This window comes from Maniola hyperantus, chromosome 7, assembly GCF_902806685.2.
Source record: "Maniola hyperantus chromosome 7, iAphHyp1.2, whole genome shotgun sequence".
In the NCBI taxonomy this organism is placed as follows: Eukaryota; Metazoa; Arthropoda; class Insecta; order Lepidoptera; family Nymphalidae; genus Maniola; species Maniola hyperantus.
Window position 1 is genome coordinate 10,978,628 of NC_048542.1, and position 60,948 is coordinate 11,039,575.

The window sequence follows — 60,948 nt, forward strand, 5'->3', positions numbered from 1 at the left end:
AGTAGGAAGTTGAATTGTTAGTTTCAAAATATTTTAATATTCACTGAGATTTAGTAATTAGTAATTCTCAGAAAGTAGTTTAATAGATGAAGAATTTTATAATTAATAATATCATTTAGAATTTTGTTAATCAAAACTTGCACTTCAATGGCTAACAGCATATACATATATAGCACACAGCATATAGAGAATACAGACATAGCGTATACAATATTGAAATAAAAGTTTTTTCGAAAACAAACCCTTGGATGAAATAGACGACACAAAGTAAGGAAGTGAAAATGAGGGACATAATAACGAGATGAAAATTGAAAATCCTGTATACCGACCTATTAAATTATACTGTCTAAGGCGCGGTTTATCTAGAAGAGGTAATGGAGGAAACGTGGCACGGATACGTCATGTCTCTTCCATAAATCAAATATGAATTATGACGGTTAAAAATATGGGTTATGCCTGTCTAACGCCTGTGCCACGTCCCCTGAGTATGACCAACGCTACACTTGATCAGTATAAGGAAGAGACTTTGACGGCCTGGCGGAGAGAAGATAGCTGTGATCAATCTATGGGGAATTCAAATGTCATTCCCAGCAAAGGCAATTTCTAAATTAACTCTGGTCTAAACTGGTGGAAAACTTCAGTAGCGGTTATTTAACGCCTTATTGGTAAAGCAGTGTCACCAAGCCATTTAACGTTCCAGTACAATGCCGCGTAAAAACCAAAAAGGGCTATGGGTTTAACTACCATACCCCTTCCAGGTTAGCCTGCTTCCTTCTCAGGTTGCATCATCGCTTATTCACCAGATGAGGTCACAGTCAAGGGCAAATTTGTATGCAAAAATCCATCGTCGTATCCTCCGTTCTCATAACGACTTCACCACTTTTATTAAAACGTTGTAACGGTCGAATACTAGAACATGTCACAGTGCTTATGAGCTTCTTAGATAAATAATAAGCGATTCTGTTGTCTTTTTCTAAACTAAATTTAGAGTATACCCATCTTTATCTTTTTAATATTGCTAAAAAAGGAGGGAACATGAATTTTACATTGCTACAAATTATTAAAAACAAAGGCTCGCAACTGGCAGCTAAGGTCCCGAGGTTTGACAGCTCTATATTAAATTTAAAACTTTCAAACTGTGTCTCTCCTTTTCATATTACATTAGTAAGAAGAGGATGCAAATACTCTACAATTTTGTTGTACTCAGAATCTGTAGGTACCATTGAGTGGCTGGAGTGGCTGTTATAAAATGAAAGGATAAAAGGACAAAATCAATCAAATTAAACGCACTCATAACTTTTATAATGCTTTTCAGAATTCGGGGGTTACATAACCAATCTTGTAATTAAAACAGAATTTATTAAGTTTATATGAAAACAAGTAATCCAGAATAGCTCAAAGTAAGAGTACTTACTGTTAAAAGATAATAAATATTTTACATGGGATCATAACTTGAAATCGCGAAGGCAAACATTTACACAAGAAAATGAGAAACGACGCGGGTACAGTATCGTACATTTTGCTGTTGACATAACAAAATGTTTAATTCTTGAGAAGAAATTGTATGTACATTTACTCGTTTAAATTTAAATAAAATTTGAAATTCTCTTTTACAATGTGGCTCGTATAAATCTGACTTTGATAAAAGGGGAATCATTTTTTGTGTATGTAAATTAATATCGTTAAGAATGATAATCACTATTACTAACCATATCACTACCCCTACTATAAAAGCGAAAGAATGTTTGCTTGTTGGTTTGTCCTTCAATCACGTCGCTGTGGAGCAACGAATCGACTGATTTTTGGCATAGATATAGTTAAAGACATAGAGATTTTATACGGGTAATCAAAGAGTTCCCACGGGATTTTTAAAAACCTAAATCCACGCGTACTAAGTCGTGGGCATCAGATAGTCTATAAACAAATAACTGGAAAACAGGAATTGCATTCCGATGTATTATTTGGAATTGTACATCTTCGAATGAAGCGTACTCATAAAAATATATCGATCGTTCTTCACTTTGTAAGTTCGGTTGATCAATATCTGATTAAACATCAGTGGGTATGAATCAGCTTATAAAACTTGTAAAAGGTACTATTATTATGTAATTATTATGATAATAATGGAAGCGTCAACTTGACAGAAAATTTAGATTACAATCCGTTTAAAATAATTAGAGTTCCGCCGCTCTAAGACAATAGCGAATTAATTTTGTTTCTTTCTTTAGGTATCAAAACAAAAATTTTATTGTGAAAATAGAACAAAGATTTTTGATGCATATAGGTTTTGAAATAAACCCTTTTTTTCTTTTTAAAAAATAACTTCTATAATCGCGACTTGAAAGTTTGCGTAACTTAGATGTTTTTCGGACGGAAGTGATATTCTATACGTCACTTCAGCCAAAAAAGGCCGCCAATGATCAGCTGTTTTGAGGCCGCCATCTTTTATCCAGGTGGTATGTACGAAGTAGTTAGTGCCATATCTTAAAAGCCCTATTTTTTGCTTACTGCATGATATATTAAAAAAAACTCTTTTGATTAATCATTTTCAAAAAATGTAACCCCGCGCGTCTTTTACTTGAACCGCGCGTAACCGCACTAATTTTTATCTAAAGCCGCGTTCACACTAACCAAAACTAGGATTGTGAAAAATTTTTCCTCGGCTGCATCAAGACATCCATACTAATATTATAAATGCGAAAGTGTGTCTGTCTGTCTGTCTGTCCGCCTGCTAGCTTTTCACGGCTCAACCGTTCAACCGATTTTGACGAAATTTGGTACAGAGGTAGCTTGCAACCCGGGGAAGGAAACTTTTTATCCCGGAAAATTTAAGAGTTCCCACAGGATTTTTAAAAACCTAAATCCACGCGTACGAAGTCGCGGGCATCAGCTAGTAATATTATATCGTTCAGATAGGTAGGTACTTATAAGCCTACTATTTTTTTTCGCTGCCACAGTTAAATAATTTTGGTAAACTGGATTGAAGCTGGACGTTAATTATTTTTAAACACTTTTATATTTGGAACAGTCCTTAAAATTCGTACTTTCATAATTTTTAAATCACAACTTTTTCTTTCGTCCAATATTTTTGATTTATCTTCCACACACACACTCACTCATCACTAAAGTTAATTTGAAAAAAACACTTACAAAAATCTTCATGTCGATTTGCTTAGTGCGGGTTTGTTCCCCAGTGATGTCAAACGCAATGATAGCCTACGATGGATGCTCTAACTTTTTATAGAGAACGGAAGTGATTGTCGGCTGTACACGCGGGAAAGGCTCTAAGATCATATTGAGTGGATACAACACACATTTTATTTCTTTTTTTCAATTAAACTTACTAATTATATTACTTTGGTAGTATAGACTAATTGTATTTTGATCAATCTTATCTATTTTGGTTGTTTTTTTTTCTTATCTATAATGAGTTATTTACAAAAAGGTGTCCGTTGCTCTTTTTACTAACGTGCTAACTAACTTATTGTTATGACTTGAAATAAGTGTTTTTTTTGTAAAGTTATGTGATTCTATTGCATTTTTTAACCTACTTATTTGTCTAATTGTAAATAAAGATAAGAAATGAAGATGAAAAGTAATTTATAAAATTCAAAGTCCTGACTGACTAACTTATAATATCAACGCACAGCCTGGGTCCTAGAGATATCAAATTTGGAGAGTGTGTTCTTTGTAAAGAGCAGGTATCCACTAAGAAAGGATTTTTCGAAATTTCACTTCTACTTGGGTTAAATGGGGGCTTGAAATGTATGTAGTCCACGCGGACGAAGTCGTGAGTATAGGTAAGTTAATAATTTTAGAATTTAAAAATCAGAGTCATATTTAATCACTCTGTTTCTTGAATTATCATCATCATCAACGCATCACCAGCTCACTACTGCGCACAGGTTTCCTCTCAGAATGAACGTACTTGGCGATAGTCCACCACGTCGCCCAGGTGCGGATTGCCAGACTTCACACATCTTTAAGAGTATTACGTAGAATTCTCAGGCACGCAGGTTTCCTCATGATGAAGTAAGTGATATAAATAAATGCCTTATAAATGTTCCTAAATCTAACTCAAATTATGCGCGAAATTCTATAATTCCACGCTTGATACGTACTTTTAACAATCAGTTCGCTGAGTTTGACTTATTTTACCTATCAAACAATAAATTTAAAAAGGAATTAAGAAATTATCATCGTAAAAATAAAAGTAGCTAACATCTAAATATGCATGCAATCACACACTCCCACTTACACACACACACACATACACACACGCACACACACACACACACACAAGCACACACTCACACACGCATACACACACACACACAAGCATACACACACTGTTGTAATTTTATTATTGTATATACCTACATTTATTCTAAAACTATTCTGTTAAAATAGTTTTAATTATAATTTGAAGTAATCTCTTTTGGCCTTCTGTTATACCTAGATTTAAATTTAAATAATAATTATTTATTTACGCTGTTGATTACTTTCAAATAAACAAAATAAAAACAAAATATTTAGATAGATTTCTAAGACATATTTTTTTACTATTATTTTTTGATTAAGTACGTACTTTAAATTTAGCAAAATATTTCTTAAACCTAATTAAATGCCTTCTGTCATCTGCGGTTTACTAAGCGTAGGTTGAAACTCCCTAACAATAAATATAGATACTCCAATAAAACATAAACCAAGATAGGTCTTACGGTGAAATAATCTTGATTTCGCATCATTTACATAAAGTACTACTGGCTTTGCCTTTGTTTCGTAGCCGTGTTTTGTTGCTTTCAAAATATTTACCATAAATTTTAATTAAGTAGAGCCGTATTGTATACTATGCTAATAAATATCGTTTACTCTGTAAACTTAAAATAATATCCTGACTAATAGTTTCAATTTGTATTAAATTGTTTCGTTAACAAGGAGATTTACAAAGGTTTAATACAAACTAGCATTTGCTCGCAACTTCATCCACATGTAATTAGGTTCAAAAATTCCTTATAGCTAAGCTATAACCCTCTATCTGCCTATGAAAGTCGCTTTATATTTTCCTTTCCTTTTTTCATTTTTAGTTATGTTCCCTTTTTTTCATTTTCAGTTGTTCATAGATAGATATAGCTTCAAAAATTACACACTTTCATACAAACTTGCATCCCCTATTTAACTACTTTACTATGTTACTAATATATTTTGATATACGATTTTTGGTCCTTACTATGAAATGCAGATTCATATTACTATCGTCGTTGGCGGTACGAGTATTTATTTCTTTGACAGAGAAATGGTACTTTTACCATCTTATAATTCCAACAAAGAGTGGTGTCATGGATGAGCTATAAACGCTTATTCAAAATATAACGGATTGCCTTTTTAATATTTTCGTAATAATTTTCTCCAAAGTGTCGTATTATTCTTAGTTGTTAAAACTAAAATGTCCTGTCATTGTTTTAAACTTTAAAAAACCTCTCGGGTAGGTAAAATGTTAATTATTTATAAGGCTCATAAGTTATGTACATAGGAAATAATTTATAAACTTGAACCTAAATCAAAGAAAGTACGAAGTTAAAGACCAAAATTATCCAGAAGGGGACCGTCCATTCTTGCTAGAAACCAATTTGGAAAACAATAGGGACTTAAAAAGTTTTCAACATCTTTTAATTAATGTTCCTAAACTTCAATTGTAATTAAAATTATATAATGCCACATTTAATATTGGGTCCAAAGTGGTTTTAATAACATAAGTAGTACGTATTTATTAAATATCTATAATATGAAAATCGCCTTTATAATTAGGTAGATAGTCCTACCTATGTTAAAATCTTTGATAGCTTACATTATTATTTTATTAAATAGAATACATTTATTTTAATAAGAATAAATGTATTTTCTTTATATGCACGTTTATTTTATGCGTGATTTCAACATCTTTTTACCTATCAAGCTCATAATTATGGTTCATCCATCCATCTATCTATCAGCCTGTATGCGTCCACTATATTGGACATAGCTCTTCTGAAGAGCGCACTTCCATATGCGGTCCTCGACCTTTTTTATCCACCCTTTTCCTGTCACCATTTTAAGGTCGGCCCAGCGATTATGGTCATTTACACGTTCTGAAAACCCATTACCCAATTTTTAATTTCTGTGTGCCTGTTAGTCTATATTATGTCTGTATAGGATTATCGTATCGTATCATCGGTATATGTAAGGACTGAGCTAGGCATTCTACCTTTACCTATATTTTTTTTTCTCAGACTGAGGATTCCTATGGCTTCGGGTTCTGAAATACCTAAATTTTTAGACGAAGACGCGAGTAAAAATTTGTGTAAAATATAGTGGAAATTAATAATATTTTCGTTCTTAATGACTATTGTGTCATTACATTATTTTATTCAATCTTAAATAGAACATAAAACATAAAAATATAAGTATTGGTTCTAATTAAATTATATACATCTAAACATACTGTTTATGTCCGGTAAGTAATATCAACTCCATATGAATATAGTTCCGATACACCTTTCGGTACAGATTGCGGTTACTTTTTAACTTTTTGGGCTCCTTCTATTGGTTATGTGTATCAAAACTACACACCCGGTTAGATTCTCTTTCTCTTCCTTATTAGATAAACAGTAGGTACACTTAAACTCGTAGACTCAACAACCTCCATCTAACTACGCACTAAATGGTCATTCCGAACAAAAATTGTGTTCTGTGGAGTGTCTTAGGTATCTGTAGTTCGCGACAGGTCGAAATGGAATACGGGGTATGAGGCGGGGCGACGCCCCGCACACCCACACGTCACCCACGCTATCCCGCGCCGGGGCTGTCGCGTACTATAGATAGGCCCGGTACGGACCAAAACAGAACAAACGGGAAGAAATGTGTTAGGTGTAGGCCAATCAGATTCTTAATAGATGATGTGAAAAAAATCATATCCTCTTAGGAATCTGATTGGTCGACCTGATCACATCTCCTCTCCGCTTCGCTTAAGGGGATACTTAAGGTGGATATAAACATTTTTGTTCAGAATTACCGTGTACTAGACACCTAGTAGGCACATAGAAGTCGTTGTGTAGACAAATCAAACATGGCACGCCAGCTGTAAGTTGCTGAGAATCTATAGTCCGCAACAGGTTGAGATGGCAATCGGGGAATGAGGCGGGGGTACGCCCCGCACAGCCGCACGTCAATCGAGCTCGCCAGCACTGCCTTAGCGCAGGGGCTGTGCGGGTTTGCAGGGTGTTCCCTCCCCGATTGCCATCTCGACCTGTCACGTATAGGTAGTCCGCAGAATGTCCTAGTTGCACCATCATCATCATCAACCCCTCGCTAGCTCACAACTAAACACAAAATGAGAAGAGTTTGGCATAGTCATAGTCTACCTGGCCGCTGGCCAAGTGCCGATTGGCAGACTTCACACACCTTGAGAACATTTTGGAGAAGTCTCAGGCATGCGGGTTTTCGCACGATGCTTTCCTTCACCGTTAAAATAAGTGCACCATTGGGTCAAGGTTACCTTACTATAATGCCTTTAGTATTATACTTAGTGTACCAAATTACACGACGATAAAGACAAGTGAAAGGAACATAAATATCAATAAGTAATTGTATAACTGAGATGTCTATACCGACTGAGATAAGAGCTAATAATTCTTAAACGGCTGAACAGATTTTCATCAAACATGACCATTGACCATCTCGATTAAACTATCAGATTTAAAAAAACCGGCCAAGTGCGAGTCAGACTCGCGCACTGAGGGTTCCGTACTCGGGTATTTTTTTCGACATTTTGCACGATAAATCCAAAACTATGATGCATAAAAATAAATAAAAATCTGTTTCAGAATGTACAGGTGAAGACCTTTCATATGATACCCCACTTGATATAGTCACTCACTTCGAAAGTTGAAAATACTAATTATTAGTTCATGACCACAATTTTTTTTTTGTGTGATCTAACCCTAAATTCACGGTTTTCAGATTTTTCCCCAAATGTCAGCTATAAGATCTACCTACCTGCCAAATTTCATGATTCTGTAGGTTTCTTGACAGACAGACGGACAGACAAACAGACAGACAGACAACAAAGGATCTAATAAGGGTTCCGTTTTTCCTTTTGAGGTACGGAACCCTAAAAATTGTAAGGCAAAAAAATTGTAATGCAAAAAATTACACCAGACCGACTATTGGCTAATAATTAGCAGAAACAAGGAAGATATCATAAGTACCTTTTAATTTTAATGCCTAGGCTTACATAACTTGGATATTAAACGCACAGCATACGCCATGGTGGTACAAAACACACTTGTCCGCATTCATTCGCAATTACACCTACTTCGTTGGTTTGTTTTGTAGAACTCCCAGGTGAGTGTGAGGCTACATGGCGTCTTGCTACCCCACTAGAGCCGGTATACCGCCACATGAGTAGAGTCTATATTTACTCGTGTGATACCGCCAAGCAGTTTATTCTTCCGATGTAGCCGCGTAGGCGCCGCAATTATGAGTTTAATAAAATTACCACACTCCTCGCTGGTTAGTTTACTTCCATCTTACACTGCAGTTATCTCTAGTAAGACTACGTACCTACCTACTTATATTGTTAGATAGATAAGTAGGTATATCAGAACGAGGCGTATTAACTCATCCTTGTGTAGTTATATAGTATTTTCTTAGGATATAATAGAGCAGTATATATACGAATCATACTCAACAATGGGCATAAAATATATTAAATACTATTCCTCCAAAAATGATAATAAATCGATAGTTATCGAAATAATAGAGTTGTGAGTAATAAAGACTCAACACGTCTTTTTAGTTTAGATGGATACTCAGCTTTTTCTGTATTTTATGGAAGCTTTTTCCAGACGACATCAAAGAAGTCGCAGAGAGCCGCTGGACTCAGGAGGCGACTCAGGCGAGCAAAACCGTGGGGCGTGGATGCCATTACAAAAGAGGTATGTCCAGCCGCGAATATCCATCGGTTAACGATGATGATAGTGGAAGCTTTGTAAGTTTTAAAGCATTGCTGTTTTAGAATGCTCCAACTAGGTGGTTTACCTCATTAAAACTATTTAACATCGGCGATAGAAAGTGTAAAGTCAAAGTCAAAGTCAAAGTCCTATAAGTTTTTACCTATCTCACCTACGTTTATATGAGACCCCTAATCTCGTGGATAATTCAATAATTGCCAGGTTCCTACTAGTTTACACGATCTAGGTTTAGAAAGTCTAAATTAGGCCTCATTCGTACACTGCTCTGGCTCTCTATTTTCTAAGTGACACCTACCTCCAAACAATAGCGGAACTAAGTGATAACGTAATGTCATGTCGGTTTTATTCTATGGTTTTATTGTTTTGGGATTTTGACAATGAAAATTGAACCAAAATATCACACAATTAGGTGATGTCTACAATTATTTCTTCCACAAATGGACTTTTTTTTTTTAATTCCATGAGAACAAGCTACTTTTTATCCCAGAAAGTCAAAACTTTTCGGGATAAAAAGTAGCCTATATTTGTATTTGGGATGCCAGAGGCAAATAGATGATGCCAGCTAATTCCTCCAATAAAAATCCATTGGAAACTTTTCAATTTTCCGGGGCATGTATCCGTCCGAATGTAAGCTAACTCTGTACCGACCTTTCATAAAAAACGGTTAAATGGATGGGTCGTGAAAAGATAGAAGTCAGGCAGACATACTTTCGTATTTATAATTTTAGTATATATTACGTCTGAAATGTGTAGGTATACATTGGAGCACAAATTTAGAATAGAATAGAATAGAATAATGTTTATTCGAGGTATATAGGTGGTGCATGGTAAATTTAATGTATACCTACACATTTCGGACGTAAGTCTTAAGCCCAGGCCATTTTCTAGGTTGTTGCGCTTCTATTTAGGCTAAGACCTAAAACCTAGTGAGGTTAGCTCTATAGACGTTAAGCATTAAGTATACGACACTAGCATTAGGATACCTACTTACCTCTTACCAACCAAGTTAAGCTACGACTTATCATTGACTGAAAAATTAAGTTTTCAATTTAGATAATGTTTTATTTTCAAAGTTTATCGGGATAACTGTTATCTCTAAGTTCCCGCAGGAAGAACTCGAATGACACCAAGCGAAGCTCAGTCGCGCTCAGATAAGGCTTTATACACGTACTTAATAGTAGGTACTTAGAATAGAGTAGGTACGGTGTTTAATAGTTCTGTATATATCACTCAATGGCATCCTTTCAAAGTAACACTATACTTTTACTTTTTACAAACTATACTATTACCTACCAAAAAAATATCAATCACTACAACCGACAATCACGTCAGTTTGCCACGCCCGCTCGCACTGTAATATACATAATATAATAATAGAGTAATTAGAATATTAATTTAATAATTAGGCCACCCGTGCGAAGGCAAGGCAGGTCAGCTAGCCCAAAAAAAAAAGTATCTGTCTGTGATTTCAAAATAACTGCCTTTTTGACGTACCCTTGTTGAAATCAAACCATACCTTTAAACATTTTGTCGGTCCGTCTGTTTGTCCGGGCTTATCTTCGAAACAGCTGATACGATTTTTACGGGACTTTCAGTCAAAAAGAGGATTACGCAAAGAGTGGATCTAGGTTATTTTTAATTCTGAAAAACAAAGGATTTCTTTAGAAATAAAAAGGACAAAACGCGGTACAAAGTTAGTCTATTTTTCATAATTTCTAGTACAAGTTAGCAAATTGACTGAAATCAATCTCATCTCTGTTTTCATTAAACCCAAACTCCTGATCGGTTTCTACACGGCATCGTACCGGAACGCTAAATCGCTTGACGACACGGCTTTTCTGTTAGGGTGGTAACTAGCCACGGACAAAACTTCCCACCAGACCAGACCAGAAACAATTTAGAAAATATAAATTCCCAAATTGCCCCTGCCGGAATCAAACCCGGAACCTCCCACTTATAAGACTACAGCGCTCACCACTGCGCCAGCGAGGTCGTCTTAATAAAATCGTCTACAATAAAAATCGCATCCTTCCGGCTAATAACCTGCTTAAAAATGAAATGCTTATAATAAACTACTTATAATATGTAGGTATATTATTATTTATTATTGTTATTTATTTATTTTACACCTAATTGGAACGGCAGTGCCACTTACACTAACTAGATGATTATGTTTGTATTTAAATTTATCATTATCAAAAAGACACATAAAACATTAAAGGATTTTGAATGTACGCTGAGAACATTGAATGGCCTATAATTATGTAACACTAAAATGATTTTAACATCAAAAAATTCATAAACTAGTTTTGAGTTTTGATTGACACCTACCTTTGAACGGAAGCTGTTCGCTGTATGCTAGACATTTCACGGTAAATTGCATTCATGATTCAATATCTATTATTTGCACTACAACTGACAAAAAACTCCATACCGAAATAATATTTAGGACTTATTTGCTGAGTCAGCAAATTAATTTGAAGATTACTTGCTCCAGCTTCTCAAGAATAGACTTACCTACCTACTCTATAGACTAGATGTCAACGCATCATAGGTATATAATAGGTTTCTAAATAATGGTATACATGCAGTCATATCCATAAACTTAGATTTGTTTATTTTTTATTCAGATACAAGTTAGCCCTTGGCTGCCATCTTGGAAGAGGTATGGCAGTTTTTAATAAACCCATGCCCCTTTGGTTTCTACACGGCATCGTACCGGAACGCTAAATCGCTTGGCAGTACGGCTTTGTCGGTTGGGTGATAGCTAGCCACAGCCGAAGCCGTCAAATATATATATATATTGACCAACGATTGCGAATTTATTTTATACTTTTTTGATACTAGAGATTCATCAATTGATCAGTTTATTTATGTACCTCGTTGTCGCTTTGAAACTGTGCTTTGAAACCTTGATAAAATAAAATATCGGGTCAGTATGATTCAAGTTCAAAGCTCTAAAAGTGCTAACTTTCAACATTCTAATTTTCATCAACAGCTGATGGAATAGTTCTCAGAGAAATTACTGTCCATTATAATGATCATGTTGAATGCAAGATTATGTCGTATTTACGTAGTTTATCGAACCTTTATTATTATTACTTCCTAAATCCACGCATAAAACTGACTACTTATTCAAAGATGAGATTTAGCAATTTCCTAATGAAAATATGAACTATTCATCTGGGTACGCTACATCAAGTTTGTACTGTAGTACCCAAATTTAATTACGCCGTAATAGCAAGTGATGTATACTATGTGGTATACCTACCTAGTTGAAGTCTATACAAATTAGACTTTGAATTATTTATGTATCACTGGAAGTTCTTCAGTTACTTTTATTAGACAGTCATTTTTACATATTATCGTAAAGACACAAGCGCCTGAAGACCGTTTTCTGTTGAGACCCCTGCAAGAGCATAATTATGTCCAGCGGTGGACGTCTATAGGTTGGTTGACGCATGGGCACCTAATGGATTATGTCACTACCAATCAGAATCATAGTTCGGAAAACCGATAGACGTTGGGGTCCCAAGGTGCTGGAATGGCGACCTCGCACCGGAAGGCGCAGCGTTGCAAGACCTCCCACTAGGACGACATTAGACGAGTCGCAGGGAGCCGCTGGATTCAGGAGGCGTAAGACCGTGTAGAAGTCCCTACAAGAGACCTATGTTCAGCAGTGGACATCTATCGGTTGATGATGATGAATCAGAATCGGTCAATATACAGCGGAAATACTCGAGTTGTCACTTGTACTCTCTCATTTAAGATGAAAGCAATAGAGGCATTTCTGATTGACACATAAGATTTATCTCGATCTGCAGGCCTATTCCGTAATAGCTCAGTGGCTGCGATTTAGTGCGGAAAATCCTATAAATAACAGTCAAGCTCCTGATTTGTTATTGAACTTCGGTAACCAATTATGTTGAAAGGATATGCACTGAATTTTTAATACCTACTACCTTCTAGGCAGAATAAGTACTCCTTCTAGGTAAAAAAATATCGCTCGGCAAAGAAGTATATCTAAATAGCGACTCTAGTTTTTTGCGGACGCAATTAAGAGCAATTCAGCTCGTACAGGACTACGGCCTAAAATTTAATAAAGGCTTCTCTTTCTATCGCGTAAACTCTTACCTAATCTTTCTCTCTCACAAGAGATCACGTTACGCGAGAGCCGTCGAAAGAGCACGCCGTACGTATATTTCTCGGGTCAAGTGACCAAGTGAGCCCAGCCTGATGATTCTCCCTGTGGGATTATTCGCTAACTCAGTGTCTAACTGAGTGGCTGAATGATAGCCACCGATCTCATTTGACATTTATTTCTAGTACATAGAAGGATTTCTACAAAAAAATATTTTACTATCACTTGATGAAGCAGCAATGTAGAACCAACCAATGAACCAAAAAATGAGCTCGGTGGCATCGTTAGACACTGAGTTAGTGAATCACCCCGCTGATGGAGATAGTATGGACTATGGACACCGTAATGCAATTATATTATATTTTGCAGATTAGATATAACGTAATTTCATAGCCATTTCAGATCTAGAATAGGCCTGCTGTTTGATGATAGATAAATAATAATCATACCTAACCCGATATGACAACTACGCATAAATTATTTTGTTTACGTTTTGTACTAATAAGAGCGAAATAAGATTAATGTTAGAGCCCCGCCTACTTTCACTTAATCTGCAGAGAGCATTGGGCTAGAAACACTTCACTTGTATGTTACATAACTTACATAATCATTATCTTATCGGATCCTTACCGAGCGGTCATCAGTTCACGTGCCAATCAATCACAAACCAAAGAGTTAAGTAGATACTCGGAATTTTTTGATGACTTGATTTTTATCTAGATACTTACCTATACAGGTCGTAACCAAAACGCTCGCGCTGGCAAAAACGAAGACAGGTACCTTCTGATGATTATTGATATGATACCACAAAAATAAACGAGAATAAAATTTAAAAAAATCCTATAATTTTGTAAAAGTTTACGATATATTGCAGATTTTTTGGATAACTGTGGGATTTGACATAAATTACTATTACTTTGAATTATGACGTTTTGATAATGTAACTATAAGTTTTTAAAATTTTACTGTCGTGGTCATTTCTATTTGTTATTTTCTTAAATTTATATTTATTGTAAGTACCACATATTTTGCACGCCATACATAAATGGCAAAATGTGAAAGGACCATCTATATATGTACGATCATTTACTACTCACATTTAGCAAAATTAAATGATTTCATTTCATTTCATTTCATTTCATTTCAAAAGGAAAAATAGAACCCTTATAGGATGACTTTGTTGCCTGTCTGTCAAGAAGCCTATAGGGTACTTCCCGTTGACCTAGAATCATGAAATTTGACAGGAAGGTAGGTCTTATAGCAGATATGAGGGAAAAAATCTGAAAACCGTGAGTTTGTGGTTACATAACAAGCAAAAAAATTAAAATATGTTCATGAACAAATATTGCTATTTTCAACTTTAAAAGTAAGATTACTATACCGAGTGGGGTATCATATAAAAGGACTTTATTTGTACGAGGCATGCCTTTTAAGTTTTGTCGTTTGAAGAAAAAAAACACAACTAGAACCTTATAGTACTTTTTATTGTTTTTCAAAGTATTCACCATGAAGCTTAATACACTTTTCCATTCGCTCAAACCAGTTATTATAACATTTATTCCACTCTAAAGTGGGGGTGTTCAAAATGGCTGACTTGCGAGCGTCGACTGCTTCTTCACCGGACTGGAACCTTTGACCACGAAGACTTTTCTTAATTTTAAGAAATGTAAAGAAATCGTTAGGGCTTAGGTCAGAACTGTATGGAGGATGGTCAAGAATTTTTACTTTTTCCTGCTTCAAATACTCAATCGTTTGACGAGGGCTGTGTGAGCTTGCGTTGTCGTGGTGCAGGATGATGCGTCGCTTTGAGTTAGATTTTCGAAGTTCGGCGACGACTTGTGGTAAACAAACTGTGGTATACCACTCTACATTAACCGTTCTACGATCTCCAAGTGCAATAATCGCAACATGGCCGGGTTTTCCAACGAACGTGGCCACCATCTTCTTTGAAGTGGTTCGAGAACGAACAACTTTAGTCGGTTTTGGCTCGTCTTGAAAGACCCAGATTGTAGATTGTTGTTTGGAATCAAGATCGTAGGCATAGATCCAAGATTTGTCACCACTGATGATGTCGTAGACGTGATTTGACTCTCCTCGGTTGAACCTTTGCAGAGTTTTCTTGCACCATCTGACGCGGGGCGTCTTGTGATCGTCGGAAAGCAGATGCGGTATCCAACGGCAAACTAGCTTTCTCACACCAAGCGCTTCATGCAAGATCTTCTGAATGGTTGTCCCTGAGATGCCTAATAGATCCTCTATCTCTTGATACGTCACATGACGATCTTCGAGAATTAGTTGTCTCACAGCAATGATGTTATCTTCAGTGAAGGCGGATTTTGGACGTCCTTCGCGAGATTTGTCACTAACACTAGTATGTCCACGCTGGAATTCTAAATACCAGCGTTCGACAGTCCGCACACATGGGGCTTCATCACTGAACACAGATGTTAGCTTTTCAAAACACTGCAGCCGTGTCAGGCCTCTTCTAAAGTTGTAGAAAATTATTGCACGAACATTTTCCTTAGAAAGGTTCATTTTCGTACGTAACCTGACAGATTCCAATCGACGCTGTGACTAAACAAAAGCATTGATCCTAATACTTTCAACTGTTTTGAGATCCAAAATTTAAACACATTCGAATATAGAACAGTTCCAAATTCAAAATTGCCGGGAAATATGGAAACGACAGAACTTAAAAGGCACGCCTAGTACATTCTAAAACAGATTTTTATTTATTTTTAGGCATAATAGTTTTTTAAATTTATCGTGCAAAATGTCGATAAAATACGATTGTAATATGGAACCCCCAGTGCGCGAGTCTGATTCGCACTTGGCCGGTTTTTATTCTTTGCTAGTAATAGTTAGTAGTAGTAGTAGTAGTATTGTTGCTAATTTGTATATTATTACAATATATTTTATAATGTGAATTCGCCATCCTCACATAAACTTTCATAGTTTTCAGAGGATGTAATTTATTCGTGTATTTTACTGTAAAAAAAATGTCCAGCAGAGGACGTCTATCGATGATAATGATGATGATGATGATCAGTGATAAGAGACACACAGACAGACATATTACTGGAAAAAGATGATTCGCTGCCGCAATGACGCATTCGCTGATGTAAGATCAGTTTACAAGACCAGTTCTTAAATTATACAAGTGATTTGAGTTTCCAATCTATGTCTCCTTTGTCCGCACTTCCGAAACATCACATTATAACCGAGTTATTACGTAAAAGGCCAATAGTGAAAATAATTACATTTAGTCTGATAGGTATAGTGTTTCAATCGCAATAAATATTTTATTTTTATTTGTCTACGAACTACTCTCGAGTCTCTACAGACGAGTTAGATCACCTCACCGTTAGATTTGAATAACGTAACAAGTAATAAAAGATTTGAATTTAGTGTAGAGTCACCAACTGTCTCAATTTCTCAGGACATTTCCTAGAACTAATAGATATAGTAAGTTTGTGCATAGGTATAAATTTGTAAAAAACCATTTAAAAAATTTGAAATAGGTAGATAGCGTAGGTAATGATACGCGTGGGGCTCAAAACTGCAGGTCTATTGCATAATTATGCATATCTCAGAGGATATTACAATATTACACTACACAAAATGTTCAACAGATAATTGTCTTCTAAATTAGTATTGAGTAACTTTGGTGACTAACCGAGATGGTCTTATCTTATTAACATTGAATCTTGTTGAAAGTGATAGACTACAATAAACAGTGATGTATTGCAGTACGAAAACCATACTGCAATAATTATATTCACTAGCTTATGCGAGTGACTTTGTCCGCGTGGACTACACAAATTTCAAACCCGTATTTCAACCCCTTATGGTAATCGGGGTATGATGCTGGAGACGCTCCGCACACCCACACTGGACTATCATGGGGGCTGTGCGGCTGCGGTGCGGTGCGACTGCCACTGATGGGTGATTGTCTTAGGTGAAGCAGAGGTGAGTGCTGGGTTTTAGCAACGTATCGCCACTAGATATCCGCCATCTTAATTTAAAGACTTTTAGAATTTTAATGCTTACATAATACAACTAATATTCCCGCTTATGACTATAAAGCATTCAAAATTTCTTAATTTGTGTTAATTTAAAATTTTATATTGATCAAGTTTACTTACCTAAATAATATTGTGTCCCATTTTTTGATAATTGAAAACGTTCACCCTATTACATTATATTAAATTCGTTTTTAATAGAAAGTCATAACACTAAATGATTTTTAAGCATTTATTAATATACATAAACCTGAATGCTAATTACTTTCATAATTATGTATTCCATCTTCACATAGACTAACGCAACGATCTAATGGTCGTTCTCACAGTAAAAAGTTCCAGTTTGTTTTTGCTCAACATTTCTGGTAAACACATACGAAGGTGTGGAATGCCATTTCGGTGTCCATGTTTCCTGCCAAGTAGTTACTTACCTATTTTTGAATACCTTCACGGCAAGAGTGAATATATACCTCTTCACTGCTCTGTTTCTCAGGCATGATTGTAGTCAAGCGCAAGCCTATATCTCAATAATTATAAAAGTTCGGAATTTCTCCTTCACCCTCCTTTTTCTACAACCACACCGCGCGCCACCGTACAGTACGCGGTTGAAAGTAATGTACATGGACCTTTAGAAGGAGATAGCAGATTAATTGTAGAGCGTTGTAGGTACCTGTTGTTGAGACCTACTTAATTACTTAATATCAGTTGACCCGCCTGCTCGTTTGCTCGCTATTTCTATTTAAAAAAAAACAAAATTCTTGGCCACTAGATCATCGCTGTTTTGTTTTATTTTCGCATTCCAAAGTGTTACACTTTAATTTGCAACGCTTTGTATGCCTGAGATATTAATAATTATGTGCTTTCGAATTTCTCTATGTGTGAGTAGCTAAAAAAATCAGCTACACGAAAACCACAACGCAGACCATTATTTATATTATCTTATTTAAATTAAAACTAGAAAAAAGTGACTGAGTGGCATATCAACGCACAGCTCAAACTGTTGGATGGTTAGGGCTGAAATTTGGCGTGCAGAAGCAGATAGCTATTATAACGCAGACGACCGCTGAAAATTCAGGGGTTTGAAATTTGTGTAGTCCACACGGATGAAATCGCGAGCATAAGCTAGTTTAAATTAAAACTAGTCGATTCCCGCGACTTCAGCCGTCTGGATTTAGGTTCTTTAAAATCCTTTAGGATCTCTTTGATTTCCCGGGATAAAAAGTAGCCTATGCATATCCCTCTACTTATATTATCTTTAACAACAATCCATGCGAAAAATCTTCTTTCTCTGAGGAAAACCCGTGCTCAGTAGGTTTTTAAAAATCCCAAGAGCACTCTTCAATTTTCCTTCCTTTCTAAGAAAGGATTTTTGAAAATTCCACTTCCAAGGGGGTGAAATAGGGGTTTGAAATTTGTGTAGTCCACGCGGACGATGTCGCAAGCATAAGCTAGTCACACATAAAACTGACAGAGGACGTGGATTTTACGTATTTTGGAAGACCCACTATTTAATAATCACCGGGAGATGATTTATTTTTGACATACTTACAGCTGCACTCAGATTCATTAATCGTTACTTAAGATTGAGTTAAAACGAGACAGATTTATGTGAGAGATATAGCTCTGTCTCGTTTTAACTAAACTTAAGTAACGATTAAGCGACTCAGAGTGCGGCTGTTAGTCAAACACCGTATTCGGTCGGGAAGTCATAAAGTATTACTATTATAGGCCAGCACATTACTAAGAGAGCCATCAAACATATTACTTGAAGCACATTCACAAATGCAAATTGCTATGTGCACGGCCGTAACTGTTATGACTACATCAGCGATAATTTGGTGGAATTCACCCCGCTCGTGCGTAATAATGTACGTAGACCTACCTACATTACCTATCTACCCAGGCAGCACAAATAATTTGATTAGCTTATGCATTTTAAAGAGTACCTAATGCCGAGATTTAGCTCAAAAGTGCCGCTGTCTCCTTAAGGCTAAACGTTGATGTACACATTATTTTCTGCCGCGTAGGTACCTACTGTACTTACGTCTACCTACAGATTAATTGTCTAATGACTTTCAAACGGAAAAACTTGGCTACATAATTAGAGCAAATAGATAGCCCAGATCTTAATTACTTTGGAAATTGGAACAAACTTAAAGGTTTTCCTAAAATTCTGACTAAGTTTATTTGCTTTTGTAGGAAGCGCTGGGACATTAATGAATTTTACTTAAGTAATTAGTAAGTAATTCAAACGAGTTATTGGTAGGTATTAAATGAAACGTAATTTAAACAAGCGTAAACTTTTTATAAAAAGAAAACTTTCATTAAAATACCAAAAAAGGAATACCTACATACAGCCGCACTCAGAGTCGCTTATCGTTACTTAAGATTGAGTTAAAACGAGACAGATTTATGTGAGATATATAGCTCTGTCTCTTTTTAACTAAACTTAAGTAACGATTAAGCGACTCTGAGTACGGCAGTTAGATACCTACCTAAATATCAAAATCTTGAAGCTTTACTTGAAACATTTAAGAATATTCATTGGGGTTATTCAAGGGGTGAATCAACAAATTCCTAAAAGGCCGACAACTCAATTGGTGGTTTCTCTGGTGCTCCAAATGTTCATGGGCCCGTCTCGTCTGCTCGTTTTCTTACTATTTTTAGGGTTCCGTACCTCAAAAAGGAAAACGGAACCCTTATAGGATTACTTTGTTGTCTGTCTGTCGGTCTGTCAAGAAACCTACAGGGTACTTCCCGTTGAACTAGAATCATGAAATTTGGCAGGTTGAGGTAGTCTTATATAGGAGACATTCGGGGAAAAATCTGAAAACTGTGAATTTACTACATACACGTGTAGAAACAAAGTTGTTTTTACTTTGTACTTTGTAGTGGTTTTGGAAGTCGGTTTTTTTAATTAAAAAAACTAGATTATGCCCGCGACTTCGTCCGCGTGGATTTAGGTTTTTTAAAATCCCTTGGGAACTCTTCAGTTTTCCGGGATAAAAAGTAGCCTATGTCCTTCCCCATGATAAAAGCTAACTCTGTACCAAATTTTATCCAAATCGGTTGAACGGTTTGACAGACAGACAGACACACTTTCGCATTTATAATATTAGTATGGATTATGGATTATGGATATTATGGATTATGGATTATAGTGTGGGTTGTGGAATCCCCAAAAGTGACAACAGTCAACACGGTCTCGACTCTCGTATCGCGTAGTTCGTCTTCGTATTCCCTCACCGAGTGTTCTTATAATGGTACTAAGTAGTAAGTACCACTTTTCAAAAATTTGTTATTTAACTATTAAGTGATATTTAAGAGATACAAATATCAATAAAAGCCACAATTTAATACCGGTTCGTCGTTCTGAATGGATGGCGTGTTGTATACGACTAATGGCGCCATCTAGTTCACCATGATGCAAAATAATTAGGGACTGCTTAGGGCTTTTTTAGGGTTCCCACAGCGTGCCAATGGGACCCTATTACTAAGCTTCAAAATTCAAATTCAAACCCTTCGTGTGCGAGTCAGACTCGCACTTGGCCAATTTTTATGTTGACACTTGACATTTCTAATAAAAGCACAAAAGTACGTAAAGCAAAATATTCTTCACTAGCTGATGTCCGCGGCTTCGTCCGCTTGGATTTAGGTTTTTTAAAATCCCGTGGGAACTCTTTGATTTTCCGGAATAAAAAGTAGCCTAATGTCCTTCCCCGGGATGCAATCTATTTTTTTTACCAAATTTCATCAAAATGAGTTGAACGGATGGGCCGTGAAAACCTAGCAGACAGACAGACAGACAGACTGACAGACAGACAGACTGACAGACAGACAGACACACTTTCGCATTTGTAATATAAGTATGGATTGTACACCTGTAAACAGACATGTCTGTTTGAACGAGCTAATCTTCAGAACGCTAATCAGATAAATAGAGGATTAAACACAGAGTAACATCTAAGGCTACTTCTTAACCGACTTTCTAAAAAGGAGGAATCTACCTATATACACCAAAATCTCCGAGATTTCCGTTTGTTGTAATCGATAGAAAAACATTGTCCCATAGAAAATTTGAATTCCCACTTCTCAATCCTGATGTTGTACGGGACCTGACCACAAAAATTTATGGGATTTGGAAACTATCGGTTTAAAAATTGAAATTGGAGGTACCTACAGTACCAAGTAAAGAGTTGTTGAACTCGAGGACTCAACTTCTCAACCCCACGGGTTTTTTAAAGAAATGTTTTTACGAAATTTGGTAGGTACTGAGTTACCTTGCAACCCGGGGACGGGCTATAACTACCGGATAGGCTATTTTTTGTCCTGGAAAATCAGAAGTTCCCACGGGATTTCATACTAGTATTATTGTCATTAATTTATAATGTGTGTAAATTGCTGGTTCAGGATCTGGCATTCTCCTTTGGCAGGTATAAGGTATGTCGTATAGCAGACATAAGGGAAAAAATCTGAAAACCGTGAATTTGTGGTTACATCACACGAAAAAAATTAAATTGTGGTCATAAACTAATCCTAATTAGTATTTTCAACTTTCGAAGTGAGATAACTACATCAAGTGGGGTATCAATAATAATATGAAAGGTATTCACCTGTACCTACATTCTAAAACAGATTTTTATTTATTGTTATGCATCATAGTTTTTGAATTTTCGTGCAAAATGTCGAAAAAATACGACTGTAGTACGGATCCCTCGTTGAGCGAGCCTGACTCGCACTGGGCTGGTTTTTTTTAATATTAAAAAAACATAACATTATGGACTAATCAAAGCTTCGCCCCAGCTTCGCAAGGGCACCTAGATAGGTAATTACAATTTTCGCAGGGATCTCTAACTTTTTTGAAATTAAAATAGGATAGCATATATCACTCAAGAATAAGGTATGTAAGTAGCTTTCTACTTGTGAAAGAATTATCAAAATCGGTTCAGTATTTCCAGAGATTACCTACTTCTTACAAACAAACTTTGAGAATATGACCAAAGTTGTATGGATTGTTGTATTGTGCATGTATTTCTCCAGGTTTTTAAGAAAAACGAGTTGATTAAAGGTCCAGAAAGCAGTATTTGGATAGGTAGGTATAGGTACCTACAATCTTGTAGGTAGGTACTTTTATGTTTTGAAATTTGAATCATATTATTCGTTCTTATAACCTAGTAAAACATAATAAACAAACTAATATGCAGTTTTTAATTCAATTGGGGATTAATTATTTTATGATTTTAAAATCTTTATTTTTCTTTACTACCTACTTTTCTTTACTACTTCGTTTAATTTAATTATTAATACTACTTAGCGCCATCTAGTCGAGTCTAGAAACATGAATGAGTCTAGACTCTAGAACCATGAAAACTGAACCATAAATTTTATTTTCGACAGGTACGTTGTTCGTAAAGCTGCGAATAGATGTCGCTATTGTTTATTAATAAATGAAAATATTAGCTAGGCTTATCGAATTAGTATACAAATCATAATTGAATATAATAAATTTAATAGATAAACATTAAAACGTTAATTATTTATGAAAGACAGTTTTGATATTTAATTACTTTTAAAACCGACATAATATTATTATTATAATAATCACTAAATATTAATTAGTTTTCAGCTCTAGTAGCGCCATCTAGTACATTACAAGTGAACTATCACATCTCAAACATGAACCAATAAATTTAGTTTGACAAAAAGTCAGGCTTAGCCTTGAGCAGAGTGCAGTTTATAGTATTTAAACTAGATGGCGCGCTATAAATTAGCGTCGAAGTAAAATAATAATATTTTACGCACAAAATAATTGATATTTTAATTCGACATAAATGTATTTTTCAATGAATTAACAAATAGTAGTAACATTACAGCAGTTATGCCTAGTTAATTATTATTATGAACTCACTTATAGCAGAGATAATTTATTACAAAGGTATAATATAGCGCGATTGGCGATAGGTCGAGATGCCAATAGGGATGGGGGACGCCCCGCATACCCGCACAGCCCCCGCGCTAACCCATTGCGGGATAGCGCGGGTGACGTGTGGGTGTGCGGGGTGTCCCCCGCCACATACCCGGATTGACATCTCGATCTGTCGCGTGCCTACTATAGTTATCTAGTATAGGTAGGTAGTAAAATTGTCGTGTCATCACCATCATCGTCAATGATAGACGTCCACACTCCACAGCTGGACATAGTAATAGGTCTCTTGGAGGACTTCCACACGCCACAGTCCTGCGTCGCCTGAATCCAGCGGCTCCCTGCGACTCGTTTTATGCTGTCTGTCCACCTAGTGGTGGTCCTTCCAGTGCTCCGCCTTCGCCGGTGCAAGGTCACCGTTCTAGCACCTTGGGACCCCAATGTCCACTTATCGGTTTTTCGAACAATGTGGCCAGCCCAATGCCACTTCAGTTTTACAACCCGTTGAGCTACATATGTTTCTCCTACGGATCTCCTCTGATTTGATCAGGTAGAGAAATTCCAAGCATGGCTCTCTCCATCGACCTCTGAGTGACTCTGAGTTTACAGACAGACAGATAGACACACACTTTTGCATTTATTATTATCTATCCACTAGAATGAATCTACATGATGCCCGCAACTTCGTCCGCGTTTTAGGTTTATAAAAAATTGTGGGAATTTTGATTTTCCGAGATAAAAATCTATCTCCGGAAATCCGTAAAAAGGTAACAGAACTATACCTAATACACTTTCGCATTAAATATCTAATACTAGCTTAATGCTCGCGTCCGCGTAGACCACACAAATTTCAAACCCTATTTCACCCCCTTAGGGGTTGAATTTTCAAAAATCCTTTCTTAGCGGATGCCTACGTCATAATAGCTATCTGCATGCCAAATTTCAGCCCGATCCGTCCAGTAGTTTGAGTTGTGCGTTGAAAGACCAGTCGGTCAGTCAGTCAGTCAGTCAGTCAGTCAGTCAGTCAGCCAGTCTTACTTAAGTAGTACCTGTGGATAGTATGGATATAGGTAGATTAGCATTTAGCACGGAATGATAAGGAAATGCCCCGTTTTTGTTGACTTATTGAAAAACATTAATGAGGAAAACTATATTTTGTTATAAGTTATTATGACTTACAAAGAAATTAGGTCTTTATTCCCCTTTTAAGACCAGCCAGGGACTTAACCCTCTGAGGATTTTTCATATAAATACTTGGAGATTAATTAACAAAACAACAGTTCCTGAGTTAGCGTTGTGGAGTCTACAGTTCAGTACTGATAAGCTTTGTGTATAATCTGGTGAGTTCAGTGCATTTTTACATCTGATAATATTATTAGATAATAATAATATGCTGTATTCACTAGCTACAAAACTTGCACTAGCAAGATACTTGCACTGTGTAGACACTTGCAGCAAGTCAACTTCTGTAGGTTATGTATACTAAGGTGGCTACTGTCATATGACTTCTGCAATTTCTTTTAGTAGTCAGCTTTATGCACTGTGTAGTACTTTGATTTTCATCATTATCACCAACCCCTTACCGGTGCTTATACCTCGTAATCTCAGGTACCTATCCGTTCACAAAAAGTAGGGCTTAAACCATAGTCCACCACACTGGCCAAGTGCAAATTGACAGACTTTACACACCTTTGAGAACATTATGGAGAACTCTCAAGTATGCTGGTTTCTTCACGATGTTTTCCTCGCCGTTAAGGCAAGTGATACTTAATTGTTTAAAACGCACATACGTAACTAAGCTGTGTAGGTACTTAACCTATGTTAAACGTTAAGGTTTCTGACATAGTAGTCAGCAACTAAGCTAGGTACCCGCCAGTACAAGCGACAATAGACGGGTGGAAACCTAGCTTTGTTGCTGACTGTACCTACCATCGTGATCATCTACGTAGGTCGTAGACTGTATAATACTTACTAGTCAGAAATTAGTAAGAGACAATTGGAATGTATGACGCGCATAAGCTAATTTATCTAAAAAAACAATTTATGTATTTTTCAGATCATCAACATGCAGTCGGCAGTCATCATCGGATTTGTGTTATTGGCGTGTGTGTACGCGCAGGTGTCACAGCCTCCGCACTATAAAGAGAAGTAAGAAAATATGATCTATTATATAAAAGGAGAAGCTGACTGACTGACTGACTGATCTATCAACGCACAACTCCACAGATTAGCACAACTCCAACTACTGCACAGATCGGGCTGGGCATGCAGATAACTATAATGACGTAGACATTTGCTAAGAAATGATTTTGAAAATTCAACCCCTAAGAGGGGCCTAAGGGGGTAAAATAGGGGTTTTGTATAGTCGCGAACGAGGTTGCGGGTTAGTTTTGGTACAAATTTAGAACGTTTAGAACCCTTTTAAGTCTTGTCAACTTATCCTCGCTTCTGCTGCAAAGGAAAACTTGATTAAAAAAAAATACTAATTACTTAATTTTAATTTAGTCGATTTAGTTCACAGAAAATTAAATAGGTACATGAAATAGTTACTGTTGCTTTGTGACTGGAATACTATCTATAAAGAGCATGACCTCTCTAGAGTGTAGGTGTAGGTACATAATCTAGTTGTAGGAAAATTACTTTATTAGGTACTTGAACTCAGATTTCTATTATTATAATGCATTTGTAAAATCTATACCTATATTTTCACTCATACTTCCAGGTACCCAAATACGTACCAGTTTGTCAAGCAAGCTCGTCATCCCCGTGACGTTACATGGGACAAACAAGTTGGAAACGGAAAAGTTTTTGGTACTCTTGGCGACAAGGATGACGGCAGTGTCTATGTAAGTGAAATTCGGTTATTTAGCATAAGTAATTATGTCCGAGTAACAATATTTTTGGGCCTATACTCTAAGTTAGTAAATCCCCCTTAACCTAATAGTAATAAATCGAAGAAAAATAACTATTACACAGGGTTTTCAATCGACGTTTTGTATCCTACAGAGTAAAGCACGTCCTCTAGAGTCTATATAAATAAAGAATCCTATCCATTAGATCCCCCTTGATCTAAGTAGTAATAAATCAAAGAGAAAGAAGTTACCAAGGGTTATTAATTGACATTTTGTGTACTACAGGGTAAAGCTGGGTATAAGCAAGACTTCTTCAACGACGAAAGAGGCAAACTTACTGGTGAGGCGTACGGCGCCCGAGTGTTAGGTCCCAATGGTGACAGCAGCTTTTTAGGCGGCAAAGTCAACTGGAACAACGCTGCCAAAGACGCTGAAGCTAACTTGGAACTGACTAGGCAGATCCATGGAAGGACTGGTGTAAGTTTGTTAGATTATTTGAATAATTTTATATACATTTGTTTAGAAAAAAGAATTATCATAATAGTCAAAGCATGCAACGTGATAGAAGGTTACCTACTTAAAATAATTGAAGAATTTGCTAGATGAATAAGGCTGGGGATCAGGTATGGACGTGTGCTCTCGAAAAGGTAGGTAGTAATATGTCCTGCAATATGGATGCAGACAGGTAAAATGAAAACATAGGCTCATATCACGCTGTGTACGAGTAGGCGACTATGTTTACGAGAAACAAAAATAAAGTCTTGCAAGATTTAACAATAAAAATGTAATATAGTAAAGTTAAAATAAAATTTGAAATCGTGAATCTAAGTTGCAGAACATTTCAGCTAAATAAAAGCTAGTTAGTGCCAAGCCATTAACCAGAAGCTGGTGTGCTTTATATTAAATTACAAAAGGCTTTTGCTTCGTTTAGAGGTCGGATACCTTACCTTGATCTTCTATTTTTTGCCCACTTTCAGTGGATATAAAAGATTATACTTAAGTAGATGTAAGACTGTTGCACCAATTTTCAGGATCCAATTAGTCTTGTCGACTAGCCTGACCAACCTTGTTCGAAAAGTTTGGGTGCCGATCTCAGTTGGGGTAGAAACTCTATCATCTATAGACTGTTGCAGTCCACTGCATTGCTGAGGGTTCTTAAAATACTCGTATGCCACATACTTCTGCGATCTGTGAGCGGTTGCCATTCCAGCAGCTCTCGGCTCCAGCGGCCGTCCTGAAATAGCATGTCTACCTATCTAGTAAGATTTGGCAAAGTTGTATATAATTTTCTCTTTACTTTCAGGCACAAGCAGACTTCTCCAAAGTCTGGAATCTGGATAAGAACACGCGCATCTCAGCGGGTGGCACCGTTTCGCAGGCTGACCTTGGACGTGGGAGACCTGACTATGGCATCGGCGCAAAATTTGAACACTTCTTTGGCGGCCATTAATCTCTTCCCTAAACTAAAGAGCATTTATAAAATCACAATCTCCGAGTTAGTGTGTGTATTTGCTTATAAGTTCTAAACTTCTTAGTGAGACATTTTACGAGGAAAACTTACAATTAATATACCATAACTTGTGAGAGGCACCACCTGTGCAAAACGAATGCAAGTATGATCTATAAATGATATTTAATTAAAGATGCCTATATCCACCCTGTAAATATTTAATTAGGTAGGGTCTAAAGAAAGGGCATTGTTAAACGATGTATAAATAACGAATCCAATACAAAGATATCCTCAGTAAATAATTAAAAAGATGATAATTATTTTAACTCTACGCAACTTTAATACTGATTTCTAAGTAAGTTTTCTCATAAAATGTAATTAAATTTCTAACCTTAGCAATATTATTATTATAATAATATGAACCTTTTCAGTAATATAGGTATACCTACATACTTAACCCAAAATGCCATAAAATGATTTAATAATGATACTATTGTGTTACTTTTAGTGTACTAATTAAATTTTGTGATTAGCCTAGTCATTATTGGTTAATAAAGACAGTTTTTGATGAAAAAATAATACGTACTATGTTTCTTTTCTTTTCAAACTTTTTATGCAACTTAAAGCTTGAACTTAGTGTTTCTAAATTTCCTACCTAGTATCTTCTACTAGTTCTACTTCTCAAAATCAATATCTTGTTTAGGTATCCTGAAATTACCATAAAAGGTTACCAAAAAATGTTTACTGCTATTGAACCTCGAACAAATAGCCTCGGCTAGGGCTGTTATAAGTATAGTTTGAGATAGGTAATTCCGACCTATAGATACAATCATCAATATACTTATAATAAAACTGTAACAGGTCCAATTCTGTACATTGAAGATATTTTGAAAATTTTTTTTCGAGGGCACTCTATAATCGATACTGAACCCAAAACTGTAATTTTTTTCATTTTTGTCTGTCTGTCTGTCTGTCTGTCTGTATCACGGCCGCGCATCACGCTGAAACTACTGAATGGATTCCAATGAAACTTGGTACGATTTGAGGTCATACTATGAGGAAGAATATAGGATACTTTTTATCTCGAAATTCAGCATGGTTCCCGTAGGAGAGGAGATGAAAGTTAAAATGTATACCGAGTTGTAATTCATTAACGCGTAGTCCGATTTCATTCATTCTTTTTTTGTTAGAAAGGGGATATTTTAAAAATTGTTCCGTAAATATTTCAAGGTCATTGGTTTTTAACCGACTGTCAAAAAGGAGGTGGTTCTTTTTTCTACATCGATTTTTTCGAGGTTTCTGGACCGATTTGCAATTTTTTTTTTTAAATCAACAAAAAAAGTTTTCGTGGTGTTCACATAAAAAATTCTGGATTCAACTCCTTAATCCTGATGCTGCAGGGTTACTGCCCGCCTGAGTTATCAAGATTCAGGAAGTGTTCATAGTGAATTCATATTGTAGGTACCAAGCAACGACTTTATTCTCAGACTTCAAGTCTCAACTCCTCAACCCTGATGATGTAGGGTACAGCACTCCTAAACTATAATGTTTCAGGAACTGCGGATGATGCAAAATTATTTTAGGTACCAAGCATAGGCTACATCATTGAACTTCGGATCCTAACTCCTCAATCCTGATGCTGCAAAGTACTGAAGTCCTAAATCGTGGGGATTTTAGAATTTCTGATAGTGAATTGATATTTAAAAAAAAAAATTGAATCGACTGTTAGGCGGAACGAAGTTCGCCGGGTCAGCTAGTACCTAATATGCCTATACCTAGTATGTCGCTTCAGACACCATTCCCTACAACCATGCCAAAAATCGCTCTTACACGAGTTATTTCCCCTATTTTTCCTTGGTTGAGTGGGCTTATAGTCATAATGGTATTGACTCATAAGTAACTTAATTAGCCAAAGACGATACCACTGTCTATAATGCCTATGCTTGACTCTAACTAAACCTAAACTATGCTGAATCGGAAGATAGATAAGTAGATACCTTATTCCTACAGCCAAGACACATTGCCGAAGAGTTGAAACGAATTTTCAAAAGTTATATTTCAAAGTAGGTAATAAGCAAAAAGTAAAAGAAAAGTTGGATAAAGTTATTCTAACAAAAAAAAAATTAATGTCATAATCTAAACATTAGAAACAAACCATTAACTTGTAACAAGTACTTGCTTCTAGACTAAATAAAGTAAACTTAGCATTTCCTTTGTTGGCAAATGTGTAAATTTTTACAATACGCTCCCAAGACATATTGGAATATTTCATAAAAGTTCAAAGTTTTTAGGTATAAAACTTTGAACTTTTAAAATGTTTTTAGGTATAAAACGTTTTATTGAAAAATCCTACTACAATGTACTAAATGATTGATAAGAAAGCTTGGGAATGAGTTGCTTTGACATCTTTGATAGTTCTGATAGAATTTAAGTAGGTAGGTAATATTGTGAAATGGTGATACTAACTAAAAAGGGAGTTTACTGTGGCCTTATGCTCAGTACGGCGCGTTTTGAACCCTCGTATAGTACCAGTAAATCATCAATCAATTCATCTTACAAATTCAACAATAATGTTGAAAGTCAAAGAGTGTATTTTAATGTTATTTACTTACCCTATAACCTATCTTGATCAAATGGCTTTGACTTTGACAAGCTTAACAAATTGATCATTCACGTGGCTACATCTACTCGTGTGGCTACGCCGTATATGCACTTGTTTAATCAAGTTATTTTTAAATTTAACACAGTTTGTAATTCAGAATAGGAACTTTGTATCAATTATTAAGAAAAGACGCGTTGTATCGCTTCGTCTCCACTGCAAGCTGTCTAGAACTAGATCCTTTATTAGTATCTACCTAAATTAATGTATTGCTTATTTTATTTCCAATGACTTTACAATTGTTTTTAGTAAGTACTCAAATAAAAAATTAATTCAATGCAAATATAATTATGGTTCCGGCAGTTAAATAGTTGCATCTGACCTACGATGCAAGGGAGCTCGCGCAGGTATTGTTCCACGCACTCGTCGATGAGTACGCGTGTCACACTCACACTAATGCAGATGGCGAAAAGGGGTACGGACCGGCGAGCGGCGCGCGCCCCACTGACCCTGAAACTTTTTATTGCGATGCGTCTTGCGCTGAACTTCAAGAACAAATTATTGAGGCGGACTATACCTACATAGATTTTTGATATCTTCAACCTTTTAAAATTCCAGCATTTAGCCCGAGCATCACGAATATTATTATTGTTAGTTGTAGGTAAAGAAAACTTAAGTAGTAATGCATTATGGTTGATTTTTATTTTCATCATAGAGACTCTTATAAACATTTACAATTTATCAACAATTATTCCACAAAGTAGCGACTAGCGAGTTAGCGACTACTCAGGAGTCAGGACATTCTGGACAATTGCAAAAGTTTTCAAACTATCCGCTATTGAAGTCTGTTTGTACATTCTTGTTTGAGCTGTTGTGATTGACAAAATTGAGGACACAAATTTAAAAAAAAACTGGCCAAGTGCGAGTCAGACTCGTGCACTGAGGGTTCCTTACTACAGTCATATTTTTTCGACATTTTGCAGATAAATCAAAAACTATAATGCGTAAAATAAATAAAAATCTGTTTTAGAATGTACAGGTTACCCTTTCATATGATGCCCCATTTGGTATATTATTCTTACTTTGAAAGTTGAAAATAATAATTATATTTTGTTCATGAACACATTTTTTGCGATGTAATCACAAACTTACGGTTTACGGATTTTCCCCCTGTAACTCTACCGAGGCCTACCTAATGAATTTACCCTACCTCATATACTGATCTACCTAAAGAATACGCTTCCTATTTCATATCTTTTAGTGGCACGCGTATCATCTAACAGTAGAAACCTTTTAACATGTTGTGAACGCAATAACCCAAGGACGTTTAGAGTATCAGAAATAGTGAGTTCATCAGACCTAACGGACCTTACGGGGTATGAGCTGAGGAAGTGGGCATTCACGTATTGAATGCTCAAATGACTGTAGGTGTTCGGGCTTTGAAGGTATGTATTCACGCATAGAAACTAACACATTATTTTGGAACGTGCGTTCGTGTATAGGAGTTGTCTGGTCGATCATTCAGTTGTTCGCGTATTGAATACCAAATGTCTACCGTGTTCGGGTATAGAATTTAAACCATTGGGGTTTAAGATGTGGGTTCAGCAATTGAGACGTATTAAAAGAAGTGTAATAATATTAGTACCCATACTCAACGTGTGTAAACCTAAATGTAAGCTCTTCCTCCTACTGTAGGAAGAAGAAGCCCTGTGTAATGGCACCATTCACTCCAGTTCGTGTAAAAGGGGTTAGGAGTGAATGATGGTTGAAAGCTCCGCCGCGCCTTCAACGGTGAGCTTCTGCCTTCCCTTGGTATCCTATCACATTAAGAACATAAAATACCAACGAACACGAGCTCCCCCCCCTCTACGCGTCATCATTCAAGGGATAGCGCAATGTATGCAAGCATACTATTAGGAGAGGTGCGTTCCTCTCATGAGATAGCACGGCGCATGCAAGCATACTTTATAGTGGCGTGTTCCACTGTAAATGGTTTGTGTAGTGTGGTGTGGTGTAGGTATATCGATCTCTTAGAGATCTAAAGGATGAGTGGCTTACTCTACGATACCGCCGAAGCAAGCTATAAACGCAGGCCTAACCTCAATCCTTTGTGTGTGAATGAGTGTAATGATCTTAGAGATCTCAAGGATGAGCGGCTTGCACTACGATACCGCCGAAGCAAGTTATAATCGCAGGCCTGACCTCAATCCATTGTGTGAAGGTATGTTGCATTTTATTATTTTTACTTGTAAGTGATAAAGTAGTCCATGCTAGAAATCACTCTAGCAAAAGATTCACAAGCACTGGGGCGCTAGGCTCTCCTTTAGGCAGGATGCACAAACACCAGAGCGCTATGGTCGTCTCTCGCATAGGTGTCTTCAAACGCTAATGCTGGGTTTTTGTATTTTACTTGTAAGTGATAAAGTACTCACGCTAGAAATCACTCTCTAGCAAAAGATTCACAAGCACTGGGGCGCTAGGCTCTCCTTTAGGCAGGATGCACAAACACCAGAGTGCTATGGTCCTCTTTCGCTTAAGTGCTCTCGAACGCTAAAGTTGCTTATGTATTATTTATAAATATCCATCAGAAGAATGCAACGCTCCAAGCAATATTAGGGTAACATAGAGATCAACAGACCTATCTGGTGTCTCTAGTCAATTCAATTCAATGTTTAGACACATGCGTAGCCCAATAGGTAAGGAACGTGTCCTTTTACACACATACCCTTGTAATTTAGCACTCAGAGTGCTCGGTCTCAAGTGATAAGTCATCACTTATTTGTGTACGCTAGAAATCACTATAGTAAAGATTCACAAGCACTGGGCGCTAGGCTCTCCTTTAGGTAGGATGCACAAACACCAGAGTGCTATGTTCCTCTCTCGCTAAAGTGCTCTCGAACGCTAAAGTTGCTTTATGTATTATTTATAAATAGCCATCAGAAGAATGCAACGCTCCAAGCAATATTAGGGTAACATAGAGATCAACAGACCTATCTGGTGTCTCTAGTCAATTCAATTCAATGTTCAGACACATGCGTAGCCCAATAGGTAAGGAACGTGTCCCTTTACACACATACCCTTGTAATTTAGCACTCAGAGTGCTCGGTCTCAAGTGATAAGTCATCACTTATTTGTGTACGCTAAAAATCACTATAGTAAAAGATTCACAAGCACTGGGCGCTAGGCTCTCCTTTAGGTAGGATGCACAAACACCAGACTGCTATGTTCCTCTCTCGCTAAAGTGCTCTCGAACGCTAAAGTTGCTTTATGTATTATGCGTGTATTCACTAACCACCATAAGGCGGTTAAGTATTCCAACGAATGTCAGAGTACAAACAGAACAGCAGTATTACCTGCCCTCTGTGATCGGTAGTTATTAAAGTATGCTAGAATCAGCTCAGCAAAGGATTCACAAAGCGCCAAGTGGCGCCATTAATGGCACTAGGGTTCTCCTTCGCATAATCATCTTCCAACGCACTCCAACGTATACCAGCAAATAGATCGAAAGTAAACACAGAGTACAACTCCGTCTGCCAGCTCAAGCAAGGATTTACCGAGTATCCTAAAGGACGCGCGGTTCACCTCGCCTAAGCAGCCACATTACCAGATCAATCATGAATCGCTTTTAGACTTTAGAAGTATCGCCCTATAACATAAGAAAAGTATCCTTGTACTTAAAGTGGTCCCATTCTCAAATTTTCTTACTTGAGTATAAATCTTATGTGTCGTCCAGCACATAAGTTTAATTAGATAGATTATATTATCTATTTTTATAACGTCGGTTGAGTTATTACTCAATCCACAATCCGGACGTTATTACGTAACCATTTGCGAGCACACACACCGTTCCGACCGATGGGGTCGAAGCGATGCCGCACGCGCTTTCCAACGAAATATTGATATTTGGATAATATTTATAATTGCACCATCTATTTAAACTGGCTTGTAAGTAATAAGAGCTATGCTCTCAAGTTATAATATTCCAAACTTGGTTTACAATAGAGCCATGCTCCCATGTTTCCACCTACCATAGTGGTGTTCTAATAGACAGCACGTACGATCATGTGCATGCCTGCCCGCTCTTGCGTTCATTTTATAGCACCCTGCTTTGAGACTTTGTATTTACATAAGTGTATAACCTCTGGCTATGCCAGTAAATCCCTGTATTTTACCCCTTTTTTCCACTTAGTGGTAGCATTCAATGTATGGCGCAGCGGACCCAACACGCGCAACACTGATTCGGCATTAGGACATTGACCGCTTGGTCGTTCCTTTCTTCCAATTATTCTCCTTTAGTGAAACAGCGATAGACATAGTGCAAGGTGTCACCGACAAGCACGTCTACCGTCTTAGACAACCTCACCTCCATATCATTCAACTAGTTGCACCTTAGGGAAAAAATAGCGATAGACATAGTGCAAAGTGCCACCGACAAGCACGTCTACCGTCTTAGACAACCTCACCTCCATATCATTCAACTATTTTATAATTCCACAGACCTGTTTAAATGAAGACTATGTCCTCTATAAGAACACTTAATGCAAGCACCCATTTCCACAAATATTTCCACCACACGAGCGCAAGACTGCACGCACCTTAGTGCGCGCATGTCCCGCCTCGCCTCTACTCATTATAGTTTCACAGACCTGTTTAATTGAAGACTATGTCTTCCTCCATAAGAGCACTTAATGCAAGCACCCATTTCCACAAATATTTCCACCACACGAGCGCTAGGCTGCACGCACCTTAGTGCGCGCATGTCCCGCCTCGCCTCTACTCATTATAGGTGTCTACCACTATGGTCCTCGTCAGCGTGTTAGAGTCTACGAACGTTAAGTGCTCGCACTTCCATTACACTCACACACAAGAAGCCATATGGTCGACCACCAGTTAATTGCTCAGCCCTCGCGGACCACCCCTTGCAATGATAAGGGAATTTGTTCTTTCACATAAGTGTTCGAACTGTGGCCCAACGCAGTAGAGAAAACTAATGTCAAGTGTTTGATTTTGATTCTAACTCCCGCGACCGTCTGGTCCGCAGGCTCCAACCGACTAGAGACAGTTTTCCTCGATAGACTACATTGACTGGCGGCCGTATGAAAACCTAAATAAAAACCGAATTTCTCATGCACCGACTAGACTGACTGACTTACATTGATAAAAAAAAAAAATTATATACATAATTTTTTTTTTTTTTTTTTTTTTTTTTTTTTTTTTTTTTTTTTTTTTTTTTTTTTTTTTTTTTTTTTTTTTTAAGGTCCCTATGTTGTATGTAGGCTATGTTCGTTACACCCCTTATGTGTGCTATAAGTATAAGACCTACCTACCTGCCAAATTTCATGATTCTAGGTCAACAGGAAGTACCCTACAGGTTTCTTGACAGACAGACAGACAGATAGCGATCCTATAAGGGTTTCATTTTTCCTTTTGAGGTACGGAACCCTAAAAATCACCACTTTAGTACTTAGAGACTTGTCGCTATTCGGAGACGATAATATAACAGCCAGCGAGACAATTGGTTTTTACCTCTACCTCAAATTATATTTTCGAGGGTGATTTACAGCCTAGTCTTTTATAATTTCGGAATACCTAAGTCAGATATTGATTTCCAGAGAACTAACTACAATAAAAGCTGTGGTAGCCTAGTGGTTAGGACGTCCGCCTTCCAATCGGAGGTCGAGGGTTCGATCCCGGGCACGCACCTCTAACTTTTCGGAGCTATGTGCGTTTTTAAGTAATTAAAATATCACTTGCTTTAACGGTGAAGGAAAACATCGTGAGGAAACCTGCATGCCTGAGAGTTCTCCATAATGTTCTCAAAGGTGTGTGAAGTCTGCCAATCCGCACTTGGCCAGCGTGGTAGACTATGGCCAAAACCCTTCTCACTCTGAGAGGAGACCTGTGCTTTGTAGTGAGCCGGTGATGGGTTGATCATGATGAACTACAATTTTAGATACCAAATCCAGAGACAGCCTTAGCTTAGAAGTTGCCTAAAAAGTTTAAAAAAGAATTGAAACATGGTATATTTTGTCATCAAACATTATCTTTATTAACCAAAATATGACTAGGCAAATCACAAAATGTAATGGTAGAACAACACTAACTAAATTATTTTATGGCAGTTTCACGTCAAGTGTATGCTTCTGAAAAGGTTCATTAACTTAATTTAGATACCTCAAGCATAATCCAGTGTACTAAATAATATTAAAGTATTAAATTTAATAAAATTAAGTAGATAATTATTAAAGTAGCATACCTAGAGTAATAATTTAAAATCTCTAAGCTTTGGTTTCGTTATATTTAAGTATGCATAAAAGAAGTTTAGAACTTAAAAGCAAATACACATTTAGTGAAGAGATACTGAAGGAAAGAGATTAATGACCGCCAAAGAAGTGTTCAAATTTTGCGCCGATACCGTAGTCAGGTCTTCCACGTCCAAGATCAGCCTGCGAAACGGTGCCACCCGCTGAGATGCGCGTGTTCTTATCCAGATTCCAGACTTTGGAGAAGTCTGCTTGTGCCTGAAAGTAAAGAGAAAATTGTATACAACTTTGCCAAATCTTACTAGATAGGTAGACATGCTATTTCAGGACGGCCGCTGGAGCCGAGAGCTGCTGGAATGGCAACCTCGCACTGGTCGGTCAAAAGGTAGCAAAAAAGAGGTGGACTCACTTTACCAAGAGCAGGAGTATATAGCGTGAAAGTGAAGAGGTCTTAGTAATACAGTGGACTGCAATAGGCTGTATGATGATGATAGACATGCTAACTTTTCAAGCACGGTCAATTGGGCTAGTTGATTTGATTGATCCTGACATTTTCTACAACTGTCTCACACGCAGAACTTTTCTATATCTACTGAAAAGGGACAGTCAACAGAAGGCTAAGGTTCAGGTATTCGGTCTTTTAACGACAAGCATCAAGCAAAAGCCTTTTGGGATCTAATAAGTTCTGGGAAATTGCTTGTATTTGCATTAACTAGTTTTTCCTTATTTGAAATGTTCTGAAAAATCTGGCAAGACTTTCTTTTTGTTTCTAGTAAGCATTGACATCGACTTGTACAAAGCGTAATATTTTGTGAGTCTATGTTTTCGTTTTCCCTGTCCGCATCTGCTGCAGGACATATCTAAGCCTTTTCGAGCGTACCTCCATAGCTGATCCCTAGCCTTCCTTACCCAGCAAATTAATGATGCTACTTCAGGTTAAATTCCATCAGCCTTGATAATTGATACTTCAGTTTGTTAAATGATTATAATATTATTATCATTATTAATAATACTATTATTATTAATAATATTAATATGATTATATTTTTATTATTCAAAGAATTTAACAAACTTACGCCAGTCCTTCCATGGATCTGCCTAGTCAGTTCCAAGTTAGCTTCAGCGTCTTTGGCAGCGTTATTCCAGTTGACTTTGCCGCCCAATAAGCTGCTGTCTCCATTGGGACCGAGCACTCGGGCACCATACGCCTCACCAGTAAGTTTGCCTCTTTCGTCGTTGAAGAAGTCTCGCTTATAGCCGGCTTTACCCTGTAGATCACGACATGTCAATTAATAACCCGGGACAGTAACTTCATTCTCTTCGATTTATTACTACTTAGGTTAAGAGGTATTTAATGGATAAGATTCTTTATTTACCTACAGAGATTTATCTACATTACGAAATCTCAACGTGTTTTGTAGGCTTACAAAAACGTCAATTAAAAACCCTGTGTAACATTTCTTTTCCTGCAATTTATTTTCTTTACTTAGGTATCTACAGAATATACCCAAAAATATTGCGTTACTCTGACATAATTATTTTTGCTAAAGAATCCTGAATTTTACTTACATATAGACTGCCGTCATCCTTGTCGCCAAGAGTGCCGAAAATTTTTCCGTCTCCAACTTGTTTGTCCCATGTAACGTCACGGGGCTGACGAGCGTGCTTGACAAACTGGTACGTATTTGGGTACCTGGAAGTATGAATAAAAATATCAAGACCTTACATTGAAGAATCTTAAATTGTTTATTCTAATTAAAATAAATTATCTACGGCTTACCCCAACAATGGAGCATCTATAGAAACTTCTAATACATAATGCAGGTTTGAAATTTCTAGCAAAATAATATCTTACTTCTCTTGTGACACCTGCGCGTACACACACGCCACTAACGCAAAGCCGATGATGACTGCTGACTGCATGTTGATGATCTGAAAAATACATAAAGTTTTTTTATTAGAACTACCCAGTACCCGTCATGCGTTTTGATTGTATCCAGTATAGCTACGGCCAACATATTGATGGTCACGATGGACCAGTACGCGGCCCAGAAATAAATGTACATCCTTTAGAAGGAGATGAGATAGCAGATTTGTAGAGCATTGTCGGTGAGACCGACAAAACGTCATATTAGTATGAGTGACAGAGACAACGCTCTACAAAGCCGAAATAACATTCTAAAGGCCGATTATTTTCTGCCGCGTACTGTAGATACTATGTCAGAAACCTCCACGTAAGTGCATAAAGTTCTACATAGTTTTGAGCAATCAAATATCACTTGCTTTAACGGTGAAGGAAAACAGCGTGAGGAATTCTGCATGCCTGTGAGTTCTCCATAATGTTCTCTAAGCCTTAGGTATGTGAAGTCTGCCAATCGCACATGGCCAGCGTGGTGGACTACGGCCTAAGCCCTACTCATTCTGAGAGGAGACCCGTATTCAGTAGTGCGCTGGCATTGAGTGGTTGTTGATGATAATAAAAGTACATAAAGCTGACTACTGCAAGAAATTGCACAAGTTAATTGCCAGTGGAAACTTGGCCAGATAAGACTTGCATAAGTTACTTAAGTATTTACACAGTGCAGGTAACATGCAACTAACTTGCCAGAGCTAACTTCTGCATGTTTTATTGCTAGTGAACATTTAGCATATTTGATTAGGTATAGGAAGAAAAATGCATTGGACTCACCAGATTATAGCTTATCACAAAAACTGAACTGTAGACTCCACAACGCTAACTCAGGAACTGTAGTTTTGTCAATTAATCTCTAAGTATTTATATGAAAAATCCTCAGAGGGTTAAGTCCCTGGCTGGTCTTAAAAGGGGAATAAAGACCTAATGTATTTGAAAGTCATAATAACTCATAACAAAATAGTTTTCCTCGTTCGTGTTTTCCAATAAGTCAACAAAAACGGGGCATTTCCTTATCAATCTAGACTAGATGATGCCCGCGACTTCGTCCGCGTGGAATTAGGGTTTTAAATATCCCTTGGGAACTCTTTGATTTTCCGGGATAAAAAGCAGCCTATGTCCTTCCCCGGGTTGCAAGCTATATCTGTTAGTAACAAATTTCGTCAAATACGGATGAACGGATGGGCCGTGAAAGGCTAGCAGACAGACAGACAGACAGAGACTTTCGCATTTATAATATTTGTATGGAGGATGTAACCAGAACGCTGGCAAAAACGAAGACAGATGATAGTACTGATGATTACTGATAATATGGATACCACAAAAAAACGCGAAAAAAAAAATTAAAATAATGCTATAATTTTATAAAAGTTTACGATATATTTGCAAATAAAACATCTGACTGAAGCTAGAGGTCAACAAACGTTGCGTAAGTAGGCCACTCCGTTAAAGCAATTAGTGATATTTAATTACTTAAAACGAACATAACTTCGAATAGTTAGAGGTGCGTGCCCGAACCCCCGACCTCCGATTAGAAGGCGAACGTCCTAACCACTAGGCAATCACAGCTTTCACAGTTAGTAGGTACCTATTTAATTTTATTTACACTCATGGTTTCAAAATCAAAATGATTAAGCTACCCCATTTAAACAACACCAACCTAGAGAATTAAGTATACTCACTGGAATGAGCTCAAATTATGAACCTTGCAAACACATCTCCCGCGAGACCACAGTTATCAATACCAGTAATACCAGAGCTATTTACTTTAAAACACAAATACATACCACTTGGGAATTTTCGACCCAATTTCGATATCTGCTTGTTTGAACTGCGTCCAGTGAAATGAAATAGACTCCGGAAATGTTTGGAGAATGGAGATAAAATTGAGTTTAATTATTCAGAGAATAATTAGGTATGGTAGAAAAATATTGTAAAAGTTAAAATTCGTTCGTGCCTTTACATGGGCAATTTCTTACGCCTGCAACATGTATGGATAAATCTGGAGCAATAAGTGGAGCAATCTGGAGCAGTTATTTTACATTGCATTGCTGAAATTTTCAGGTATTGCTGGGTATTGCAGTAAATTGCGTAAGTGCTCGTGACACCTTTGTGCACTCATCCGTATTCGTTTCGGATTCGTGATTCTTCGAAGTGGCCGTCATACAAATACGTACATTCGATTCGTATTTTTTCACGGATCCGACAAATCACGGATGAGTGCATCAAGACCCTAAAGGTAAGGTCGAAACTCGGGCACGGACTCGGGTGTGTATAAAAGGCCCGAAACATACGCTTTCAATCAAACCACGCCTACACCTAGGTAGCTGGTAGATAGATAGTTTGCTCAAGGCTATGTTACCTAACCGGATGTTTCCTACTGTGACGCAACGCACAAAGAGCTGCAGCGGGCAGCACGTAACCTAAATCCATGCATTTTGGGGAAATGGCCCCGCACCGGACATGTAACATGCTTCAATCACAGACTACACTCCGGAGAACTGTATTTACTATGTATATAAAGCGACAGGCTCCATTGTTACATACCTAGTTTTAATTTATAAGTAATTTAGAATCAGTTTTCATATTTTTGAATATCACTTTTAAAGAGAATACATAGGTAGTTACGCTATGCTCCCTAGTGCTTTCCATACAGATCTGAATTAATCGATCAAACTTTATGAAAATGTAGACGCCTTCTAGAAATACATAATTATCTGTGTCATACATATTTCCGTAAAAATATTAGTTACACCGAACCGGCTCAATTAGTGTGTAAATCTTTGACTCCCTGTGGGAATTTCAAAGAATCAAGAATATGTACACGACCACGATTGCAATCACCGAGCAGAATTGCAATATAGTTAGTAAGTAGATAATCAACATTTTATACATATCATATTACTTTTACTATTATTATATTATGTATATTTTTTGTACTTACTTAAAATGTTAACTAATTTTAAATTACTTTTACAGAGAAATGCGTCATGCTGATAATTTCAAAAGTCAAAACATTTATCTACCTAATCATATTACACCGCTGAATGCAACAAAGCTACTAGAAATAACCTTTTGTAGTATATAAATAATTAATTTAGTTATCTTTTTATTTTAACCTCAAGAGATAAAATTATAAACCGTGCCGCATAGGATAATATTGGTTTCGCTACACTCTACCGTGCCGTCAGTCAATGGAAACGGTATTTCCCCGTGCACTGCCGAGTCAACATAATGTATGTGCTACATTTGGCGAGTACCCAAATTTACTGCCAGATACTGCACGTTGGTACGTTATAGATATGCTTTTATAAGTGTTTTATAACGTCCAGAATCCTGATCCCAAAATAGTATACGAAAATCGAATAGGTACGGTTTCGCTTTTCTAATACAAACGATCCGCACAACCGCACAGCCCCTGCGCTAACCCGGTGTGGGCGACCGCGGATGACGTGCGGGTGTGCGGGGCGTCTCCCCCGCCTCATACCCCGATAGCCATCTCGACCTGTCGCGTACTTTTTGGACAATCCATCATCACCAGCTCACTACAGAGCACGGGTCTCCTCTCAGAGCGAGAAGGGTTTTGGTCATAGTCTACCACGCTGGCCCAAGGCGAATTGGCAGACTTCACATACCTTTGAGAACATTATGGAGAACTCTCAGGATGACGATGTTTTCCTTCACTGTTTATTACTTAAAACGCACATTATATAACTCCATCCATACTACTATTTTCATATAGATAGGTCACCAGGCTCAAAAGCAGTTTTCTACATATGCTATGCTAACATGTGAAATAGACTGAACCTAGTTGAATCTAGGACACTGCGCTACCCACATGGCGAGTGTTTGTATTTCAAAGCAAATATGGATTAGGTATATATTGTGTGCTTAGTTCGACAGATCCAAACTAACATTATAAATGCGAAAATGTATCTGCCTATCCGAAACGGTGACAGCCTAGTTGTTGTAGACGTCGACCTTATATTCGGGAGGTCAGAGGTTCGCTCCTGGGCACGCACATTCTCGGAGTTATATCACTTGCTTTAACGGAGTAGGAAAACATCGTGAGGAAACCTTCATGCCTGAGAGTTATCCATAATTTTCTCAAGGTTGTGTGAAGTCTGCCAATCCATACATGGCCAACGCGGCGGACTATGGCCGTAATCCGTCTCATTCTGAGACGAGACCTACCGAGAGTGGGGCGATTGGATGATAATTATGAATACCTTTACTTAACGTTTGTTTGTTTGTTTAAATAAAATTAATAACTAAATAGTTAATATAGCCTAATCTTTGACTCAGCTATTATTATTGTGCCTACCAATAGTTCTATCAGTCCATGGTCATATTGCGAATAGTTTCGACCAACATCTTAAGAAACTATCACGCAACTGTTGAATCAAGGATAAGATAAGATACAGAAGGCAGTGGTTCTTGAGACGGCACGATTATGAGGCCGAGGAGGTCCGTCACACTCGCTGACCACTGGCAGCTTGGGTCCTTAGCCCGCTGCTAGTGGGCTGTGGGACCCCATTTTACTTATCAAATTTTCAGTTAATGTTTTTCTTTGTTGCTGTTTCTTTATTTTTGTTCTTTCTGTTATTTTATTGTTTGTTGTTTCTGTCATTTTATTTTTTGTTATTTTTGGTAATTTTTGTAAACATTTTATTTTAAACTAGCTGACCTGCCCCGGCTTCGCTCGGGTGGAGTTTGAAAATTGAGGGGAGGTTGAATTAAATTTTTCTCTCCGTAAGAACCATCCTCGTACTTCAAGGAATATTATAAAAAAAGAATTAGCGAAATCGGTTCAGCTGTTCTCGAGATTTGCGATGAGCAACACATTTAGTGATTCATTTTTATATTATAGAGATTATGATGGTAATAGATATGTAAATAAATGAGAGTAATTATTACTATTGAAGTCATCCATGTGGAGACGGGTGCGCAACTAGCCATGATCCAGCCAGTTTAATTTAAATTAGGTAATGACTTCTGAACAATCATTGGCTATGTATGTCCCGAAATAATTACTTAATCATAATCGTTAACAAACTACAACAATAGTTGGTCAAAACATTTGGACACAATCGATTCGTTATTAGCATAAATAATGCATTGGCTCAAACAATCCATTACGTGATCAAACATTGATTAATTCGGGCATATTGGGTGAAATTCAATTCACATATTCAATGGGCATTATAACTTTTCAATTTGGAGTGCATATTTTAACATTTTCCTGTAACTGCCCTAGCTTTGCATGATTAAATTGATATCCAATATTAAAAATGGGTCTATCTGTTATTTTAGGGTTCCGTATCTCCAAAGAAAAAAAAACCGACCATGCCGACTCACGCACTGATGGTTCCATACTACAGAAGAAGTAAAACGGTAAGAATCACTTTTGATAACGTTCGTTACCAAAAGTGATTCTTTGTTTGTAGAGGTTTATTGTTAACATCAAAAAACTATGATAGTTAGAGCATTAGTTTTATTTTTTCTATAAAATAAATATAAATATCTATTGGCCATAAATATTTCAGATTTTTCCACGGGTATATTTCGGAGATAAGGGGGGAGGAACGGTATTTTTTCAACATTTTGTACGAATCAAAACTATTATGCATAAAAATAAATGAAAATCGGTTTTAAAATATGCAGTTAAAGCCCTTTCATAATATGATACCTCACTTGATATAGTTATCTTAATTTGAAAATTAAAAATACTAATTATTATTATTAGTTCATGAACACATTTAAATTTTTTTTGTGACGTACCTAACCACAAATTCATGGTTTTCAGATTTTTTCCTTTGCTTGAGACCTACCTATCTGCTAAATTCAAGGAAGTACCCTATCGGTTTTCTTGACAGATACGACGGACAGACAGACAGACAGACGGACAGATGGACGACAGACAGACAACAAAGTTACCCTATAAGGGTCCCTTTTTTCCTTTTGAGTTACGGAACCCTAAAAAGGAACCCTAATAACTTGTGTTACGAGTGTCGTCGCCTTCCTCCGTACCTTGTTACATTATATTATATTATAATATAATGTAACAAGGTACGGAGGAAGGCGACGACACTCGTAACACAAGTTATTTTAGTACGAGTGTCTAAGCACATCCTTTGGCAGCATCAAATATTGTTAACTAGCATAATATTGGGAATTATTTTTAAGGAGTTAAATTGTACAAGTCATTTTTTAAACAATTATATAATTTGAAATTGAAATTGAAATCAACCGTTCAGCCTAAACAAAGTAGAGCAAGACGTTTATTTTGTAAATCTACTCAATTTAAGTCAATTTATATTCGAACGTGTTCACCAGATCTTGGGGCCTAAAAGGGAAATTTGTTATGAAAATACTCCCTCTTATTTAATGGGCTTGGCTCCGTTGTTTTCGCGACTTTACATATTTATTAGCAGTAACATTATCACGTACAGGGAAAAAGTAGATGCAAATTGTGGAAATAATTTACAAACTCAGGATGGTGAAGGAGTTTCGTGTACGATAATATTATATATCCAGCGGCCCGAGCATTATAACTGAAGCACAATACTGGGTGTAACCAGAACGCTAGCAAAAACGCTACCTATAATTACTGATATGGTACCACAAAAAAATGTGAAAAAAACTATTTAAAACATCCCATAATTTTGTAAAAGTTTACGATAAATTGCAAATAAAATATCTGACTGAGGCTAGAGGTCAACGAACGTTGGGAAAGTAGGTCACTCAGAGTCAATGCCGCGTCGTAGGCGGAGCATTGACCCGAATTTTCAGCCTCAATAGCTCAACGGGTTTCAGCCTCAACGGCTCAACGGGTTTCAGGTGTGGACTGAAAACCGAAAGGTCGACGGTTCAAACCCCGCCCGTTGCACTATTGTCGTACCTACTCCTAGCACAAGCTTGACGCTTAGTTGGAGAGGAAAGGGGAATATTAGTCATTTAACATGGCTAATATTCTTTAAAAAAAAAAAAAAATTTGTACGCTATACATTGAGGGTTTGAAAAATTCTTGATCACTAAAAGGACAAAACGAGGCAAATGGTTATTGGTATTGGATTGTGTTTAGGTAGTATAACAATAACGCTAAGTTTTTGCTAGCGTTCTGGTTGCACCCTGTATATATCTCATGATTTTTAGAGTTTCGTACTGAAAGCCGTGATAGCCTAGTGGTTACGTCACTGTTATACCAGAGTAAAGGTGATTCTTAAAATTATCCGCTTTTTTACCGCTTTTATATCGTAAAGTTGAATTATTTAAGTAGGTATGTCGAATTTTCTTCGGAAGCTCTAATGTTTGATATGCCGGCATCAACAAGGTTTTTATTTTAAAAGGACTCTTATTATAACGCATGACGTAGTCTATAATGAAAGCCTTTATCATAAACGTTCGCCATTAGAGCTTATTTCGCAGGCAAAATATTAAAACTGAATAACTCTCATAAAGTAGACTTTGATTAGGGAACGGTTTCGCTGTAGCGTTTTAATTTTTTTAACTTTTAAAATTAACATGTAAATCTTTCTCGTAAAGTTATGGTGAAAACTGCATTGAAATCTATTAAGAAGCTTAGAAGATACTAGCTTATGCTCGCGACTTCGTCCCCATGGACTACACAAATTTCAAACCCCTATTTCACCCCCTTAGGGGTTGAATTTTCAAAAATACTTTCTTAGCGGATGCCTACGTCATAATAGCTATCTGCATGCCAAATTTCAGTCCGATCCGTCTAGTAGTTTGCGCTGTGCGTTGATAGATCAGTCAGTCAGTCAGTCAGCCAGTCAGTCAGTCAGTCAGCCAGTCAGTCAGTCAGTCACCTTTTCCTTTTATATATTTAGATTATGTTCTAAGCATTTTTTATTGCATTACAAGTTAGCCCTTGACTGCAATCTCACCTGGTGCTAAGTGATGATGCAGTCTTAGATGAAAGCGGGCTAACTTGGCTTAACTAACCTTATTGGTTTCTACCTTTACCGGTAGGGTGGTAACTAGCCACTTCCGAGGCCACCAGACCAGACCTGAGACAATTAAGAAATTAAAAGTAAACTTCCTAAATTGCCCCTGCTGGGAATTGAATCTGGGAACTTCCACTTATAGAGCCTGGTGACAGTGGTGAGCGCTGTGTCAGAGAGGCTCCAGGAGGCTAAGGTGCTCTAAAAGTTTAAGAAAATGATTGTAAATGCTTAAGTGCGAGTTGGACTCGCACAAGAATTGTTTCGTAGCTAGTAGCTACCATCGTATAAGAAATAACACTTTTTATATTTATTTCATTTGCATGGCGGCCATTTTGACATTTGTATTATTTGTTGTTATAGCGGAAATACGCTCTATGAACATTTTAACTTTGTACCTGTTACCTACGGTAGATGAGATACAACCCGCTGACGGACAGATAGATGGATGGACAGTAGGAGCTTAATAGTAGGGTCTCGTTGGTACCCTTCGAGTACGGAGTCCTAAGACGCGTCATACACTATCCGTTCAGTCCATCCGGTCAGGCCGATGTGATTGAATTGCTTCAGTCACTCCGACCGCAGTATGCGCACAGCTTGAGGTCGGATTTCAGAATATCTACACACGGTACGGATTTACGTCAGATCATGCGAAACTCGAAATGTTTCAGCCGCTGGATTCAGGCGGCGCAAGAGCGAGGCGTGTGGGGTACCTACAAGAGACATTTGCAGCAGTGGACGTCTATCGGTTGATGGTGATGTTGATGCGAAGCTGAAGTAAAACTTCTCATGTAAGAAGCAACAGGAAAGTCGTCGCATGGAAACTACAGCTTAAGCAATTTCAATTTCCCGGCGCACGACGGCCTCTTCGGATACATTAAGCACTTAACTATCACTGTCTGCTTGCTCTTGGCCCGTTTTATAAAATAAAATCCCAGGAATTTTCACGTCTAGGGATATTTTTTCAAGTTGTTTATCCCGCCGTCTAAGTACGTTATCAGCAATAGGTATATACTTAATGTTTTTATAATAATTAAAACACGAGCTAACTTTAATGTAGTGTAAAAGAGTAAGGTTTATTTTTATCCATAAAAACAGTTTGTAGACAACGGGAAAATTTCAATTCACTAAGCTTTTTTTGCTGTCAAAAACGTTATAAACGTTAGATACAAAAAAAGAGACTAGGTAGATCAAATAACTCCTTAGCTTTAGCTTTGCTATTAGAGGTAAACTTAAATATTATGTTTTTTCGAGTTAATCGGCTTATTTTTTAAAAATATAATAAACCGGTTTCAAAATATCAATAGGCAAAATGAAATAGCCTAAAATATTTAAGAAAAAATTAACATATACACAACAGTTAGGTACTTAACAGAAGTACAGTAAATTATGAAGAATTGTAATTAAACTGGCAAACTAAAATGTACCAACTAAACAAATTATGTAAAGGAAATAACAAATTCAGCAATTCAAAAAGTACAAATTAACTTAAACAAAAAGTCAAAGAGGTCCCTTTGAGCCAGTTCATCTACATCAACAACGCTGTATGCCAAATGGCTTTGACCCACGACTTTATTTTGTAAACGTTATTGTTTCTGTCACAGATTCGTTTTACAGCCGTTGTTACAACTGAAATTTATTGGTCCTCGAGATACATTCATTACCTTAATAAAAAGGAGTAATAATGCAAAGAGAAACAAAACAATGTATTATTTCAAGAGTAATTTAATTAATATCTTATTAGGCGTAATACTTCATTCTAACAATAATGGCCTTAGATTACAGACGTATAATTACAAGATCTTGGAGACGAGTTGACTGAGAATGTAACTAAACTTTGGCATGACAAATGCAATAAAGAGATTAAGTACGTTATTATTATTATTGACGAAAATGCTCATATTGCATGTTAAATAAATTAAAGGAATCAGATAATTCTGAAGAACATTACACATAAATATTTGGTCTTGTGAGATAGATCTAAAAATATTTGCTAAAAGATAGTCCAGCTGATGGTTGCCATGACTGACTAGGCATGTATGGCGATATGGATTTAGAGACTCCGGCATTGAAGTCTAATGAAGATGTAGGGTTACGGAAGAGATTCATTTTGCCCATAGCTGAGTAGTCTGTACGATCAAAGAGATCAGTATGTGCCATGCCAAGAGATGCACCAACTTTGTTGCTGAAAGAAAAATAAATCGCACATAAGAATGACGCATCCTCTATTTTTATTTTTATTACTAGCTTATGCTCGCGACTTCGTCCGCGTGGACTACACAAATTTCAAACCCCTATTTCACTCCCTTAGGGGTTGAATTTTCAAAAACCCTTTCTTAGCGGATGCCTACGTCATAATAGCTATCTGCATGCAAAATTTCAGCCCGATCCGTCCAGTAGTTTGAGCTGTGCGTTGATAGATCAGTCAATCAGTCAGTCAGTCAGTCAGTTAGTCAGTCAGTCACCTTTTCCTTTTATATATTTAGATAAATGCAAAAGACTATGTCTTTATGTGTATCAGCTATCTGTCTGTGATTTTACACGTTTCGATCGCTGAACTAATCTTGACGAAATTTGGCACAGAGATACCTTGGATACGGACCTAGCAGTTTTCTGTACCGAAAAATTGTTGTTCCCACGGCAATCTTAAAAAGCAAAACCCTCACAGACATCATGATATAAAACATTTTGAATAACTGCACCAGTTGCTGTGTAACAACTTCACGAACTGTTAAATTTTTTTCTTTAGTTTAATAAAAGTTGCTTAAAATTAAGAGTAAATTGGCATCTTCTAGGTGCTCTCCATCTTAGGCTGCATCAAAATTTGCTAGCAGTTTTGATTCATATATAAAAAAAAAGGTGCTTACTTGTACATGTAGTCCACGCCACCACCATAGGTGTTGAAGTTGGGGATCACTGGGTTGTTGGGGAAACTCCTTGTGGCGAAGGCATTGGCTGACAGATCGTGATTGTCGTTGTGGAAAAGGTTAGCCGTTCCAGCTGCTGTCAGCTGATCACCGAAGGATGGGATGTGTTTGCCGGTAAGACTCAAACCGTGGCCATTACTGAAAAATAAATTGTATCTAATTTACAACACAGCCTTGAAAAAGCCTTCATTCCTAGAAAAACCAATGTACAGGATGACTTAGTTATGTGTATGAATCCCTCATTACAGAATAACAACAATGAAATGAAAGTCTAGATAATACCGCAAAATTCCAATAGTATAAAAAAATAGAAGCTCTTGCTCAATAAAATGACGTCATATGTACAAACTTAAACAAATTAACTAAAACACTTACACATTGTCTAAAGCCAAGCCAGCAGCAGCAGAACCGTAGCCACCACCCTCCTTCAAACCACCAATACTACCGATACCACTCAAAATATTCTTATCATTGCCAGCCAAAGGCAATTTAGCCATAATATTGGTGGAACCATCGGGGTTTGTATTCACAACACCACGAGCTTGGCGACGAACTCTTGTATTGTGGTGAATAGGGTAAACAGATTCTTGAGGATATTTAAAATACTGATCTTCAAAATCATCGTTCATTAAATTTGCTTGATCTTCTAAGAAAAACGCTGGTCTTCCATATGGTATGCTCATGCAACTGACTCCCGCCAAGAATACGGTAAACACGGCAATTTTAGTAAACATTTTGTTTTGTTTAATACTTTGTAAGTACTTTGATTGCTAAGAGCAAGTTGAGAATGATTTCTTAGGCATATCTTCCCTGTTTTATATTAAAATGCACGAGAGCAGAAATTCCCCGGCTCCAAACGCAGATAAGTACTTATAGATGCGTCAATAATAATAATATGTTTAAAGTTTATAATGGTTTTCATTATAAATTTTGAATCGACCGTGTCGAATTTATGAATAAGGCTCTGATGTAATTTTGTTTAATAATTTAATTACCTATTCATTTTTCCTGTACATCAACCAAATTTTTTTAGCATGTATAGTTGACTAGCTTAGCATTAATTAAATTTCGTAATGTTCTTCTTTGTACTTTATAAGGTTCCGTCTCTCCAGAGACAAAAACCGGCCAAGTGCGAGTCAGGCTCGCGCAATGAGGGTTCCTTACTACAGTCGTATTTTTTCGACATTTTGCACGATAATTCAAAAACTATGATGCATAAAAATACCCACTTGATATAGTCACTCACTTCGAAAGTTGAAAATACTAATTATTAGTTCATTAGCACAATTAATTTTTTTTGTGTGATCTAACCCTAAATTCACGGTTTTCAGATTTTTCCCCAAATGTCAGCTATAAGATCTACCTACCTGCCAAATTTCAAGATTCTAGGTCAACGGGAAGTACCCTGTAGGTTTCTTGACAGACAGACGGACAGACAGACAGACAGACAGACAGACAGACAACAAAGTGATCCTATAAGGGTTCCGTTTTTCCTTTTGAGGTACGGAACCCTAAAAAGGAAGACTTATAGGATCACTTCGTTGTCTATCTGTCCGTGTCTGTCTGTCTGTCGTGTCTGTTTAGACCCGTCAATCCGTAGAATCAAAACCTATAGGGTTAGTATAATCTATTGGCAGGTAGCACTGTCTTACAGGCGTACTCAGAGTCACTTAATCGTTACTTAAGTTTACTTAAAACGAGACAGAGCTATATCTCACATAAATCTGTCTCGTTTTAACTCAATCTTAAGTAACGATTAGCGACTCTGAGTACGGCGTTTATAGTTATGCTATAAGTAAGTACCTAAAGGAAAAATTCGATCCGTTAGGTACATCCAAAAAAGTGTTCTTTTTTATACGATGGTACGGATTTCTTCGTGGGTGATACCGACTCGCAAATGACCGGTTTTTTATACAGTTGAATAATTATTAATTCTGTCTTTTCCAGAGATCTTTATTTCTATTTTACGGGTCCGAAGAATTCCCCGATAATACAACGCTCCCTCTAGTTGTTATTATAACATTTGACCTCTGGGCTCTGAGAGGTCAACACGGCAAGGGTTGCCAACTTTAAACTTTGCAAGGAGTAATCAAGGTTTTAACAATTTGTACGATTTATGGTTTTTTGACAAAATTGATTCTACAATCCATACTGACTATGTATTTAGTATTATAAATAGGAAAGTGTATCTGTCTGTCTGTCTGCTGGCCTTTCACGGCCCATTCGCTCAACCGATTTCAACGAAATTTGGTACAAATATAGCTTGCATCCAAGGGAAGGACATTTTTTATCTCGAAAAATCAAAGGGTTCCCACGGGATTTTTAAAAATCTAAATCCACGCAGATGAAGTCGCGGGCATCCTCTATTTTAAATATAATAAAAGGAAAAGCTATTTTCCGCTAATAAAGGATTTTCGAAAATTCAACTCCTAAAAGGGTACAATAGGGATCTGCAATTTGTGATGTCCACGCCGACGAAGTCGTGGGCATAAGCTAGTTCACAAATAATAAGTTACAAATTTTAACGCCGAAATGCTCGGTACCCGTAGTACAAGATTTTACGTCTCACCAAACGAAACCCAAATTCGAGAGTCGAAATACTTGCGCGTTACAGTAAACTGGATCTTAAATGCCCTGTTTTAAAGCTCAAGTTTGTCTACACATCTACAGCCAGCGCTCCAAGCGGAAACATTGCGAAATAAAAATCAGCGGCATTGAATATTTGACTTCAATTCAAGGCTGTTTAGGTCCATTTTACTGTAACGCGGAAGTATTTCGACTCTCGAATTTGGTTTCGTTTGGTGAGACGTAAAATCTTGTACAACGGGTACGGAGTCACAGAGAAAACAAAAAGCCAAAAAATACGGACTTCTTAAGTCTATCGACTAATCGCTACTTACTTGGGTCAACATTGCTTTACCAGCAGAATTTACTGAAATATACACTAGATTACGCGTCTGCTCAAATATTACTCAATCGTACCAAATTCCTAGACGACCAGAACATAGGAAAAATACCTACGATTTTTTCATAAGCATAATAAAATTTTGAATCAAGACTCATACTTATAATACATGTATGACAAAACGGCTTTACTCACGTATTTCGTCGACGTTAGCCCAACTAGTTTCGAACCCATCCGGAGTCCTTTTTAGGGTTCCGTACCTCAAAAGGAAAAACGGAACGGAACGGAACGGAACGGAAAAACGGAACCCTTAGGTATAGGATCACTTTGTTGTCTGTCTGTCAAAAAAACTACAGGATACTTTTCATTGACCTAGAATCATGAAATTTGGCAGGTAGGTACGTCTTATAGTCTAGAGTCAACCCTAACTATTGCAAATTAGTGCGAGTGATTCCCTCTTATCACAGACGTACCGCGCGTATGTATTCAGTTTGTTTATAAATAGGTGCTATATTTTATAGGTATTGCTTGCGGTTCTGTTATCAGTTAATCACCATGAAAAAAACTGTTTGAATTTTTTTGTGTAATATTAAAATATTATAATCACGATTCCAATAAATTACGTCGTTACAGTGATTATATTATCCATACTAATATTATAAATGCGAAAGTGTGTCTGTCTGTTAAGTAATACTTTTATAACAAAGTTTTCATAAGCGCACCTTAATAGTTAGTATTTACTGTAATTTCCACATTAACTTTTCGACAGTTATCTGAAATATGAAGGCTATAATAGGATTGTGAGTGCAACGTGATGGTATATTTGGTTATGAAATAAAGAGCTTATTTTCGCGTTTGTGTACTAAAGTGATGGTGGAATAATTAGGTATTCAGGCAAAATAACGAAATTATCGTGAATAACTCTTCTAACCCTGAACAAACCTTCAAGCATTTCGGCAATGAAAGTGTATAAATTTGTTAGTGATTCTCTCAAATTGATATAGTTTTAGGTTTAATTATGTAGTTTGTTTTTAATTTAGTTTGTAACGATGGGGCTGGCATATAGATTATCTGTAAAAGCTCCTTACAAAATAACAGATTTAAAAAAAACTCTTCTAACCAACTCCTCTTTCATGGTATGAAAAAGGGAATTAATGAAACACTGTATATAATTATATCTGCCTATGTACCTACCTAATCTGTGACCTTTGGTAAAAAAAACCGGCCAAGTGCGAGTCAGGCTCGCGCAACGAGGGTTCCGTATCTACAGTCGTATTTTTCGACATGTTGCACGATAATTCAAATGCTATGATGCATAAAAATAAATAAAAATGCTGTGCTGTTTTAGAATGCACAAGTGAAGCCCTTCATATGATACCCCGCTTGATATAATTATCTTACATCAAAAATTGAAAATACTAATTACCACAATTATGACCACAATTTAATTTTTTTTTGTGCAATGTAACCACAAATTCACGGTTTTCAGATTTTTCCCCTTATGTCTGCTATAAGACCTACCTACCTGCCAAATTTCATAATTCTAGGTCAACGGAAAGTAGGTACTAGGTACCCTGTAGGTTTCTTGACGGTCCGACAGACACACAGACCGACAGACAGACAGACAGACAACAAAGTGATCCTATAAGGGTTCCGTTTTTTTTTCGAGGTACGGAACCCTAAAAACCATAAAAAATACAACAAAGTTTCAATAATTGTGCTTTTTGGGTCTTAAATAAATTCATCTTGAAATAAAAACACGATTGCATACAATTTCATCGATAGAAAATTTTCGAAAACTCCTTCAAATATCTAGATTTTTTATTTTTAATCGGAAATGGTAATTAGGTAATTTTTCAATCGTCATCTCTTAATAATCGTCATCTTAGTACGATGCCATTCGTCAAACGAAAAAGTGATGCCAGTAGGGCAATGGTCTAAAACCTGCATCAATCATTATTATTTATGACAATCTCAATTGTTCTGATTGTGCGATTCTTGTTGCAACAATGCATTGTAGCCAATAGTGAGCGAGCGTTAACCAATCAGAGATGATTGCGATCGAGACATTGTAGCTGTCACTCTCCCGCCATCGCGCAGCTGGACTATTTAGCTCTTCCTGTTCATTCTCAAATGATGTGTTCTACCGTCCTTCATTATAAAACTCGTAATCATCCCTGTTCATTACAAACTAATTGCACAGAGCAATTTTATTAAAAGTTCGACGTTAATCTCCATCACATTTTCCGGATAATAAACCATCTTGTACAATATTTCTAGACTCGTCTGATGGAAAGTCGATAAATTTCTTTCCGATGTTAGGGGTTCAAAGTCCCCTACTATAAACACTCTATTATCATCCTTTGACACCCTTGATAGAGAAACAGGATCAAATAATATTTTTATTCGGTACTAAATAGGATATGCAAATCAATTTCTAGAAATGGAACTCAGTCAATAATAATATTGATTGAAATTTGAAAATATCATTTTCATTCAAAATTAAAAAATATCTTTTTAACATTTTATACCTAATGTGTAAATACACTATATATTTTAAGTGGTGATAGCCTAGTGTTTAAGACATCTGCCTTCTTATTGGGAAGTCGGGGATTCGATCCCGGGCACGCACCTCTAACTTTTAAAAGTTATGTGCGTTTTTATTAAAAACAATTGAACAGCGCTTGCTTTAACGGTGAAGGAAAAGATCGTGAGGAAACCTGCATGCCTGAAGGTACTTCAAGTTCTCAAAGGTGTGTGAAGTCTACCAATCCGCATTGGGCCACCATTCTTACTTTGAAAGGAGACCTGTGTTTGGTTGTGGGCTGGTAATGGGTTGATCAAGGTTGATCATGATGATATATTTTAAACTTATAATTATATATTTATACTAGCTGATTCCTGCGACTTCGTCCGCGTGGATTTACGTTTTTTAAAATCCCGCGGGAACTCTTTGATTTTTCGGGATTGTTGTCGTTGCTTGGTACCTACAATATGAATTCACTATGAACACTTCCTGAATCTTGATAACTCAGGCGGGCAGTAACCCTGCAGCATCAGGATTAAGGAGTTGAATCCAGAATTTTTTACGTGACCACGACGTAAACTTTTTTTGTTGATTAAAAAAATATATTTGCAAATCGGTCCAGAAACCTCGAAAAAATCGATGTAGAAAAAAGAACCACCTCCTTTTTGACAGTCGGTTAAAAACCGATGACCTTGAAATATTTACGAAACAATCTTTAAAATATCCCCTTTCTAACAAAAAAAGAATGAATGAAATCGGACTACGCGTTAATGAATTACAACTCCGTATACATTTTAACTTTCGTCCCCTCTCCTACGGGAACCATGCTGAATTTCGGGATAAAAAGTATCCTATATTCTTCCTCATAGTATGACCTCAAATCGTACCAAGTTTCATTGGAATCCATTCAGTAGTTTCAGCGTGATGCGCGGCCGTGATACAGACAGACAGACAGACAGACAAAAATGAAAAAAATTACAGTTTTGGGTTCAGTATCGATTATAGAGTGCCCTCGAAAAAAAAATTTCAAAATATCTTCCATGTACAGAATTTGACCTGTTACAGTTTTATTATAAGTATTGATTGATTGATTGATTGATGATTGATATAATTATAAGTTTAAAATATATTATTTTAAAACAATGTACTTTTTTGTGAAAACTCGTACATTGATGTCAAGATAAGATTGATGTAAATGATAAATAAATGTATAGTGATGAGTGATGACATAATATTAATATGGATCCGAGACATGGTCGCTAACTATGGCCTCATAAGAAACCTCAGTCACTCAGCGGGCGACAGTAAGAGCAACGCTTGGAGTTTCTCTACGTGATAATATAAGAGAGAAGGAGAACCAGACATAGCTTAGCAGCGGCTCGATTGCGGTAGAATGGCAGCTACAATGTCACGATCGCAATCACCTCTGATTGGTTGATGCTCGCTCACTATTGGCTGCAATGTATTGTTGCAACAAGTATACCATAAATTCAGCCAACCACAACGATTGTGATTGTAATAATGATTGATGCAGTTTTCCTGCAATCGAACAGCAGATTGCAAAGCTGAAGTGGCAATAGCAGGGCCATAAAAACCCTACAATGTCGATCAGTGGATGTCTATAGTTGATGAGGGTAGGTAAATTGTAAAACAACCCTTGGTAGGGGAATTTTGCTTCGATGGCACAGTTTTTATGTCTCCGCGACCCGGATTGGAAGAATTTAATCTCGAAATTGCTTGCTTAGCGATTTCTATTCGTTCGTAAAACAAAACGGTATTGCCTTATTTGATGATTTTTTGCTTTAATAAAATGCTTTAATAAAAAGCTGGAATGTTCACTAGATGATAATAATTTTTGTTATATTTACTCGACCGTAACGAAGCTTTGGGAGGGTTATGTGTTTAACCTGTATGTCCGTTCCCAACGTAGGTACTCAACGGCTCAACTGCTCCACCTATTTGATCAATGGTACGTCATTAGATTCGTCTTGATGGCGCAAGCGTCTTAAAATTCTTAAAAAATCAAAATGGTGGATTTTATGCGCTTAGTGTGCAGGCTGAAAAAGAAGCATTGTAATCCACAGTCAGGTTTTTAAATCAAATTTTTAAATTAGGTATTGTTAAGCATTGTTAAGCAATGTAAGTTATTGTATTACTTACTTACTCTTTGGCAATAGTTAATATTCTTTGATGCACCACTGTACCTACTGTCCGCACGCAAATCAATAATTATTGACTGGAGCACTCTGCAAACTTGGGCTATCCGACTTGTGGACGATCCCAAACTAACCGGCTCTCGGCCTTAAATCGGTTTTCAAGGGGCGGACCAACAAATCTCTAAAAGGCCGGTAACGCATCGGCAGTTCCTTTGGTGCTGCAAATGTTCATGGGCTGCGGTAATCACCCTAACATCAGGTGTCCCGCCTGCTCGTTTGCTCGCTATCTCTATTTTTAAAAAAAACTCGACAATAGACCAAATTCTCTGAAGAAAAATTTGACATTAATTGAACTGCGTCGATATACCTACGTACGTAAAATATTTACACACACAGAAAAGACATCTTGGAATCAGGAAAAAGGGTAATTCAATGTTATCCTTAAACTCGAACGAATCGCTTTAAAGGCTTGGGCAAGCACAACGTGTGACGAAAACATCTCAAGGCAGCTTGCTGAAGCTCTTATGTCAAGGAATTACCTCACACTGCAAAGTACACATAGTTGCAATGCTTATTTTGCATGCTCGGGCACTGATAGGGCAGTAAAGCATGAATAATTACTTCATGAATTGCTTCATGAACTATCATATTATACTCTAAGACAGCCACCCTAGGGACTTAAGTGTATACTCGGAAACGTGGTCCATCTAATCTACCTCAGCCAACAAGATGTATTAACGGAATGTATACATTATTTTTAGTCCAGGGTGAATCCCGAGTATACACTATACCTACACCCTAGGCTACGGTGTTTTAGAATGGATAAAAGGACTGAGCACAACTATCCAGTGTAAGATAAATCCACCCATACCCCACCCACGTTTAACGTTCAGTCTTACTATCGTCGCACCGCCGCGGTATATTTTGGCCAGGCCTTAAATCTCAGCCATTTCAACAATTTAAATTATAAATATCTTTGCATCAACAATGGATGTTTCATCAACAACAACAGTCAATGAAAATGCTTTACGTGTTTCTTATTGAGTTCACTCACGGAATAAATAAATACTTAATAGATTCCGTTCTGCAATTGGTTGAAAAGGTGATTTAATATCGTCCTTAAAAGACGTTCGATTAAAATTAAATATGAATAAAATCTTCGTTCATCGTCATCATGATCAACCCATCACCGGCTCACTACAGAGCACAGGTCTCCTCTCAGAGTGAGAAGGGTTTTGGCCATAATCTACCAAGCTGGCCAAGTGCGGATTGGCAGACTTCACACACATTTGAGAACATTATGGAGAACTCTCAGGCATGCAGGTTTTCTCACGATGGTTTTCTTCACCGTTAGAGCAAGTGATATTTTAATTACTTAAAAACGCACATAACTCCGAAAAGTTAGAGCTGCGTGAAAGAAATACAAACAATAAAATGACAACAGCATTAATTTTGAAAACAAAGCAAAACATTTAACCGAGGTAGCCTAACTAATAGGTTCAAAAATGTATAATAGGCTGAAAAACTCTCACAGTTGTATTTTATTTACATTTGTCTCAGAAATTTAAACATATAAATAAATCTCGTTAAACTCTAAACATTACCTACCCTTCTAGCAATGGGGTAACAGAAACAGAGGGGTAATTCAATATCATCCCCGAGAGACGTCGAGTTGTTTTAAATCTCCGCTATCTCAAGCGCTCAGATGATAAATAACTTCTTCAACGACGATGGGACTACGGAAATGGGCTTCAAACGAGTTTCGTATTGAGTTCAGTCACAGAATAAAATCATTCTACTCATTGGAATCAGTACCCGTATTATAAGCTTGCTGATATCTGCGACTTCGTCCGCGTGGATTCAGGTTTTTAAAAACCCCGTGGGAACTCTTTGTTTTTCTGGGCTACTCCCAAGTCACTCTCCACGGCTATACCCATGCAAAAAATCACGACAATCGGTTGCTCCGTTGCAACGTGATTGAAGAACAAACCAACAAACAAACACACTTTCGCATTTATAATAAGGGTAGGTACTGATTGTACACCAAAACCAAAACAATAAAAATATAACAACGATGTAACTACGTGTAATGTATACCATGTACGTAAAGGTGATGAAGAAGCATCAGACTAGGATTATTACAAGTAGGTACCTACCTATAATAATCCTTAGTCTGAAAATCTTTTACTATCCGTACAGATGATAAATAACTTCACTTCAACGATGAGTCGACGGAAATGGACTTCAAACGAGTTTCGTATTGAGTTCTCGAGAGAGGAGTGAAGCGCCGCGTTTTTATTCGCTTATCCTATTAGTAACACTAACAGGGCCCAGGGACCTAATTTTATGCGATACCTACTGATATCAAAGTATGTAAAAAATTGGTCAAGTGCGAGTCGGACTCGCACTGTAGAAAGGATACCGTACCATCGTACAAGAAATAAAACTTTTTTTTTTTTAATTTTATGGTGGCAATTTTCTTTGTCTTAGTAAAAGGGTTCCGTTGGCACCCTTCGGGTAAGAAATCATAAAAAATGGCATAATTAAATTTGTATCATAAAAAAGCAGTTACAAGAAAATTCAAAAGTCATAATATTATCATAAATTTGGTTGAGAAATAATTTGCACTGCATCCTGGAAATGGACATTATGGTCATAGAATATGTACTTTTTATTATTTTTACTCTATCTATTATTTAACTCTCACAGGAATTCATAAAATCTCGCGCTCTTTAGCTTGTTTTATCAAAATTATTTTTAATAATTATTATTAACAGTCCAGAAATACCATTGAAACATAAACACAGACTACAAACTACAAAAACATAAAAAAAACTTGAAAGAAAATTTCGAATTCCATTTAATATTAAACATAAACCCACGGTCCTGTTATATCTGCATAATTGATCTGTCTGTCCAGGTATCACTGGGGTATCGGCTCCTTTTATCCCCCCATTTGGTCCCCCTTTCCATTGCAGTCGCACATCAGGTTTCTGTACACTGCAAGTCAAGCTACCATGCTAAGGTGTGCGATGATTTGTTAAAATTATTCAAAAAATCACATGATTCATTATTTTTACCAATCTGCATTGTGTCTCTCAATTCAGGATTTGATGGTTAATACCATACCACACAGAGTTACTTTATAAAAATTAACTAAGTATATCGCGAAAAATTTTACTCTTCACGCGCCTTTTTAACTTTTTGTGTCAAATTTCATGTCTAAAGTACAATTTTAATCCTTATTTTAAAAGTGAATCGTACTTTCGACATGAAACTATGACCAATGGAGTTAAATTGGCGCGTGAGGAGTCATTTTGTATGGACTATATCGTGGATTTTTTAGACCCGTTTGAAGTCTTTCGTCTACTTAGCTGACGATATAAGTAGGCACTTATCCGGTGACAAGATTATATTATACAGCCAAAGGCTTGAGGTTTGGAATCATTTTGGATCGTATTTGCAATACAGAATCAGGAAGTGATTTGAAGATTTGTATCATTTTGTAGTTTTTAGTTGGTAGAAGCTTTGTTGGCTTTGTCGAGTCACGTGAATCGTCATATAACTCGCTAAGTACCAAAGAAGTTTTTCCGGAAAAGCTAGCAGACAGAAAGTCAGGCAGACATACAGATAGACAGGACTGACAGGACTAATTATTAGTATGGATATGGATTAAGGATATGGATAAGTTGGCATTAGATTAAAATAACAACGAAGAGTTTTTGGAACAACACAATGCGAAAAATGCAACAAGTTTTTTTTTATATTAGCCTTATAGCATAGTTTCTAGAAGAGGGTTGGGTCAAACAATAAAACTAAAGTGAGTCCCCGCTTCGGAGGCGTGCGATTGTTAGTGCAAATGTAGTGTCTCCACAACGCGTCCCATTGTTTTACTTTATGCCAAGTGTCCACTAGCAATAAAACTTTCAAAATTCAGGTCTGGCTAGTTACTTACACCGCAGCAAGTCAATTGCTACAAGTTTTTCCATTGGAATCTAAGTTCCGGAATTTAGACTTCTGCCTGCTGCCCGCGACTTCGTCCGCTTGGACTACGCAAATGTCGAACCAAGCCCTATTTTACCCCTTTAGGAGTATAATTTATTATTAAGCACTAATTGTTCAAGATCAAACCCATGTATGTGTGTAACTATATGATTGAAAAATAAACGTTTTATTTTATTTATTTTATTTTATTATCCTAACAGGATTTTTCAAAGAAGGTCTACGAGTTTTACGTTTCTAGCATGAAAAATCTCAAGTTTTTTTTTGAGAAAGAACTCACACAAAAATTTCAAA

General features: G+C 36.9%; 4 protein-coding genes across 4 annotated transcripts in view; 1 reads left to right on the forward strand and 3 right to left on the reverse strand.

Moving 5' to 3' along the window:
* The window catches only part of LOC117983675 (uncharacterized), a 12,943-nt gene extending 9,753 nt beyond the window's left edge, over window positions 1–3,190 (reverse strand). The window contains exon 1 of the mRNA XM_034970291.2: window positions 3,151–3,190. Coding sequence (XP_034826182.1) covers window positions 3,151–3,162 — 12 coding nt within the window. The 5' untranslated portion in view covers window positions 3,163–3,190. The remainder of the gene's footprint in view (window positions 1–3,150) is intronic.
* A 21,100-nt stretch (window positions 3,191–24,290) lies between these two features.
* Window positions 24,291–27,978, forward strand: LOC117983718 (gloverin-like). The gene is made up of 5 exons (XM_034970330.2): window positions 24,291–24,437; window positions 25,154–25,245; window positions 25,820–25,943; window positions 26,235–26,426; window positions 27,253–27,978. The coding sequence occupies exons 2-5, from the start codon at window positions 25,163–25,165 to the stop codon at window positions 27,397–27,399; spliced, it is 546 nt and encodes a 181-aa protein (XP_034826221.1). The 5' UTR covers window positions 24,291–24,437; window positions 25,154–25,162; the 3' UTR covers window positions 27,400–27,978.
* An 8,045-nt stretch (window positions 27,979–36,023) lies between these two features.
* On the reverse strand, window positions 36,024–39,026 carry LOC117983719 (gloverin-like). Its single transcript, XM_034970331.2, has 5 exons — window positions 38,951–39,026; window positions 38,117–38,193; window positions 37,831–37,954; window positions 37,338–37,529; window positions 36,024–36,519 (listed from the first exon to the last, which is right to left on the reverse strand). The coding sequence occupies exons 2-5, from the start codon at window positions 38,182–38,184 to the stop codon at window positions 36,373–36,375; spliced, it is 531 nt and encodes a 176-aa protein (XP_034826222.1). The 5' UTR covers window positions 38,185–38,193; window positions 38,951–39,026; the 3' UTR covers window positions 36,024–36,372.
* Window positions 39,027–47,846: 8,820 nt separating this feature from the next.
* On the reverse strand, window positions 47,847–49,856 carry LOC117983686 (attacin-like). Its single transcript, XM_034970308.2, has 3 exons — window positions 49,440–49,856; window positions 49,005–49,202; window positions 47,847–48,322 (listed from the first exon to the last, which is right to left on the reverse strand). The coding sequence occupies exons 1-3, from the start codon at window positions 49,796–49,798 to the stop codon at window positions 48,118–48,120; spliced, it is 762 nt and encodes a 253-aa protein (XP_034826199.1). The 5' UTR covers window positions 49,799–49,856; the 3' UTR covers window positions 47,847–48,117.
* Window positions 49,857–60,948: the final 11,092 nt, after the last annotated feature.

Bases quoted from the DNA above. Each gene is read 5' to 3' on its own strand.
- LOC117983718 (XM_034970330.2), top strand. From the start codon at position 25,163: ATGCAGTCGGCAGTCATCATCGGATTTGTGTTATTGGCGTGTGTGTAC. The intron at 25,246-25,819 runs GTAAGAAAATAT...TCATACTTCCAG, and splicing joins CCTCCGCACTATAAAGAGAA to GTACCCAAATACGTACCAGT. The intron at 25,944-26,234 runs GTAAGTGAAATT...TGTGTACTACAG, and splicing joins AGGATGACGGCAGTGTCTAT to GGTAAAGCTGGGTATAAGCA.
- LOC117983719 (XM_034970331.2), bottom strand. From the start codon at position 38,184: ATGCAGTCAGCAGTCATCATCGGCTTTGCGTTAGTGGCGTGTGTGTAC. The intron at 37,955-38,116 runs GTAAGATATTAT...TCATACTTCCAG, and splicing joins GCGCAGGTGTCACAAGAGAA to GTACCCAAATACGTACCAGT. The intron at 37,530-37,830 runs GTAAGTAAAATT...CGTGATCTACAG, and splicing joins AGGATGACGGCAGTCTATAT to GGTAAAGCCGGCTATAAGCG.
- LOC117983686 (XM_034970308.2), bottom strand. From the start codon at position 49,798: ATGTTTACTAAAATTGCCGTGTTTACCGTATTCTTGGCGGGAGTCAGT. The intron at 49,203-49,439 runs GTAAGTGTTTTA...TTTATTTTTCAG, and splicing joins GGCTTGGCTTTAGACAATGT to TAATGGCCACGGTTTGAGTC. The intron at 48,323-49,004 runs GTAAGCACCTTT...TTTTTCTTTCAG, and splicing joins GGCGTGGACTACATGTACAA to CAACAAAGTTGGTGCATCTC.